A 72,089-nucleotide genomic window follows, 5' to 3' on the forward strand; every position below is an offset into this window, starting at 1 on the left:
CAAGAGAAAAGAAAAAAAAGGAGGAGGTGGGAAGGAAGGGGGACTCCCTCCCACCAAACCAAGTCCAACTTGGTTTGGGGGGGGAGTCCTCCCCCCTTGGACTCGGCCGACCCCCTTGGGGCTCCTTGAGCCCCAAGGCAAGGTCCCCCCTCTCCCACCTATATATACGGAGGTTTTATGGCTGATTTGAGACGATTTTTCCACGGCAGCCCGACCACATACCTCCACGGTTTTCCCTCTAGATCGCGTTTCTGCGGAGCTCGGGCGGAGCCCTGCTGAGACAAGGTCATCACCAACCTCCGGAGCGCCGTCATGCTGCCGGAGAACTCTTCTACCTCTCCGTCTCTCTTGCTGGATCAAAAAGGCCGAGATCATCGTCGAGCTGTATGTTGGGGAACGTCGCATGGGAAACAAAAAATTTCCTACGCGCACGAAGACCTATCATGGTGATGTCCATCTACGAGAGGGGATGAGTGATCTACGTACCCTTGTAAATCGTACAGCAGAAGCGTTAGAGAACGCGGTTGATGTAGTGGAACGTCCTCACGTCCCTCGATCCGCCCCGCGAACAATCCCGCGATCAGTCCCACGATCTAGTACTGAACGGACGGCACCTCCGCGTTCAGCACACGTACAGCTCGACGATGATCTCGGCCTTCTTGATCCAGCAAGAGAGACGGAGAGGTAGATGAGTTCTCCGACAGCGTGACGGCGCTCCGGAGGTTGGTGGTGATCTAATCTCAGCAGGGCTCCGCCCAAGCTCCGCAGAAACGCGATCTAGAGGAAAAACCGTGGAGGTATGTGATCGGACTGCCGTGGCAAAAGTTGTCTCAAATCAGCCCTAATACCTCAGTATATATAGGAGGGAGGGGGAGGGAAGAGGCAGCCTCAAACCCTCAAGGGTTGGCCGAAATTGGAGGTGGAGGAGTCCTACTCCAATCCTACTTGGAGTAGGATTCCACCTTCCCACTTGGAAACTCTTTCCACCTTGTGTTTTTTCCTTCTCAAACCTTATGGGCCTTAGTGGGAACTCATTCCAGCCCACTAGGGGCTGGTTTATCTCTTCCCATAGCCCATGAGACCCCTTGGGGCGTGACACCCCTCCCGATGGTCCCCGGCACCCCTCCCGGCACTCCCGGTACACTACTGATGAGCCCGAAACTTTTCCGGTGACCAAAACAGGACTTCCTATATATCAATCTTTACCTCCGGACCATTCCGGAGCTCCTCGTGACGTCCCGGATCTCATCCGGGACTCCGAACAACATTCGGTAACCAACCATATAACTCAAATACGCATAAAACAACGTCGAACCTTAAGTGTGCAGACCCTGCGGGTTCGAGAACTATGTAGACATGACCCGAGAGACTCCTCGGTCAATATCCAATAGCGGGACCTGGATGCCCATATTGGATCCTACATATTCTACGAAGATCTTATCGTTTGAACCTCAGTGCCAAGGATTCATATAATCCCGTATGTCATTCCCTTTGTCCTTCGGTATGTTACTTGCCCGAGATTCGATCGTCAGTATCCGCATACCTATTTCAATATCGTTTACTGGCAAGTCTCTTTACTCGTTCCGTAATACAAGATCCCGCAACTTACATTAAGTTACATTGCTTGCAAGGCTTGTGTGTGATGTTGTATTACCGAGTGGGCCCCGAGATACCTCTCCGTCACACAGAGTGACAAATCCCAGTCTCGATCTATACTAACTCAACGAACACCTTCGGAGATACCTGTAGAGCATCTTTATAGTCACCCAATTACGTTGCGACGTTTGATACACACAAAGCATTCCTCCGGTGTCCGTGAGTTATATGATCTCATGGTCATAGGAACAAATACTTGACACGCAGAAAACAGTAGCAACAAAATGACACGATCAACATGCTACGTCTATTAGTTTGGGTCTAGTCCATCACATGATTCTCCTAATGATGTGATCCCGTTATCAAGTGACAACACTTGCCTATGGCCAGGAAACCTTGACCATCTTTGATCAACGAGCTAGTCAACTAGAGGCTTACTAGGGACAGTGTTTTGTCTATGTATCCACACAAGTATTGTGTTTCCAATCAATACAATTATAGCATGTATAATAAACGATTATCATGAACTAAGAAATATAATAATAACTAATTTATTATTGCCTCTAGGGCATATTTCCAACATTGTACGTGTGCTGAACGCGGAGGTGTCGTCCGTTTGGTACTAGATCGTGGGACTGATCGCGGGACTGTTCGCGGGGCGGATCGAGGGACGTGAGGACGTTCCACTACATCAACCGCGTTCACTAACGCTTCTGCTGTACGATCTACAAGGGTACGTAGATCACTCATCCCCTCTCGTAGATGGACATCACCATGATAGGTCTTCGTGCGCGTAGGAAAATTTTTGTTTCCCATGCGACGTTCCCCAACACCCCCCCCCTCCCCGCCGCGGGGTGGGGGCCCCTGGGGCTCTTCTGGCTTGGCCCCCAAGCTCTCTGATCTTCTTCCGTTCCAGAAAAAATCTTTTCGGTGATTTTCTTCCGTTTGGACTCCGTTTCAAAATCTCCTCTGAAAGGGGTCAAAAACATGGAAAAAATAGGAACTGGCACTTGGCACTGGATTAATAAGTTAGTCCCAAAAAATAAATAAAAGGCATGCAAAACATCCAAAGTTTGACAAGATAATAGCATGAAGCCATCAAAAATTATAGATACATTGGAGACGTATCAAACCTCTTCGCACCGGCAAGTTTGAAATCAAAGTTGAGCTCTTTGATTGCCCAATAAGCTTTATGCTCTAGATCAAGAGGTAAGTGACATGCTTTCCGATACACCGTTTTGTACGGAGACATGCCCATGGGATTCTTATAGGCAGTTCTATAAGCCCACAGTGCATCATCGAGCTTCTTAGACCAATTCTTTCTAGACCTGTTGACTGTCTTTTGCAGAATCAGTTTAATCTCTCTATTACATAGCTCTACTTGACCACTGGACTGAGGGTGATAGGGAGACGCAATTCTATGGTTGACATCATACTTAGCAAGCGTTTTACGGAAAGCACCATGAATGAAGTGTGAACCACCGTCGGTCATTAGATATCTAGGGACTCCAAATCTAGGGAAGATAACTTCTTTCAGCATCTTGATAGTGGTGTTATGATCAACACTACTAGTGGGGATAGCTTCTACCCACTTAGTGACGTAATCCACAGCAACTAAGATATGCGTATACCCGTTGGATTTTGGAAAAGGTCCCATATAATCAAAGCCCCAAACATCAAATGGTTCAATGACAAGTGAATAGTTCATAGGCATTTCCTGACGTTTGCTAATATTACCTATTCTTTGACATTCGTCACACGACAAGACAAACTTACGGGCATCCTTGAAGAGAGTGGGCCAATAGAAACCTGATTGCAATACCTTGTGTGTAGTTCTATCTCCCGCATGGTGTCCTCCGTAGGCCTCGGAGTGACACTTCTGTAGGATATGTCCCTGTTCATGTTCAGGTACACAATGTCTAATAACACCATCTACTCCTTCCTTATAAAGGTGAGGATCATCCCAAAATTAATGTCTCAAGTCAAAGAAGAATTTCTTCTTTTGCTGGTACGTGAAACTAGGTGGTATGTATTTGGCAACGATATAGTTCACATAATCAGCATACCACGGTGCACTACGTGAAGCATTGATGACATTTAGTTGCTCATCACGAAAGCTATCATCAATAGGTTGTGGGTCATCAAGAATGTTCTCCAACCTAGACAAGTTATCTGCTACGGGGTTATCAGCACCCTTTCTGTCGACAACATGCAAATCAAATTCTTGTAGCAAGAGAACCCATCTGATAAGTCTAGGTTTAGCGTCCTTCTTCTCCATGAGGTACTTAATAGCAGCATGATCAGTGTGAATAGTGACTTTGGAATCAACTATGTAAGACCTGAACTTTTCACATGCAAACACGACTGCTAAAAATTCCTTCTCCGTAGTAGCATAGTTTCTTTGGGCACTGTCTAGAGTTTTACTAGCGTAGTGAATAACATTCAACTTCTTATCGACTATTTGCCCTAGAACAGCACCAACATCATAATCGCTAGCGTCACACATGATCTCAAAAGGTAAATTCCAATCAGGTGGTTGAACAATAGGTGCAGTTATCAAAGCCCTCTTAAGTATTTCAAAGGCTTCCTCACAATCATCGTCAAAGACAAAAGGAATGTCCTTTTGCAAGAGATTGGTAAGAGGCCTAGAAATCTTAGAGAAGTCTTTAATGAACCTTCTATAGAAACCAGCATGACCAAGGAAACTTCTTATACCTTTGATATCTGTGGGGTACGACATTTTCTCGATTGCATCAACCTTAGCCTTATTGACTTCAATACCTCTTTTAGAAATTTTATGTCCTAAGACGATGCCTTCATTAACCATAAATTGGCACTTCTCCCAATTCAAGACAAGATTGGTGTCTTTACATCTCTGTAAGACTCGATCAAGGTTGCTGAGGCAATCATCAAAGGAAGACCCATAAACGGAGAAGTCATCCATGAAAACCTCAACAATCTTTTCACAAAAGTCAGAGAATATAGCCATCATACATCTTTGAAAGGTGACAGGTGCATTACATAAGCCAAAAGGCATACGTCTATAGGCAAAGGTACCGAAAGGGCAGGTGAAAGTGGTTTTCTCCTGATCAGATTGTGCAACTGGTATTTGGGAGAAACTAGAATAACCGTCTAGAAAGCAGAAGTGTGTGTGTTTGGATAGTCTTTCTAGCATTTGGTCGATAAAAGTCAAAGGGTAATGATCTTTCCTAGTGGCCTTATTCAACTTCCTAAAATCAATCACAATCCTATAGCCAGTGATAAACCTCTGTGGGATCAACTCATCCTTATCATTAGGGACAACAGTGATGCCTCCCTTCTTAGGAACGCAATGCACCGGACTCACCCAATCGCTATGAGCAACAGGATAGATAATACCCGCTTCCAGGAGCTTTAGTATTTCTTTTCTTACCACTTCTTTCATCTTAGGATTCAATCTCCTTTGATGATCAGCAACTGGTTTGAATTCAGGATCAATTTTAATCTTGTGCTGGCATAGGGTAGGACTAATGCCCTTAAGATCATCAAGAGTATATCCAATAGCAGCACGGTGCTTCCTTAGAGTTTTTAGTAACTTCTTTTCTTCATGCTCTAAGAGGCTAGCACTAATTATAACAGAATATATCTCTTTTTCATCAAGATAGGCATACTTAAGAGTATCACGCAACTGTTTAAACTCGAACACAGGATCACCCTTTGGTGGGGGTGGATCCCCAAGCAGTTCAACAGGCAAGTTATTCTTAAGGATAGGATATTGTTCTAAGACAACTCTATCTATTTCATCCCTTTCATCCATATGCATATCATCATGCTCAAGCAAGTATTGCTCTAAGGGATCAGTAGGAGGCACGGCAATAGAGTCTAAGGCAATAGTTTCATCCCTACTAGGAAACTCCTTTTCATGAGGTTGTCTACCAAACTTAGAGAAATTGAACTCATGTGACACACCTTCAAAGCCAACAGTGACAGATTGCTTCTCACGGTCAATATGAGCATTGACGGTATTGAGAAAGGGTCTACTAAATATGATGGGACAAAAGCTATCTTGTGCGGTAGAAAGAACGAGGAAATCAGCAGGATACTTCGTTTTACCACACAAGACTTCAACATCCCTAACAATTCCCACAGGGCAGATAGTATCTCTATTGGCAAGCTGAATAGTGACATCAATGGGCTCTATCTCAACAGGTGCAATCTCATCTTTGATTTCATCATATAAGGATTGAGGTATTGCACTAACACTAGCACCCAAGTCACATAAGCCATGATAACAATGATCTCCTATCTTAACAGAAACCACACGCATGCCAACAACAGGCCTATGTTTGTCTCTAGCGTGAGGTTTAGCAATTCTAGCAGCATCTTCACAAAAGTGAATATTATGTCCCTCAACTTCTTCAGACAGAAGATCTTTGATAATAGCAATGCTAGGTTCAACTCTAATTTGCTCAGGGGGTGTAGGTGTTATAATATAGCCTCTACGTATCACAGTTGAAGCTTTAGAATGATCCTTTATCCTAACAGGGAAAGGTGGTTTCTCAATGTAAGCACTCGGAACAACAGGATCATTATAGGCAATGACTTTCTCTTCAACTGGAGTGGGTTTAACTGTTGGAATTATGCCCTAGAGGCAATAATAAATATAGTTATTATAATTCCTGTATCAAGATAATCGTTTATTATCCATGCTATAATTGTATTGAATGAAGACTTATATACATGTGTGGATACATAGACAAAACACTGTCCCTAGCATGCCTCTAGTTGGCTAGCCAGTTGATCAAAGATAGTCAAGGTCTTCTGATTATGAACAAGGTGTTGTTGCTTGATAACTGGATTACGTCATTAGAAGAATCACGTGATGGACTAGACCCAAACTAATAGACGTAGCATGTTGATCGTGTCATTTTGTTGCTACTGTTTTCTTCGTGTCAAGTATTTGTTCCTATGACCATGAGATCATATAACTCACTGACACCGGAGGAATGCTTTGTGTGTATCAAACGTCGCAACATAACTGGGTGACTATAAAGATGCTCTACAGGTATCTCCGAAGGTGTTCGTTGAGTTAGTATGGATCGAGACTGGGATTTGTCACTCCGTGTGACGGAGAGGTATCTCGGGGCCCACTCGGTAATACAACATCACACACAAGCCTTGCAAGCAAAGTGACTTAGTGTAAGTTGCGGGATCTTGTATTACGGAACGAGTAAAGAGACTTGCCGGTAAACGAGATTGAAATAGGTATGCGGATACTGACGATCGAATCTCGGGCAAGTAACATACCGAAGGACAAAGGGAATGACATACAGGATTATATGAATCCTTGGCACTGAGGTTCAAACGATAAGATCTTCGTAGAATATGTAGGATCCAATATGGGCATCCAGGTCCCGCTATTGGATACTGACCGAGGAGTCACTCGGGTCATGTCTACATAGTTCTCGAACCCGCAGGGTCTGCATACTTAAGGTTGGAGTTGTTTTATGCATATTTGAGTTATATGGTTGGTTACCGAATGTTGTTCGGAGTCCCGGATGAGATCACGGACGTCACGAGGGTTTCCGGAATGGTCCGGAAACGAAGATTGATATATAGGATAACCACATTTGATTACCGGAAGGTTTTCGGAGTTACCGGGAATGTACCGGGAATGACGAATGGGTTCCGGGTGTTCACCGGGGGGCAACCCACCCCGGGGAAGCCCATAGGCCTTGGGGGTGGCGCACCAGCCCTTAGTGGGCTGGTGGGACAGCCCAAGAAGGCCCTATGCGCCATTGGAAGAAAATCAAAGAGAAAAAAAGAGGAGGTGGGAAAAGGGGGAAGGACTCCTCCTTCCAAACCTAGTTGGATTCGGTTTGGAAGGGGAGGACTCCCCCCTTGGCTCGACCGACCCCCTTGGGGCCTCTTGAGACCCAAGGCAAGGCTCCCCCTCTTCCCCCTATATATACGGAGGTTTTAGGGCTGATTTGAGACAACTTTGCCACGGCAGCCCGACCACATATCTCCACGGTTTTACCTCTAGATCGCGTTTCTGCGGAGCTCGGGCGGAGCCCTGCCAAGATAAGATCATCACCAACCTCCGAAGTGCCGTCACGATGCCGGAGAACTCATCTACCTCTCCGTCTCTCTTGCTGGATCAAGAAGGCCGAGATCATCGTCGAGCTGTACGTGTGCTGAACGCGGAGGTGTCGTCCGTTCGGCACTAGATCGTGGGACGGATCGCGGGACGGTTCGCGGGGCGGATCGAGGGACGTGAGGACGTTCCACTACATCAACCGCGTTTCTTAAACGCTTCTGCTGTGCGATCTACAAGGGTACGTAGATCGAATATCCCATCTCGTAAATGGACATCACCATGATAGGTCTTCGTGCGCGTAGGAAATTTTTTGTTTCCCATGCGACGTTCCCCAACATTAACTACATTGACTTCTAAAGGAGGATGAAATTTAAACCACTTCTCTTTGGGGAGATAAATATGAGAAGCAAATGATTCACACAATGAAGCTACTATCTCAGAGTGAAGTCCATACTTAGCGCTAAAGTCACAAAAAGTATTTGTCTCAACAAAGGATTTAACGCAATCAAAAGTGAAATTCATACCTGACTCCTTACCTTCTTCAAGCTCCCAATCTTCAGAGTTGCGTTTAATTCTCTCCAATAAATTCCACTTGAAGTCAATATCTCTCTTCATAAAAGAACCGGTACAAGAAGTGTCAAGCATGGTGCGATCATCATGAGGAAGCCGAGCGTAGAAGTTCTGAATGATAATTTCTCTCGAGAGCTAATGATTGGGGCATGAATATAGCATTGATTTAAGCCTCCCCCAAGCTTGAGCGATGCTTTCTCTGTCACGAGGCCAAAAACTATAAATATAATTCCGATCACGATGTACTAAATGCATAGGATAAAAGTTTTGATGAAATTCCAATTTCAACCGATTGTAGTCCCATGATCCAGTATCATCACATAGCCTATACCATGTCAACGCCTTATCCTTCAAAGATAAAGGAAAGACCTTCTTCTTGACCTCATCCTCGGGCACACCTGCAAGCTTAAATAAACCACAAATTTCATCTACATAGATTAGATGCAAGTCTAGATGTGATGTTCCATCTCGTGTAAAAGGATTAGCCAGAAGTTTCTCAAGCATACCCGAAGGAAATTCAAAGCAAATATTTTCAGTAGGTGCAGCAACTTGAGGAGCAACTATTTGTGCTTCCGTTCGAGCTGAAGATACCCCAAACAAGCCCCTCAAAGGATTAGTATCCATAGTGACAAGTGACAATAAATCTCAGCACACTATATGAATGTTTCCTTACCAAGTTCCAATTACCAAAGGCGCTTCACTCCCCAACAACGGCGCCAGAAAAGAGTCTTGATGACCCACAAGTATAGGGGATCAATCGTAGTCCTTTCGATAAGTAAGAGTGTCGAACCCAACGAGGAGCAGAAGGATCTGACAAGTGGTTTTCAACAAGGAAATATCTGCAAGCACTGAAATTATCGGTAACAAGTGATTGTGTGGTGAGATGATTCGTAGCGAGCAACAAGTAACAAAAGTAGCAACGGTGCAGCAAAGTGGCCCAATCCCTTTTGTAGCAAGGGACAAGCCTGGACAAAGTCTTATAGGAGAAAAAACGCTCCCGAGGACACACGGGAATTTCTGTCATGCTAGTTTCATCATGTTCATATGATTCACGTTCGTTACTTTGATAGTTTGATATGTGGGTGGACCGGCGCTTGGGTACTGCGCTTACTTGGACAAGCATCCCACTTATTATTAACCCTCTCGCAAGCATCCGCAACTACGAAAGAAGAATTAAGACAAAGTCTAACCATAGCATTAAACTAGTGGATCCAAATCAGCCCCTTACGAAGCAACGCATAAACTAGGGTTTAAGCTTCTGTCACTCTAGCAACCCATCATCTACTTACTACTTCCCAATTCCTTCCTCTAGGACCAAATAACGGTGAAGTGTTATGTAGTCGACGTTCACATAACACCACTAGAGGAAAAACAACATACAACATATCAAAATACCGAACCAATACCAAATTCACATGACTATTATTAGCATGACTTATCCCATGTCCTCAGAAAAAAGTAACTACTCATAAAGCATAATCATAATCATGATCAGAGGTGTAATGAGTAGCATCAAGGATCTGAACATAAACTCTTCCACCAAGTAATCCAACTAGCATCAACTACAAAGAGTAATCAACACTACTAGCAACCTTACAAGTACCAATCGGAGTCGCGAGACGGAGATTGGTTACAAGAGATGAACTACGGTTTGGAGTTGAGATGGTGCTGATGAAGATGTTGATGGTGACGAGTCCCCTTCGATGAGAGGAGTGTTGGTGATGACGATGGTGACGATTTCCCCCTCCGGGAGGGAAGTTTCCCCGGCAGGATCATCCTGACGAAGCTCTAGATTGGTTATGCTCAAGTTCCGCCTCGTGGCGGTGGCGAAACCATGAAAAAGCTCCCTTTTGATATTTTTTTCTGGACGAAACCCTCCATATAGCAAAAGAGGGGGGCAAGTGGGCCAGCAGGGTGCCCACAAGCCTCCATGGCGCGACCGGGGGGGGGGGGGTGGCCGCGCCGTGCAGGCTTGTGGCGACCCCCTGACGCCCCTCTGGCGCTTCTTTGGCCCAGTATTTTTTATAAACTGGGAAAAAATCTCTGTTGATTTTCACGGCGTTTGGAGTTGCGCAGAATAGGTATCTCAACTTTGCTCCACTTTCAGGCCAGAATTCGAGTTGCCGGTATTCTCCATCTTCATGTAAACCTTGCAAAATAAGAGAGAAAAGGCATAAGAATAGTACCGTGAAGTGAAATAACAGCCAAAGAAGCGATAAATATCAACATGAAAACATGATGCAAAAATGGACGTATCACAATGCTTGAGGGCACATCTGCTAGTTCATCAACTCTTACTTTCACCATTACAGTAGCTTTGGTGCTTCTAGCTCTCTCCTAGAGGATTAGCTTACCAAAGTACCTCACGGAATTGGAAATTCCATGTATTTCCCTCTTATCAACAGAAAACCAATTAGAAGCACCTAAACATCCCTATGCAGTTGCAAATTTCTCTAATTCCTTCCCTGGTTGTGGTGTTGAAAAATAACATGAACATCTCCGAAAGCATGCGGGCTTTGATGGACTATAACATCTCTATCAAAAGCAGAGTTGAATAGGACACAAGCTTGGCCGAAAGGGCATGGACATATCTCAGTAAACCCTAGATGCTTGACCTCAGTAATGAACTCCCCAATGAGATGCCTTACGGTAGGAAAGTGAACTTGAAGATTTGGCATTGGGATTACCGTGGCGATTGCCCATTCTTCATGAGATGTAGCCGCCAGAGCAGGGATCACTCGCATACGAGTTGGACGCCCCGCTACCTGAATCGCTTGATGATGCGGGGGAGGAACGACGCATGATCAAAAGGGAAGTTAGCCATCAGTGGCGTAGCTTCCACACGATCGGCAGGAATCCCCTCACAATGGAGCAGTGTAGGCGGAGGCGACAGAGATGAGGCTGATGACGCCCTTGAGATGTCTCAGGGCGGGTTTGGGGTGGAGCGGATCTGCCGCATGGGGAAATGGCAAGTCGACCAGAGGAAGGAGCAATTATCTCTCCATTAATCCTTGTCAGAACCGCGGGAATCGAGCCACTGGAGATATTCATTTGATTGTGCCAAAGACAAGAGCTCGAATCGGTAGTCACTGCCAATATGGCCCCACTTCTTACAACAATGACATATGATCTTGTTGGGACATGTCGGTCTCTTACGGCCCACAGGGCTGGTCCATACATTTCTGAGGCCCTGGGGAGAGACAACAAAATGAGGCCCTTGTAGAGAGGTAAAAATTTGGAAAACAGTGACTGGTACAGTAAATAAAATTCGATAAGCTATTAATATATTTGGAAAACAGCCTATGTCTCTAACATACTCAAAAATCTCCATAGCACGCAATGGCACATCAGAATCTGCTAAAGTCATTTGCAACATTCGTAATTCTGAAAAGAGCTCATCTAATTCAACATCACCTCGAGAAAACGCTTCTACAAATTTAGCACAACATTTGCGTAATTCAACATCATTCAATGACTTCAAATCTTTCGAGCTAAGTAAAAAGCCAAATATACTTTGGAACACTTTAAGTTCTTCAAATATGTTTTTTAGAGATACTTTTGCAACATCAGCCATAACTAAGAAGTAATTAACTTCAAACGCCTTCTCAGCTAATAGAACTTCTTCAACATTATCGGGTTCATCAAATTGCTTCTTCCTAGTAACATTATGTTTTACTAGAAATGATGGTTTCCATTTCTGATGCAAGTCCTTTCGCAATCGTTAAACTAGATGCAAATCCTTCATTTCTGTAATTTTCAAAAAAAACATCATTCCTTCAATTTACTGCAAAGTAGTCAACACACATGGTCGCAGACTGCAACTTTTTGCTCACCGTGTTCAGAGCAAATAGAATGTCATGCCAAATGACCATGCCTAGTAAAAATTCAAAACTACCAAATGCATTATATAAATTTTTCGCATCCGTCTTTGACTTGGCATCATCACAAATTTTACCTAGCTCAGACAAAGCTAGCCTTAATTGGGGTGCTTGATATCTAATAGCTTTAACACTTTTTATTCGACTCTCCCACCACGTGTTAAACAAACCTTTCACAGTCAAATTTGGAATATGGTCAAGCAACACTTTCCATCTTTTAGTGGAACTTGAAAACAAAACATAAATGCATTGCACAATTCCAAAAAAAGAAATAGCTTTACTGCACAAACTTGCCATATCACACAAAGTAAGATTTAGACTATGACACGCACATGGCATATACGGAGCACTTGAATTAATTTCAAGCAATCGGCTCGCTTTGTACCCCTTGTTTTTTTCCTTTCATGTTCGAACCATTATCGTAACCTTGGCCCCTCACATCATTAACATTTAGGCCATAAGACTTTATAGCATCAATAAGTACACTATAAAGACCCAAACCAGATGTGTCATCCACTTCCAAAAATTCCATAAAGAACTCCTCTATGTTAATTTTTTTATAGGACATGTTAACACATCTAATAATTAAAGTCTTTTGTTCTTGATGACTAACATCCGGAGTGCAATCAAGAATTATTGAGAAATATTTGGCCTCTTTAACAATTTTTTGGATAGAGGTTGTAACACTAGAGGTTAATAGAGAAATTAACTCATTTTGAATTTTGTGGTTGAGATAATGAGGATAAATCTCATAATTTTTAATTCTCCTAAGATGTTCCTGCATTACTGTATCAAATTCTGCAATCATCTCAACACATGCCAAGAAATTACCATTGTTGTGTTGGTAAAGTTTTTCACTAGATCCGCAAAAAGTTAAGTTGCGTTTAGCAAGAAACTTCACAATGGATACTAGTCTTATTAGCACTTGTCTCAAACGTTCTTTCTCCTTTGTGATCTGCTGCATCAAATCCTTATCAATTGTTTTACTTTTGGATAATCTGACTCTAAACTCATTCCAAGTGTTCATGTTTCTAATATGCTCTACACCATTTTCATGTTCTTTAAGTCTCTCACTTAGATGCTTCCAATCTTTCAATCCATTACATGCTAATGAACTCTTGTTGTTATGGGATTTGAAAAGCTTACAACAAAAGCAATAGACCTTGTCAACATGTTTAGAGTAAAATAACCATTTCCTGTCATGCATCTCCCCATTGCTTAACTTTCTGAAATAGTAACTTTGTGAAAAATGTCTAGAAGAACTATCTGATGGGAACAAAATATTATCTTCTCTTGCATGCCCTTTCTCTGCTAAAATATGCCTAGCTTTATCATCCAAATTATTCCAGTGTCGTGGATCTAAGATATCAGCAGTAAAAGGTTGTTATTCATCAACACTTGGAATTTCTAAATTTGTTGAATCAACTAGATTTTCATGCTCACTAAGATTAATTTCAACCTCGTTGGTAACATAATCTTCATCTAAATTCTCAGTTTGCTGCTCTTCAACAGTCATTATGGCCAATTGCAAGGAGTTCCTAGAAGAACTACCGATTCTAAAAAAATTGTCAACTGAACCTTTCTCGGATTATATTAGTTCATCTCTTTGTTTTTTTGTTCCTTTTCTCACTACCAGATAAACATTTTCTAAAAGACATGTCACCAAACAATTTGCAAAAGAAGTCAATACAAGGAACAAAAGCACCTGGATACGGGCTGGATCTTCGCAGATTTGCAAGGCCGCAACTCTTGTAGTACTTCCCCCCTTCTCATCTCTTGAATCTTCCATGTGCTCCCTACACTCTCTTTGTATCAAGTCTGCAGTTGGTGACCAATAAATCATTTTTCATCTAACAGAACTGATATAACAGAGGCATGGGACCAAGCAGCAGAGAAATGGCAATCCCTTTGAGGCAGCAATCTTTCCAGAGATGCACGGGCGAGTAGAGAATTAGAGATTGATGATGTGCCTGTGCTTGAACCCTCCTTCCCCTGCTCCGAGTCTCTCAGATCCATGGAGAGAGGAACATGCGTGCAGTAAAAGAGATTGACGAACAAGCGTGCAGTAGACCAATGGAGCAATCAGAGCCGGCGAGCCAGGCTATTTAACATCAAATCTGGTGTCGTTGAGGATGGAGAAAATTAGTACTGGATTAGGGGAAGGAGGGAGACGTTGAGGATGGAAAGAGAGAAGATTGGGGAATGGAATAGCACCATTGGTCTCCATTAATGGCGGCACGGGAGCGGCGGCCTCGAATCTGGTGCGGAAGCGACGGTGTTGTTCCATCTTCCATGAGGAGAAGGCATGTGGAGGAGGAGCCAAGGACGGCAGGAGGCGAGGAGACCGGAGAGATGAACAGGCCTGGAGATGAATAACTACTACGCAGGAGGCGAGGCAAGGCGAGGAGAGGTGACTGCTAGGCTGCTCGCTAGTCGCTACATGCTGGGTCGGGGCCCCTACCTCCCAGGCGCCCAGGGCGGGCGCCCCGTTGCCCCGGCCTGTGGGCCGGCCCTGATGGCCCACAAAGAGGCAACAGACACAAAAGGCCTGTGGATCCTTCCTTTGCGCAACCACTCGGCCAACCGCAACCTCCTTCGTTTGAATGGTCGCCATTCCCGCTCCATTAGCTCAATTAATATTACCATTAACTCAATTAATATTCGGGTATTGAAGACGATTAAAGACCTTAGAGACTGGGATCATAGATTGCGCCTGCTGGCGTGGTCTACTGCTCGATGAAGAATGATCAAAGATCCTTGTCCGACGAACCGCGTCAGCATATGATTTTGAAGATCGCCGATGAGAAAGGAAAGACCATCCAAGATCACGATCCGGACGAGGCAAAGGTCGACGCTTAGCGCCATTAGGACCCCACAGAAGAAAACCCATGTTGAATTCCGGGACATAAATGACACCACCATTGTAAATCGCAAATCCGACGTCCAAAGAAGAAACCAAAAACTTGAATAAGTTATCTTGGATTTTGCACACTTTGAACATCGAAGCTCTTCCACCAAAGCAAGAAAGCAGAATAGTACCTATTGATTCTTTAGAAAGGCGAATCCTTGACCGCGTGAATTCCACAACCTGGAAAAATTGTCTGAGCCCACATCCTTCCGAAAAGTTGACGGGAAGGTTGAGTATTCTCTGGATGCTGTCTTCAAACTCATGTCCGCGATCAAAGCGAAGATCTGTCAGAGACATATTGGAGGTTTGAGGCCAGGGGAACACAAGTACACAACAAAGGATGACGAGGTGAAAGAGGAAGCCTCAGCCAAAGAGAATGGCGGCAGAAGGATCCTCGTGGCTGCCACGGCCGGAGTGGCTGGCGGCAGAAGGGTCTTGGTGGCTGTCCAGGCCGGAGTGGCCAACCGCGGAAGGATTTTGGTGGCTGTCACAACTGAAGTGGTCGGCGCGCGGCAGGTTAGGAGGAGGCGAGCGCTAGGAGTTTTAACCACTGTAGTCGTCGTCATCACTCTGTCCGTAGCTACATAGTGCCTCCCTATCAAAATCTCAAACCGTCATGCACGCAAAAGTACCGCCGTGGCACAAGTGACGATAAAAAACTTCTTATATTTTAAAACACAGGGAGTAATTTCTAACAAATCACCACCAACCTCCGGAGCGCCGTCACGCTGCCGGAGAACTCTTCTACCTCTCCGTCTCTCTTGCTGGATCAAGAAGGACGAGATCATCGTCGAGCTGTACGTGTGTTGAACGCGGAGGTGCCGTCCGTTCGGCACTAGATCGTGGGACTGATCGCGGGATTGTTCGCGGGGCGGATCGAGGGACGTGAGGACGTTCCACTACATCAACCGCGTTCACTAACGCTTCAGCTGTACGGTCTACAAGGGTAGTAGATCACTCATCCCCTCTCGTAGATGGACAACACCATGATAGGTCTTCGTGCGCGTAGGAAATTTTTTGTTTCCCATGCGACGTTCCCCAACACTGACTCTAAACTCATTCCAAGTGTTCATGTTTCTAATATGCTCTACACCATTTTCATGTTCTTTAAGTCTCTCACTTAGATGCTTCCAATCTTTCAATCCATTACATGCTAATGAACTCTTGTTGTTATGGGATTTGAAAAGCTTACAACAAAAGCAATAGACCTTGTCAACATGATTAGAGTAAAATAACCATTTCCTGTCATGCATCTCCCCATTGCTTAACTTTCTGAAATAGTAACTTTGTGAAAAATGTCTAGAAGAACTATCTGATGGGAACAAAATATTATCTTCTCTTGCATGCCCTTTCTCTGCTAAAATATGCCTAGCTTTATCATCCAAATTATTCCAGTGTCGTGGATCTAAGATATCAGCAGTAAAAGGTTGTTATTCATCAACACTTGGAATTTCTAAATTTGTTGAATCAACTAGATTTTCATGCTCACTAAGATTAATTTCATCCTCGTTGGTAACATAATCTTCATCTAAATTCTCAGTTTGCTGCTCTTCAACAGTCATTATGGCCAATTGCAAGGAGTTCCTAGAAGAACTACCGATTCTAAAAAAATTGTCAACTGAACCTTTCTCGGATTCTATTAGTTCATCTCTCTGTTTTTTCTGTTCCTTTTCTCACTACCAGATAAACATTTTCTAAAAGACATGTCACCAAACAATTTGCAAAAAAAAGTCAATACAAGGAACAAAAGCACCTGGATACGGGCTGGATCTTCGCAGATTTGCAAGGCCGCAACTCTCGTAGTACTTCCCCCCTTCTCATCTCTTGAATCTTCCATGTGCTCCCTACACTCTCTTTCTATCAAGTCTGCAGTTGGTGACCAATAAATCATTTTTCATCTAACAGAACTGATATAACAGAGGCATGGGACCAAGCAGCAGAGAAATGGCAATCCCTTTGAGGCAGCAATCTTTCCAGAGATGCACCGGCGAGTAGAGAATTAGAGATTGATGATGTGCCTGTGCTTGAACCCTCCTTCCCCTGCTCCGAGTCTCTCAGATCCATGGAGAGAGGAACATGCGTGCAGTAAAAGAGATTGACGAACAAGCGTGCAGTAGACCAATGGAGCAATCAGAGCCGGCGAGCCAGGCTATTTAACATCAAATCTGGTGTCGTTGAGGATGGAGAAAATTAGTACTGGATTAGGGGAAGGAGGGAGACGTTGAGGATGGAAAGAGAGAAGATTGGGGAATGGAATAGCACCATTGATCTCCATTAATGGCGGCACGGGAGCGGCGGCCTCGAATCTGGCGCGGGAGCGACGACGTTGTTCCATCTTCCATGAGGAGAAGGCATGTGGAGGAGGAGCCAAGGAGGGCAGGAGGCGAGGAGACCGGAGAGATGAACAGGCCTGGAGATGAATAACTGCTACGCAGGAGGCGAGGCAAGGCGAGGAGAGGTGACTGCTAGGCTGCTCGCTAGTCGCTACGTGCTGGGTCGGGGGCCCTACCTCCCAAGCGCCCAGGGCGGGCGCCCCGTTGCCCCGGCCTGTGGGCCGGCCCTGATGGCCCACAAAGAGGCAACAGACACAAAAGGCCTGTGGATCCTTCCTTTGCGCAACCACTGGGCCAACCGCAACCTCCTTCGTTTGAATGGTCGCCATTCCCGCTCCATTAGCTCAATTAATATTACCATTAACTCAATTAATATTCGGGTATTGAAGACAATTAAAGACCTTAGAGACTAGGATCATAGATTGCGCCTGCTGGCGTGGTCTACTGCTCGATGAAGAATGATCAAAGATCCTTGTCCGACGAACCGCGTCAGCATATGATTTTGAAGATCGCCGATGAGAAAGGAAAGACCATCCAAGATCACGATCCGGACGAGGCAAAGGTCGACGCTTAGCGCCATTAGGACCCCACAGAAGAAAACCCATGTTGAATTCCGGGACATAAATGACACCACCATTGTAAATCGCAAATCCACGTCCAAAGAAGAAACCAAAAACTTGAATAAGTTATCTTGGATTTTGCACACTTTGAACAGCGAAGCTCTTCCACCAAAGCAAGAAAGCAGAATAGTACCTATTGATTCTTTAGAAAGGCGAATCCTTGACGGCGTGAATTCCACAACCTGGAAAAATTGTCTGAGCCCACATCCTTCCGAAAAGTTGACGGGAAGGTTGAGCATTCTCTGGATGTTGTCTTCAAACTCATGTCCGCGATCAAAGCGAAGATCTGTCAGAGACATATTGGAGGTTTGAGGCCAGGGAAACACAAGTACACAACAAAGGATGACGAGGTGAAAGAGGAAGCCTCAGCCAAAGAGAATGGCGGCAGAAGGATCCTCGTGGCTGCCACGGCCGGAGTGGCTGGCGGCAGAAGGGTCTTGGTGGCTGTCCAGGCCGGAGTGGCCAACCGCGGAAGGATTTTGGTGGTTGTCACAACCGAAGTGGTCGGCGCGCGGCAGGTTAGGAGGAGGCGAGCGCTAGGAGTTTTAACCACTGTAGTCGTCGTCATCACTCTGTCCGTAGCTACATACTGCCTCCCTATCAAAATCTCAAATCGTCATGTACGCAAAAGTACCGCCGTGGCACAAGTGACAATAAAAAACTTCTTATATTTTAAAACACAGGGAGTAATTTCTAGCAAATCGTGTTTCTTGGACCAAGACTAGAGCTTGAACCAGGTTTTAGCATCCAAAAATAACCGTTTCTTCCACTGAGCAAAACAACTGCAACCACATTCCACGGTCGCAAGCTGAGCTGCAGATCACACACATTGCCCCATGCGCATGCATACATACGTGTCGGGCACACTAGGACAAGTAGGCTACGTTACTCAGTCGTGGCCGTCGACAAAGGCCGCGGCCGGCGCCAGCGACGCCCGCGTCGGCGGACACTCATAGCCTAGCGCCGGGGGCGGGCCGCAGAAGCGGCGGATCAGGGAGTCGCACGTCCACTCGCGGACGCAGGCGAGCAGCTCGCAGCAGTAGTGGCTGATGGGGCCGTCCTTGCCGCCGGAGAAGAGCGCCCGGGAGAACTCCCCCGCGCACCACCTCGGCACACCGGTCGCCGTCTTGGAGCAGTTCTCGGTGGCGAGGACGGCCGCGGCTCGCGGCGGGGCGGGGCTTGGGACGCCGCCGGCGAGGGCGACGGCCAGGAGGAGGCAGACGCACATGCAGATCTGCCGGAGCGCCATTGCCGCAGGGTGCTTGATCTGTTCGATTTGCAGGGTCTGGCGTTTGCTGTCAGTATATAGGAGGAGGGTGTAATGGACGTATTAAATTGGCGGCTTACATTTTTGGAACCATGTTTATGAGTTGCTTAATTTGACAATCATTAATATCAATTGTTTTTTATGAGCATTTCCTAGTTATCCTAAGTTTCCGGAGTATATCGTTTGATCCGATCATATAGTGCTTTAGTTACATTATCATATGGATATACTCCCTCCGTCCCAAAATACCGTATAATATGCCTTATTTAGGGCATCTTCAATATTGATCTGCAAATTTTCGTCATCCGTCCGCGAATAGAGAGACAAGCCTGCAGGCATGGATGTGGGAAACGAACATCCAACATTGCCGGCATACATTCGGCCCCATACGTTTCAAGATCCGCACGTTCAAATAACCACATATATAGTCTAAAATGGTGCAAATGTCCAAAAGCAGTCTCGGTAGTCCTAATTTAAATATTTTAAATATTACACTCAAACATTGTTGTCACTCTTAACCATCCATAACTGCTCAATCACATCTTTCCTTAATTGCTCGATGCCAAATTTTTGATGCATTTAAACAAACTCTTCACATATGGCCGAAATTTGGTCTGAAAGTTCGATAGGATCACCCATGTTCTCAAACTCAAGACATGTGGCAGCATCCTCGCCCTTATCCTTCACGATCATGTTGTGCATGCTCGACACAACAGGTCATCACCTCCCACGAGGTATTCGGATCCCATTGTTTAGCCGGTCCACAAACATTTGCAAAACGTGCAACTCCAAATGCCTTCTCAACATCCTTTCTACCCGCTTCTTGTCTTTGAGCAAAGTGAGACTTTTTCTAGCCAACTGGTTTAGAGATATTGTTGACAAAGGTAGCCCACGGATGATAGATATCATTAACTAGATAGCGGCTCATGTTGTAGTCATGCCCATTGACAATATAGTGGCGGGAGGACCTTTTCCTTCGGCAAGCCTCACTAACAATGGTGATTGTTGCAGGAAATTGATGTAATTGTGAGACCCGTGCATGTCAAAGAAGGCATGCCAAATTCAAAGACCATGTTGCAACTGCTTCAAGAATGTTGATGGGCTTCTAAACATGACCCTGCTATTGCCCTTGTAAAGCATTTAGGTAGTTCTTTCATTTCCAGTGCATTCAGTCAAGATACCCGAGAAAATCTGGACACCCTCTTATTTTCGAGATTGTCAAGAGCCTCTCGGTGTTTGTCGCAGTTGGTTCTCTTAGGTATCGAGGTCCAAACACCTCGACTACGACAGTTGCAAACCTAACCATGGGCTCTATAGGTGCTTGTTCGGCAAATTAGCGGCCATGCCATATGGAAGCATTCCTAGTGCAGAAATCAATCCTTCCCACTACGTATTTCTTTAGATGAAGTAGCCATCAAGGGACTGGACGCCATGGTAGAGACGACCAAAGTCATTTTTTCACATTCGGAAGCGCCGACGAAAATTGGCAGGGAAGAGGGCATCTGGAAAAAGTAGTCGTTTATTAGCGTCAAATGGTCATGCGCCCACTGGTGGTTGAGCATTCGATGACCCTTAATCGATCCGTTGAAACTGAGAACATAATCATTTGCACGTTGCGCATCTGCGAGCACTGCATGCATCATTGCTGCCTCATCTGTGTGGTCCTCCTCATTGCACGAGCCACCGGACAACTCAACATAGTGCTAGTATACTTCATATCCGGATCCATTGCTTCAAGAAAAGAAGGAACAAAACATTTAGCTCGGGTAATTTACTGGATGGTACCTGCCTAGTCGTTGGAGGAGAGTTGTGAAACGACGGTGGAGGAGAAGCAACATGGAGTCCGGATGTACCGTTGGAGGTGATAGAATTGTCGAGTTTCAGCAGGGGTGTGGCATGACCGCAAGGGTGATGGATATGTTATCGTTGAGATTGCCTTTCATGCCATTGCATGCCTATATATTTTTATCATCCTCAACACCTACTCTTCCCACCCCCCTCACATTTCATTAAAGGACAATTCCATTATTTTTGTGGTTTTAGGGTTCACTCTTACTATGCAAACTTGCATACTCACAATGTCGGGTGGAGTGTGCCCGAGATCGTCCGCCTCCCCGGCCATCGAATCACACTTAAATCAAAGATCTGGGTTGATCGTTTCAATGTGGGATCCTCGCACAATATTTTATCCTGGGTATCTAACACCATTGCTCCATTTTCTTATGATATCCTACACGTTTAACACACACACACTACAAACAATTTTAAAAACTGTAGTATGTACCATGTATGCAACAAAGTATGAAATAATTGTCCCTCAGTCTATTTGAGACGGTGAGATTAGGGTTTCTTGTCATGTGACGAGATTTGATGCGAGGTATTTGAGATATATGCAAGATTCCAACGACAATGAATGCGAGTCCAGAGCACGGGTCCTTAGGGGCATGTGCATGAAGACTTCTCGGCTGTCATCGACAAAGTTAAGTCGGCTCCGGTAGGGGAGCAATGACAATGGCGCGTCCGTGGCTCGTTATGGCGACAGTAGTGGTCGTTTGGTGGTATCTAAATCTTGATATAACTTTTATTATGTTTGAGATGCTTTACACTTACGGTGAACCTTTATAATAGATCTGTTCATTTTCGCTAGGAACAAGCATGTCCTACCAATATTATAGCATTTCTGGCGGAGCAGACCACGTAAACATCGGCCCGAAAAATGCGTTTACAGTTCGTTGCAGATCAGATTTGCGGGGCTGCCGATCAGACCCCGTATATGAAACTATAAAATCTGAAAAGAACATTCGCGGGCGAAACTTGCAACAACATTCATCATACATAGTTGATCATCATACTACATCATAGATAGTTGTTCATCATACTACATGATAGTACTACATGGGGGGATCTGCGTGCCGTGCAGCGTACCCGAGCCTAGGCTATCAAAATTGACGGGTGCGATGACGACGATGCGACGGAGCAGCCGGAGGAGTTCAGTCCTCGGCGGAGTTGAGGTCGATCTAGACCTTAGCCTTCATGACGCGCACGTCCGCCTCCTTGGAGTCGGAGGGGGCGCGATGGCGGACCGCGAGCTCACGCTCGTACTCGTCGAGCTCGTGACATTCGAAGCCGGCGGCGGCCGACTCCCATAGTTGAGCCACTTCCGCGCCCCCGCTTGCGTGCGAGATCGGAGATGCGGTGACGGCGGCGCTCCGCGTCATCCCCACCACTTCCGTAGCCGTCCATCGGTCGGGAAGGGGCGCTAGGGCCTTTTTTAGGCTCGTCGACGATGAGAATTTGGGGCGGAGGGGGAGGGAATCGCGGCGGAGGCGGATAGGGTTTGACCCTATGTCCGAGCGATGAAGCCGCATAAATAGCGTCGGAGAGGATCTTTTTCCGGGCCATGGTGGACTTTTTATAAAGCGGGCCCGAGATACGAAGTCTGTTTTCGCAAGAAAAATAGATTGAATCCCTATATTCGTCGGAATTATACGGGTGCGACCTTTTTATCGGTCTGCTATAGTCTTACCAAGTAAAAGTATACTGTATCACACATATGTAGAATGGAAACCAATGTTTAGAGATATTTTTTTTTTTTTTTGGAAAAAAAACATTAGTCTTTTTTTTTTGAGGAAAAAAAATAAAAAAATAAACATTAGTCATGCCAACCGTGTCGCCAACCGACCTACACGGCTGCACCCGAGCTGAAGGCCCAGCCCATCTATACGTGAGGCCAGCCAGATCCTACCCGACCCAGCCCCCCCCGCCGTCACAGCGCCTCGCCGGCTCTCCGCGACTCCCCCACCGTCCCACCCGAGCCCGCTCCCCCGCCTCGCCGCTTTCCGGCGCGCCCCACCACCCCGCCGCCGCCGCCGCCACCCACCCTCGTCGGCGCGAGGCCGCGGCGGTTCCCCACGCCGTTCCGCCCCCGCCCGCCCCCATAGGTCGTCTCTCCGCTTCCAAGTCGCCTCGCCCGCTCGCCCCATCCTCCTCCTCTGACCTTCACCACCTCCCATGAAACCCTAGCCAGTTCCCCTCCAAAACCCTGCCCCCGACACCCGCGCACGCTCGCCATGTCGCCGCCCCCGCTCCAGGCGCCGGACTACAGGTACGTCACCGAGGAGTGCCTCCGCGAATGGAAGGGCCAGTCCGCCGCCGCCTTCCGCCTCCCCGATCCGGTCCCCATGGCCCGCTTCCTCTACGAGCTCTGCTGGGCGATGGTGAGCTCCCTGCGCTGCTGCCGTGAATTAGGTTTTGCTCGGCCAGCTGAGCTGGTTGGATTTTGATTTTGGGCTGATTGCGCTGGTTGGGTTGTGCAGGTGCGGGGGGACCTGCCGCCGCAAAAGTGCCGGGCGGCGCTGGATTCGGTGGTGTTCGTGGAGGAGGTGAGGCAGGAAGAGTCCGGCTCCGTGCTCGCCGACATCGTCGCTCACCTAGGGCAGGATGTGAGTATCCGAGTCCTTTTATTGCTGCTATGTGGTGCTTAGTTAGCTACGAGTGGCTCAATGAAGCATGCCTGTATCAGTCAATTTGCCATTGAGTGTAGCACTGTATGCAATAATTAGCTGAAATTGGCCGGTTTGTCGTCTGTGTTACTTGTTGTGCCAGCTGGAGTGACAACCTGGTTGAATTGTATGATGTTTCCATGATGCATAGATGTCTCACTGGTAGTGGTAGCATGTGGTAGTTCTGAACAAGTTCTGAAGGCTATGTTTGAAATAATTATCCTGCTGAAGTTGTAGCAGGAAAAAAGGTTAAATTATGCCCTTTCTGATGAACATGAAACTACCAGCTCTTGGAATACCACTAGCAAATCTTATAACGGTTGAGAGCGCAAACTTATTAATTATTATTTGAATTATAGGGTGGGAACGTTAAGCTTTCCATCTAGGAGTTCTGGATCTATACCAGAAAACAGTTGCCACGATCATTGTCATCTAGGATCCACCCAATAGTTGACTGGTACCTGATCGGCTGGAGGCAGGCGACGGGGAGCGTCACTCAGAGATTTGTGGTTTAGTGAACGAATCTAGCCTAAATCCAAGATGCATTTATTTCAGAATCATGTAATTTGGATTTACCATATCAGCTGCTCATGTTGCTATTTCCTTGTAATTATCGAGTGCTACATTATTAGTTGATGATCTGACCTGTATTATTGTGCAGATTACCATTTCTGGTGAATATCGCAGCCGTCTTGTCAAAATGGTAACATTTTTTTAATACTTCTACACCTATTCATATCTTCTTGGTGCACTAGATTTAGTGCTCACTATTTTCCTTACAAATAAATACTTTTGGATGCAGACTAAGTCATTCGTGGAGTCTTCGTTGATTGCGCCTAGGCTTCTTCAAGAACGATGTGAAGTGAGTATTTGTTGTCCCTCATACTAGGGCGCCATATCTTTGTCCAAACCACCTTTTAATGATTCAAGGCAGTTGACACATGCTGTCTCTGTTTCCTGTATGTGCACATTTGAAGGAAGAGTTCCTATGGGAGGTTGAACAGAGTAAGTCAAAGGGCCAGGATTTGAAAGCCAAGGAGGTATGTGTCACATGCTAATACCATGCATATTGCTATCACATGTGATCATTGATTCCTGATATTTTTTGTGTGCTCACACGAATTACAGTATACCATGTCACGTTATTGCCCATATCTATTATACATGGTTCCTGGGCACCATTCTTCTCCTTATTTTGCACAGTTTCATTTTTTACCTGTTTACTGCATCATTTTTTAATGGTTGCTTGAAATAATTGGCAACAGGTCAGAGTCAACACACGACTTCTGTATCAGCAAACGAAATTCAACCTTCTAAGAGAGGAAAGTGAGGGCTACGCCAAGTTGGTATGTATACCTACGTGTGGAACTTCTACCTCTTGTTCTTGTAATGGTGTACATTGGTTCCTTCATTTTTTTCTGGAACTTCAGTAACCATTGTTATTTCTTCGTGCTATATGAAATGAGTAACATATACATACCATAGAAATTATTCTTAGTGTGCTCTAGTTTCTTCACTGATGCTATGGTGAGTGATATACTGCCCTAAAGAACCGAAGAATATTTGATCTGAGTTACCGACTGGACGCATTTGCAGTTCAAGGGGAGTGTAAAACAATCAATTAATTCCAGACTTTGATTTATTATTTTGATCCTAAATTACAGAGTAGGACACCTGGACTGCAAAATAGGGGAAGGCTTGAAAGCCTAAAGCCTGTATTTCTGAAAGTATTTATTGGAAAAATTGCTATAGAACACTGCACTTGATTAGCATATGTCCAGACACCACCCCAGACACCACAAAATGATGTTATTGCCCAACCACATTATGAAGTTGTAGTCATTTGCTGGGCCCTTTTTATTGCCTAAAAGCACTAGCATAACCATGCTTGTTTGCTATTAGACACTTTGGTATCTACTAGCAAATTCACACACTTTGTGACGCGTCTGTGTCTGGGCTGTGACAGAATTGGTAATGTTAAACAAGTGCAGTTTCCTGCATCAATTTTTCCTTTGTTTTCTGACACACGTTCTACCAAATCTAGAGGGTAAACTCTATAATCTAGATACTTCTATAAACGAATGTAATTGTGATTACACTGATTAGAAATGTAAATATCCACAATTCCACACATGTGTTCTAACTTCTTATACTTCCAATTTGAAATTATTTGAGACTGAATCCACAATTCCACACATGTGTTCCAACTTATTAGTTATTATACTTCTATTTTGAAATTATTTGTGACTAAATCGCAACTATGTGGGGTTTACTGCTAGTTCCATTTATTGCTTAGTTTCTAAATGATGCCTGTAAAAGGTTTACTGGAGCTTAGTTTATTTTTTAACCAACCTGCCTTCGTTTGTCTGGAATACAGGTAACCCTACTTTGTCAAGTAGGTTCAGATTTGGCTTGTCAAAATGCTTCTTCAGCAACTATCAGCATTGTAAAGGTTCGGCGTTTGTTACTTTGAATCTTCTTTCTTCATCATATGTTATGATATTACCATGTAAACAATAATAACATAATGTTGTCGTCACAGTCATTAATTGGACATTTTGACCTGGACCCGAATCGTGTATTTGACATTGTGAGTTCTCTCTTTTTTTATCCCGGTATTACTCTCTCATATTGTAAAAGTATGTCACTGCTACGATCTGATTATGTTCTTCCTTATATGCCTGCTAGGTGTTGGAATGTTTTGAACTCTATCCAGACAACAGTATCTTTTATCAGCTTATACCTCTTTTTCCAAAGGTATTTTGTTTCAGCTTGTAAAGATTGTTACAATACTTCATGCAGTATTTTTAGCCCATCTTACGACTACTCATTGTTACAGTCCCATGCTGCTCAAATTTTGGGGTTTAAATTTCAATATTATCAACAATTGGATGTAAACAGCCCTGTTCCATCTGGTCTTTTCCGAATAGCAGCCCTGTTGGTCAAATCTGGTCTTATTGACCTTGATAATCTGTAAGTTCTCTAGTTGTTATTGTGTTCCTCCTTATATTTTTTTGTAATAATATTTTGTTACAAAATATCTGCAGTAAGAAAATATCATATTTTTGTAAGGTTTATATATACATGTATATTTGATATTTTTTGACATTACATTCCTTTGGTGGTTCCATCTTCAACTTCTGCTCTTATTTTGATGGCCGTTTCTTATAACTGTATGATAACTTGTATGAGCAGTACTGGACTTCTTTTAGGGCAATTTTCCTCAGATAGTTAGTACTGCAATGCCCAGAAAATAAATAAATCATATGTAGGATCAATAGCATTAGTTATTTTAGTAACCGACTGACCATAACCGTAGTCTCAAGTTCTTGTTATCTTTTATTTTTGTAGTCATTTATGCTGTATCAATATGAGTTAGCGTTGCTGCCGGATCTATTTGTGTTGCTATATCCTTTTCAATTGCACCTTAGATACTTCATACATCATGACACGTTTATTGCTTCTGTTTCAGCTACGCTCATTTACTTCCAAATGACGATGAGGCGTTTGAGCATTTTGGCTCCTTTGTTTCAAGGAAAATTGATGAGGTTAGGATATTTTTTCTTGTTGAATTCATTCTGTTCTAAGAAGGATCTGCTGTGTTTTACAGGGTTATAAATGAGAACTATATGCCTGTCATTGCAATGCATTCCAGATGATCTTTATGTTTCCAACTTTTAGGTTTAGCAAACGACTTCCATTTGAAAAAGGAAAACAGTGCCGTGTAAAGTCTCTTTATGCAAATACCATGATAGTTTGAAAACAGTATCGTGTAAAGTGGTTTATGCAAATACCGTGATAGTTCTTGTTGGAACCACTACATGAAAAGAGGACTAATAACAAGTTGCCACATCGAAACTGGAACTCGACTGGCAAACATATAAGAGTTGTACTTTTGATTGTCATCTTGTAGTTGTAGGCCTTGAAGGGATGTCGTATTTCCAGTACCTCTATGTATAAGAATATCTCTATCACCAGTAGAGATACACTGATTGAGCTCTTCCACTGGTTGCAGTAACCATGTTTTCAATTACTGGACATATTTCAAGCTGTGCATGCAGATTTGGTCTTACTTTATGAAATGCCTGCATTGGTCTTCAATACACTTGAATAATTATTATGGACACATTAGAGATTCAACTTATGGAGTTTGCTCATCTCTTTCTTGATGCCAGGCTACTAAAATAGGCAAAATAAATCTTGCTGCTACTGGAAAGGACCTTATGGACGACGAGAAGCAAGAAATAACGATCGATTTATACACAGCATTGGAGATGGAAAATGATATAATTGATGAGCGAGCCCCTGAGATAGAAAAGAACCAGAAGCTTGGACTTCTTCTTGGTTTCCTCTCAGTCCATGATTGGTATTATCTCGAGTGCCATTGATTTAAGATGTATTATAATATTGCAAAGTTTTTGCCAATAACATTTTATTGTTATGCTTAGTACATTTCGAATCTGCAGTAAAACACATCTGTCTTTTTGATATGTTATTAAATGTCACTGACTGACTTCTGCTGTTAATTGCCAGGGACCATGCGCAGCTACTATTTGAACGTCTTGTGCAGCTAAATCCTGTCGAGCACGTTGAAATTTGTGATGCTTTATTTAGGTTTGTCAACTTCCTCTGCATATTCTGCTAGCAGCCTCCGCAGTTGTATACTATTGTCAGTACTTCGTAAAATATGGCTTATTATGGCATGCCCGAGTATGTTTATCCTAATGGAATGGTTGAGCTCCCCAATTTATCTTGTTCAATTCTACTTCCATTTGTGCAGAATTATTGAGAAGACTATTTCGTCAGCGTACAGTACATATTGTGAAACACATCATAAAATCACCCGCAACATTGACACTAAAATGATAGATGCATCATCTGTCTCTTCACATTTGGTTGATCTGCCGAAAGAGTTTTTCCAAATGCTTGCTGCTTGTGGACCATACCTTCATCGTGACACACAATTATTCCAGAAGGTACCCTTAAATATTGTTTTGTTGCATTCTTCTCGTATTAGTACCTGCTCAATATCGTGCTGCCTTATTGGATATGACTTGAGATTTTCTTCATTGCATTTATGTCATAGATGATTAGTTCGTTATATACGTTTTGTACAAACTACAAGAATGCCTCGTTATATACGTTTTGTACAAACTACAAGAATGCCATATGTCCATATCATGAGTTCATTTCATCAGTGGTTGTTATGGCCTGGATTTTACTTCCTCACTTGCATTGCTGTAAGAATTAAAAAGTAAAAAACGCCCATCCCTGGGGAGCCTTGGCACAGTGGTAAAGCTGTTGCCTTGTGACAACGAGGTCACGGGTTTGAGTCCTGGAAACAGCCTCTTGCTGAAATGCAGGGAAAGACTTGCGTACAAAAAACCTATAGTGGTCGGACCCTTCCCTGGACCCTGTGCAAGCGGGAGCTACGTGCACCGGGCTGCCCTGATGCAGATCAGATTTTTTGAGCTGGTGCTCACACCCACCATCTATCTGCTGCATCCAGCAGGCGTAGCGATATGGGTATGGGTCAGCTGTCGTATTCAAGTGCTCTAAGAGCATTTCCAGCAGCTCCCCTTATCTCACTCCCTAGATCTCCATATGGGGCCTCCTCCAAAAGGTGCCCTCCTTATGTTTTATGTCCTCCCACAACAACAGACTATCCACATTACACTCCCTAGATTTTGTCAGTACCTTCTAACTAACAATATTTTTATAACACAATTAAGTGCACAATAACCATCAATTCCCTGAATCCAGCATGCTAACGGTACTGACCCACACCCAAAATGCCAATCAACCAAATAGTTGGTAATTTCAAGTTGCACAAGACCTGATAAGAAACAATCAGCACCAACCACCAAATTAACACGGATTAGCACATAAAGCGATTAGCACCAATTATCACTGACTAGCATACAGTCATAAAAAAAAAACCCTCAATCCCATCCTCAGACTAGGAAAGGTCCTATGACTATGAACACCTTTATACTTGCAATTATGCACTTCCTCCTGGAGCATCCAGTGGCAAAAATGTTGGATATTGTTATTTAATGGCACGTTCGATGTGTTCATTTTCAGGTTTGCAGAGTGTTAAGGGTGTACCTTGCCTCGTCAAAAGAATCAGCCCGTACAGCGGGCATTATGTCTCCAGAATCTCGGGTCGAAGAAGCACTTGGGTCATGCTTGCTTCCTTCATTGCAGCTTATACCTGCCAATCCTGCCGTTGATATGGAGATATGGGGAGTTCTTTCCCTTCTTCCTTACGAGGTCTGTAATGCTTCATGGTTATTACTTGTTGTACTGCACTACCTTTTTAATCAATCAGGCACTGTTCACGTTCAGGTGCGCTATCGTTTGTATGGTGAGTGGGAGAAGGACACTGAACAAAACCCAATTGTCCTTGCTGCAAGGCAAACAGCAAAGGTTGCCTGCTTATTCCATGCCTGGGTTTTCTTTTTCTCGCTTACCATTTTATCTTGAGTTTTAAATTCACCAGCATCCTTATTTTCTCAATTAGCTGGACACGAGACGGCTCTTAAAACGTCTGGCCAAGGAAAATCTGAAGCAGCTTGGCCGCATGGTGGCTAAACTTGCTCATGCAAATCCAATGACTGTACTTCGGACAATTGTCCAACAGGTATTTGAACCAACAATGCACATACATTTCAAAGCAATAATAGATACTGCAGTCATATCTGAAACATGTGATATGCCTACTTCCATTTGGACTAGCGACTGGTACTTTTAGCTTTTTATGAATTACTTACCCCTTATTCTGTCTTAATTCTCTGATGTTAAAGATGGCCAACCATTGCTAAATCTACTGACAGCTCCATTTGGACTGTATTTGGCTCTTTTATCTTCGCTGGAATTTCTCCACACCAACCTGGCTGTGTCCAAATCCGTTATATGTTTTTAGCCTAGATGCTGAGCTCATCGAGTGCATGCTGTTTGAGTTTTAACCCTGGTTACATCAGCTCTCTGTGCACTAGATCTGCCAATGGGTGGCACACATGGTATCCTTATCGACTATAAGCTTGCAGCGGGCCCTCGAATGCTGGTCTGCTGTTACTCTGTTCCTCTGTGTCATTCCTATAAGGACCCAGTTGTGGTTACTGTACATAAGGGGGGGGGGATAGTCAAATTGAAAATGATTAGTGTTGGACGGAATACTAATCTCATATTCTCATTAATGTTAAACCTACGAATTAGGCCCTGTTTGGAATCATAATAGATTATGATAATCTGGATTATGAATATAGATTATATAATCTGGTTTATAAAAATAATCCAGGTGGGCATGTTTGGAGGCCAGATTATATAAACTGTAAACCAGCTTTTAAATTGTACAATGACATGTTTGCGCTCTGTTTACAAGAAAAAATAGGAAAGTGGCGGTGGCACTGAGTAATTCTCTTGAAGTTTACAAGGGTAACACATCATTTGTAATCCATAATCTCATTTTAGCTGGGGTAGAGCAGATTATGAGATTATAATAATCTGGTCATCTAGTTTATAAAATCTACAATATAAACTGTCCTGTTTGGAAATACAATAGATTATAAAAACCAGATTATATAATCTGGGTGGTTCCAAACAGGGCCTTAATCATAATGGTGCTGACAAAAAGTCAATTTTTTTTACATTTTGGATCAAAAGTAGAAGAGCCTCCTACATGGGTATATATTAGTAATAGAGTGGAATATGTACATGTGTCATGTGCAGAGGGAACATGCCCCTTGGGGCTACACATCACTTAATGAAGCAACAGAACTACAAAAGTAGTCTGGCCAAATGATTTATGAATATATTATTTTAATGGGTTAATTATGACAATTTGATTCTGGAAGCTCACCTTTATAATTATGCTCAATCTTCAGTTGCTTCATTGTTTACCTCCACAATACATTGTCACAACTTTCAGGTCGAAGCATACAGGGACATGATAAATCCAGTTGTGGATGCTTTTAAATACTTGACTCAGGTATTTGCTGTGTTGTGATGCATGTTTTACACAGATCCTCACACCCTTTTTAGAGCTGATTGTAATTGTTTTGCATGTGTCTTTGAATTGTTTCTACAAGTCAAGCTTACAGCGTTGTCTAAATGTCCTTGTTTTGCAGCTGGAATATGATATCTTGCAATATATTGTAATCGAACGGTTGGCTCAAGGTGGTCGTGAGAAAGTAAAAGATGACGGCCTTAACCTGTCAGACTGGCTTCAGTGTCTAGCATCATTCTGGGGACACCTGTATGTAGTTTTAACTCCTGCCTTCGATCATATTATTTACACAACACATGGTGTGGTGTACTTGTAGTTAAACCTGATGATCCAGTGACGTTTAATCATGTATGTTCTTGCTTATTTGGCACATCAAGTGCTTTTGTCATACGACTTCTCTAGAACAAACAGTGAGACTTATTTTGGGACGGAGGAAGTACATCACAAGTAAAGGCGTCCTTGTTTTTCGATTGATGGCTCCCCGCTCCGCTCCACCCTGCTCCCCGCTCCGCCCCCGCGCCCCGCTAGCCTGACTGCAGCGCCGCGTCGCCCACGCCGCCTCCGTCCCCGCCGGCCGGACCTCCCCCGCGGCCCTCCTTCTCCCGCGACATGACTCCAGTGGGGGCTGACCCTGTCGACCGCCGCGAGACCCTCTCCGGCGAGCGTGTTTCCTACGGGGACTGCTAGTCGAGCTCGGAGAGTGAATCCTCGGCGCGCTCGTACAGAGACGTCGCCCGCACTCCGCCGGCCGTTACCGCGTCGCCGGCCGCCCTCGCTCCCAGCCGCCTTGCGCCTGCAGCCCGTCCCCCCGCCAAGGAGCGCCTCGGACCCCGCTTGGAGGTTCACCGCGTCTCGGGCGGCCCAGTGCTCGACGCCGACGGCTTCCAGCAGGCTCGTCGCAGAGAACGGCCTCGTCGCCCGCGTCGCGTTGCGCCGGCCGCGCCTTCGCCTGCGCGCCGCCGCGGCCCCTCCCCTGAGGAGCTCGCAGGCCTCTGCTTCCGGTGCCTTGATCACCGCCACTGCGTCAGGGACTGCCCCAACGACATCCGATGCCGCCGCTGTCTCGCCTCTGGCCACGCTTCCCGCGACTGCGATGGTCGGCGGCCTGCGGTCGCGCCCCAGCGCTCCCAGCGCGCCACCGTGGACCAGCAGCCCAGGCCTCCTCGCGGTGCCCCTGCCAGGGCGTCCCCCCCGACGACGCGCCCGCCCGCTCCGATCCCCACCGCTGTAGCCTCTCCCGTGCAGCGGTCTCGCCAGCTCGATGATGCCCCCGCCCGCGTGTTCCTGGCCCAGACAGAAGAGATGGACGAGGCGGAACTGGTGCTCGGCCGCGCGATGGTGGCCACCGTCACGGGCACTCGGCCATTTGTGTCCCTGGTTGAGGTGTTCGAGCTCGTCATGTCTTCTCTGGAACTGGAGGAAGGAGACTTCTCGGTTCATCAGCATCACCCGGAGGATTTCCTGATCCTCTTCTCCTCCCTCGCAACCATGAGAAGGTTCCGTGGCGAGCACTTCATCAGCTCGTCGCGCTTTGCACTGTCCCTCCGGCCCTGGTGCAAGCTTGCCCACGCCGGCGCTGGCGAGTTCGAGTACCGCGTCGAGCTGGAGCTCCGCGGCATCCCCGCCCACGCCTGGCTGCTCTCCACGGCGGAGCACGTGCTGGGTGGCAGCTGCTGGATCGAGCGCCTGCATCCCCGTACGCGCTCCCGCGAGGACATGGCCGTCTTCCGCGTCACCGGGCGCGGACACGACCCGGCAGACATCCGGCGCGCCGCCACTCTGGAGATCATTGAGCAGTTGCCCGACCGTGTCCCGTCGGAGGCGCCAGACATCAGAACACTCACCTTCCCCATCTCCATTGCTCTCACTAAGGCGGAGCTGATCAGGGCTGCTCCGGCCATCGCCCAGGACGCCGCGGGCAGCGCCAGAGACGGTGAGGACGGTGGTGCAGACGGCCGGCATGGCCCCAACAATGGGCATGGTCACGGTCCTGGCCCTGGGCCCGGGCGCGCTCGCCGGCGTGGTCGCAAACGCCGTCGTACGGCTGAGGCACAGAATGGCCGGGCCGATGGTATGGCAGTGGACGCGCTTGCGCCGCTCGCGCACGCACATGGCCGCTCCGGCCGTTCAGACGGCGCCGACGTGGTGGCTCCCTGGCCATACCAGGCCGCGCCACGGCAGGGGCTGCGCCCCAAGCGGGCTGGCCTGCTGACCTGGCCCGGTCAGCAGGGCCCAGCACGCCCTCGTTACGGCGTCAGGAAAGGACACCAGCAGGCGCGCGTTGTGACGCCCAAAGCGGCTTTGTTGGCGGGCCCCTCGCGCAAAGTGGCGAGCACAGGCGTGGAGGACGGTTCGGCCGTGCGCATCGGGACCGCTGGCGCTCCCCCGTTCGCTGCTCAGGGCCACGATGCGGCTGGGGCGTCGACGTCGGGCACGACCGAAGCAGATACGGACGGACCCACTTCTGCAGCAGCTGATCCTATGCCCTGTCGGGATCGTTGCCTGCTGCGTCTGGGGCCTGCCGAGCAGCGCGTGAGCTCGGCCGCTGCACCGCCTGCACCCCGGTCGGGGCAAATCGAGCCTATTTCATCCCCTGCCGCTGCTGCACCAACAAAGGCCCTCTTTGACCAACCCCCTCGGCTAATTTCGCGCGCCTTTGAGGAGAGGGCGGGACGCGCATCGCCCTCCCCCGCCAGCTCTGCTGACGCCACCCCGTCCCTACCAGCCAGCTCTCTGGAGGCGGGGCCCGCGGCCGTCGTGACCGCTGTCACCGTGCCAGCGTCCTTGGATGCCGATGGGACCGAGCCCTCTGGGCTGGTGGCTTACATCGCTGTTGCTGGGACACTAGCCGAGGATCCCCTGCCCGCTGGGGATACGCCTGCTCCTGCAGATGCGCACACGGCAGGAGAAATGCCCACGCCCGATGGCTCGCCTGTTGTTCGGCCTATGCTGTCCTTGGACGCGCAACAACAGCAGGGACCAGGCGTGGATCCCCCCGCGGCCGCGACCACATCTCCATCCTGCCGAGGCCTACTTGCCAGCTGGACCCTGGGGCGTATCCCATCAACAACCGGGCGCAGCCTTCGACGCCAGGGCGCTTTGCATCGCCGCCGATTACTCTGCAGAGACGCCGACCCTGTGTAGCCACCGGACAGACATGGACGCTGGGGGCCTTCCTGTCTGCAGCCACTAAGCAGCTAGATGCGATGCTGCCATCTCTCGGGAAACGCCAGCGGCCCCCTCTCAACTTCAGTCCCAGGAGGGGACGTTCCGCCGCCGTCTTTGCTCCGGCACCTGCGGCCCTCACTACGGACAGAAGGGCGGTGGTGCAGATTCTCCGCACCCTCGGGATCGTTGGCGCGAACCAGCAGATCACCCCCGTCGAGATGAAAGCATATGACGACATGTTCGCCGCGCCGATCAAGCTTCCGGCGCTGCATGCCATAGCCGCTCTCGTAGACCGTGCGATCCCTGCAGGCCTGTCACTGCCGGCTGGTGATGCCATGGCATGCGCGCGCTAGGCTGGTGGTGCCTGTAGTCGACCTCGCGCTTATGTATCCAGGACCCCAGATAGTGGTTTGGAATGTCAGGGGCTTGAACTCGCGCGCTAGGCGCTGTGCTATCCGCTCAGTGACATGTACCACCAGTGCATCCATTGTATGCCTCCAGGAAACTAAAATGACGTTGGTCTGCTCGTCGATTGTGCTAGACGCTCTTGGGTCCGAGTTTGATGGCTCTACTTATCTCCCTGCCGACGGCACCCGCGGCGGTATTCTCATCGCTTGGAAGAGTAGGGCTGTCACCATCTCTGACCCCCTATTCACCCAAAATGCGATCACGGTCAAAGTGTGCGCGCCCAGTGGTGCACCGTGGTGGCTTACCACGGTGTATGGCCCCCAAAGCGACCCCGAGAAGATACTGTTCCTGCAAGAGCTGCGGGACATTCGGGCTGCTTGCCCGGGCCCTTGGATGCTATGCGGCGATTTCAACCTCATCTACCGTGACGCGGACAAGAGCTCCGGTACCCTGAATCACCGCATGATGGGAAGGTTCCGCCGCGCCATCAACGATCTTGCCCTGAAGGAGGTATACCTGAATGGGCGCCGCTTCACATGGTCTAATGAGCAGACCCCGCCGACGCTTGTGCACCTCGATCGTGTACTCTGCACCACGGACTGGGAGGATTACCACGGAGAGTGCCACCTCAGATGCCTTGCATCTGTCGTGTCTGATCATTGCCCCCTGCTGTTGGACTGCTCCCCCATGCCCACGGCCCACAAACGTTTCCGCTTCGAGTCTTTCTGGCCCAGCCGTGATGGATTTCACGACACGGTCGCCACAGCCTGGAGCTCCGTGCATGACCCCGACCCCTTCCAGCGGCTGGTTCGGCGTCTGCAGGCCACCGCCCGCGCCCTTACGAGTTGGAGTGCTAGGTCCACGGGCAATGTCCGGGACAAATTGGCCATATGCCGAGAGCTGATCGCCCGCTTCGACCACGCGATGGAGAGTCGCCTGCTCTCTCCGGCAGAGGACTGGTTGCGCAAGCAGCTCAAGGTGGCGTACCTTGGGCTAGCTTCTCTGGAGCGCACCATCGCGCGGCAGCGCGCCCGCATCTCCTTCCTGGCCGAGGGTGACGCCAACACGAGCTTCTTCCACAAGTAGTGTACTTTCAGGCGTCAGAAAAACCGCGTGCACAGCCTCCTAGTTGACGGACATGTGCTATGCGATCATGAGGAGATGGCCCAAGCGGCATTCGCGCACTTCGACGGGCTGCTGGGCACTGCCGTGGACCGAGAGCACACACTGGATCTCGAGCAGCTCGTCACGGCCGATGACCTTGGCAGCCTGGATGCGCCCTTCACCCCTGAGGAGATTTGGGCTGCGGTGCAGCACATGCCGGCGCACAAGGCACCAGGGCCAGACGAGTTCTCTGCAGAGTTCTTGCGGGCCTGTTGGGGCGTTATCAGGCAGGATATTCTGGATGTCTTCGAGCAATTATTCCTACTTCGTGGGAGAGGGTTTGGTAAGCTCAACCAAGCCCTCCTGACCCTGCTGCCAAAGCGCGCGGATGCACAAAAGCTGGGCGACTACCGGCCTATCTGCCTGATCCACATCATGGCCAAGCTATTCGCGAAGGTTCTGTCGTTGCGCATCGCCCCCAAGCTGGACAACCTAGTCAGCCGCAACCAGAACGCATTCATTGCCGGACGCTCCCTCCACGACAACTTCATGCTCATCCGGCAGTCTCTCCGGATGCTTCACCACTTGGGCGCCCCGTGCATCATGCTCAAGCTCGATCTCACGCGGGCTTTCGACTCCATATCTTGGCCGTTCCTCTTTGAGATGTTGCGCCAATATGGGTTTGGGGACAGATTCAGGGAGTGGATAGCCATCCTCCTTTCCTCGGCCAGCACGCGGGTCATGCTCAATGGCGTGCCTGGCCCCCCGATTTGGCACCGTCGCGGGCTGCGTCAAGGGGACTCCACATCACCGCAGCTATTCGTTCTCGCTGTCGACGCGCTGGGCCGCCTCATGCATCGGGCGCTCCAGGCCGGCATACTTCGGCGGCTGCACCCCCGACGTACTGTTCCGGCCGTCTCACTATACGCCGATGACGTGATGCTGTTTTGCCATGCTGAGATGGATGAGGTGCTCGCGGTGAAGGGCATCCTAGGTATTTTCGAGGCCGCGTCGGGCTTGCAGGTCAACTATGGCAAGAGCTCGGCCACGACCCTACACGGCGACGAGGAGAGTGCTGCCTTGCTGGAGGCGTTGGGCTGCCAGGCGGCGAACTTGCCCATTACCTACCTGGGCATACCGCTCACCACCACACGACCCACAGCAGCTCAGATGCAGCCGCTAGTCGATGCTGTGGCTGGCCGCCTCCCGACATGGAAAGCATGGCTCATGAACAAAGCTGGGAGGTTGGCATTGGTCAAATCGGTCCTCAGCGCGATCCCAATCCACCAGATGCTCGCCCTGGCGGCCCCGAAGAAGACCCTGAAGCAACTAGAGAAGATCCAGCGCGGCTTCTTCTGGGCTGGCCGTGCGGCTGCTCAGGGAGGACACTGTCACGTTAACTGGCGCGCGGTCAGTCGGCCTCTCGCACTGGGAGGGCTGGGCATCCGAGATCTGGAGCGCACTGGGCTTGCGCTTCGGCTGCGGTGGCTCTGGCTATCTAGGACGGACGCCGACAGAGCCTGGAAAGGCCTGGACCTGCAGTTCTCCAGTGAGGAGCTCGGCCTCTTCTATGCCTCCACCTTCATGGCTGCATGGTGATGGCCGCACGGCGCTGTTCTGGGAAGACCGATGGCTGCATAGGCAGTCGATTCGCGAGCTAGCACCCCTGCTGTACCTATGCATTCCCAAGAATAGGAGAAGGGTGCGGACGGTGGCGGATGGCCTCGCCGGCAACGCGTGGGCCCGAGACATCCGCGGCGTCGTGGGGCTGCAAGAGATTGGCCAATACTTGACGACATGGCAGCGCGTCACGCACACCACCTTGTCCGCCGAGCCAGACAGGCTTGTCTGGAAATGGACTGCTAATGGAGAATACTCCGCGCGATCATGCTATCAGGCCACCTTCCACGGATCCCTCGCTTGCCATTCCTGGAAGTTAATCTGGAAGGGATGGGCTCCGCCGAAGGTCAAGTTCTTCCACTGGCTTGTGAATCTAGACCGATGCTGGACCGCGGACAGACTCGCCCGTCGCGGCCTCCCTCATCACGCCCGATGCCTGCTTTGCGACCAAGAGCCAGAGACCATTCACCACCTGCTACTGGCATGTCCCTTCGCGCGGCAAGCCTGGCACGAGGCTCTTTCCTGGCTGCGTTTACCAGCCCCCACGCCGGAGCAGGATATCTCCATTCAGGACTGGTGGATTAGGGCGAGAGATGCAACACCACCATCACTCCGCAAGGCGCTGAGGTCCATCCACCACACTGCTAGTTCCATGGATGATCTGGAAACATAGGAATGCGTGTGTATTTGATCATGCCACTCCGTCGCTCTCCGAGCTCGCGGATGGGATCAAAGATGAGATGAGATGTTGGGCTAGAGCTGGGGACAAGGGGCTTAGGGTAGTCTTGCCCCCATCCTGGGATGTACATTGAGTTACTTGTAATCTGTTGTAACCGTCTCCTCTGAGACTGACTTTCCCTCTTTTCAATACAAAGAAACGCACATCTCTGCGTTTTCTCGAAAAAAAAGAACAAACAGTGATCTGCTACTATTTAAAATGCTTTGAGCTTTTGACATTTTTCTCTGTTGTGGTGGTTAGCAGCAAACTAAATGTAACGAATATCTGCGTAGGATGCAATTTCTTTTGAATAAGTATAACAAAGATTTCTGTACTTGCATTCTTGCATCGTAAGCTAAGCTTGCTATACATTATGTCGAACACTCGTGACAATGATTTTAGATATGCTAATGCAGCATTAAGTAACCGATCTACAACCTAAATATTTAGAGGTTCACCTATTGTTTTACCACTAAGGACCCCCTGCATATTCTTGAGTTCCCCTCTCCCCATTTGTTTGCTCATTCTGACATCGCGTCTACAGAAGTGTACAAGAAAATATCATCGATTTGCCAAGACTCCAGGTCCTTGTTAATATTTGTTGATCATATTTGATAATTACGGCTCTTTGGAAAAGTCTTTAATCTTAATGTTTTGAAAATGCAAGCAATAGTTCTATATATCCTTCTAATCACTGGGGGTGCTTGTGTTTCCCCTTCCAGTATTGTTAGTCTTTAATCTTCATCTTTATGCTTCTATTCTGAACCAACAAACTTTTAACAGCTGCAAGAAGCATCTTTCCATGGAGCTTAAATGCCTTTTCCAATACATAGTTAATCAACTGAAGAAAGGATTGGGCACTGAGCTTGTTGTACTTGAGGTTTGTTGGCCATGTCAAAACTTTCTTGCTGCCTTGGTTATTGTATGAATCTGAAGTTTAAATTGATGTCCCATGTAGGAACTCATTCAGCAAATGGCAAATGTACAGTACACTGAGAACATGACTGATGAACAGGTTGATGCTATGGCAGGAAGTGAAACATTGCGGCTTCAATCTTCGCTGTTTGGATCAACACGGAACTATAAGGTTTTGTTAGGAATCAAGGCTCCTTCTCCCTTTTTCATGATAAGGTCAAATAAACAGCTCACCAAATCATTTTGTTCGTAGGTCCTGAATAAGTCTACTAACAAATTGCGGGATTCTTTGCTTCCAAAAGATGAACCTAAACTGGCAATTCCTCTACTACTGCTCGTTGCCCAGCACAGATCCAAGTAAGATTTTGTCTCAGTTTGCTAAATCCTTTGTGCCCTTCCCCCCCTCCTTATTTTGTTCTGCTCTCTCAACTAAGTGACTACGTAATATAGATGGACTGATGGTTATTATAGATGCATCCTAATTGAATGAAATTCTTGACCGTATTTCAGGAATTATGCAATTATTTTTTATGAAATATATGCCAAAGAAAATATTCAGAAAGCAACCATTAACTAAAGCTTTATTATCTGCATTCTGGGGTTCATGTTTTAGCCTAAAAGCCTGTCATATTAAGTTCTTATTCTCTGCACTGCTCTTTTAAGCTTGATAATGTTGCTATTGTTTTCAGGATTATAATAAATGCAGATGCCACATATATCAAAATGGTTAGCGAGCAGTTTGATAGATGCCATGGAATACTACTTCAGTATGCCGAGTTTCTTTCAAGTGCTGTAACTTCATCAACCTATGTTCAGCTAGTACCTCCGCTGGAAGATCTCGTTTATAAATATCATATCGAGCCAGATGTAATACACTCGTATCTTGTGAACTCTATATTTTTTCAGTGTGCGACCTGATTTCATTATTTTATCCCGCCTCCACTGGAGTGAACATCTTAGCAATTTTCTTCATTCTAGATTGCTTTTCTTATATACCGCCCTGTAATGAGGCTTTTCAAAAGCGCTAATGGTGGCGAGGCCTGTTGGCCTCTGGATGACAATGAAGAAGGGGAGTCTGTATCATGTGATGAAATGATCTTGCATGGTGATTCATCTCAGAAGTTAATCATGTAAGTCTTTTACGAACATCTCTCGAGAGTCGTTCAATCATCTATTCAGTGGTATGTGTCTTCACAGACAACGCCTGGCTCTCCTACACCTATCTAACGAAATTCACATTGCAAAATATTGCCCACATTGTCCATTGAAAATAAGGGTTTACAGATAGTTGCTGTACAAGTTTAGTCCAATGTCCATTTGTTTATTGTGCAGACCACAATTGAACACATTGTAATGTGATCTCCTTTTAGCTTTTGTTCGAACTTCCAAATCCACTGTTTGATTTTCTTCTTCAAAACAAAGGGTAAAGTGTTTCTCATAGCTTGAAAATAGCACGTCTTAGTTATTCACCATTTTCATGTTTTGGTTCATGGGGGAAATAAATTGAGAAGTAAATTACAAAGTAAGGTAAGTTCAGAGAAAATATGCGCCCTTTAGAACATCGGAATACAATTATGAGAATTTGATCCCCTCCTGTTTACTGCTAAAAGATTAGTGAAGATCTTGTGTCCTTGGAAGCTGTAGGGAACTAGCAACTATGGGTAGAAAAGTGAACCTACTTTATACCTTTATAATGGTTTCTTTTTGGCTACTTACTGTATAATTTAACTGTTTAAGCCTCCTTGAGGTTAACTTTGGTTCAAATTTTCTGTTTCTAAATGAACTTGTTGGAACTTCATTGATTGTATTTTAGGTTTGATTCTTATGTAGTTTTCTGTATTCTGTTTTCTTACAGGTGGTCAGATCTTCTCAACACAATCCGAACAATTTTGCCAGCAAAAGCCTGGAACGGCCTTTCACCCGAATTGTATGCTACTTTCTGGGGTTTAACACTGTATGATCTTCATTTTCCAAAAGATCGTTATGATGCAGAAATCAAGAAGCTGCATGAAAATCTCAAACAACTTGAAGATAACTCAGATAACTCTAGCATTGCAATATCAAGACGTAAGAAGGATAAGGAGAGAATCCAAGATTTGCTGGACAAATTGAACAATGAATCTGACAAGCATCAGCACCATGTTCTATCAGTGCTCCAAAGGCTAACCCGTGAAAAGGATAAATGGCTGAGTTCCAGTCCGGACGCACTGAAGATCAACATGGAATTTCTCCAGCGTTGCATATATCCACGCTGTGTTCTTAGCATGCAGGATGCTGTATATTGTGCTACATTCGTCCAGATGATGCATTCACTTGGGACTCCATTTTTCAACACGGTGAATCATATAGATGTTTTCATCTGCAAGACACTACAGCCAATGATCTGTTGTTGTACAGAATATGAGGCTGGCAGGCTGGGAAGGTTTCTTCATGAGACCCTGAAGATGGCCTACCATTGGAAGGTAGCTTATTGATTCAAGTGTGCTATACACTCTCTGCCATAGCTTTCCTGATGGTTATTACGTTGTTTTAGTGCTTCTGAGTTTGCATAATACAACTTTTTGCAGAGTGACGAATCAATATATGAGCGTGAATGTGGAAATAAGCCGGGATTCGCTGTATACTTCAGATTTCCAAATAGTCAACGCGTATCTTATCCTCAGTTTGTTAAAGTATGCTTTACACACTCCTTGAAGTTATGTGTGTCGCATAATTAAGCTCTGTATGTTTGTCATTTCCTTGGTACAGCTGAGTCATAACAATTGTAGAAATGGCGATCGAAACATAGAAAACCTGTTTTGTGCCTTGACCACCATTTCTAAAATTTTAGGACTAAGTTTTACTCAAGTTGCATGATACCGTGGCATGACAATTCGTATGAGTTCCTAGGGGTGATCTGTAGTATAAAAGCACAATCTGGTGCACATGTAAGCTTCTTGTTAGGCATGGAATCACCATAGAAAATAAATCTATGGTGTTGCTTCATAGAATGAGCATATAACAATAAATTTCATTCTGTCTTAGTTCAGGAATCCTGTGAGGAATATGCACAATACACAAAACCATGTTTAGGGACCAACTCCTACTCTATAGTGTGAACTGTTACACACCAGATTCTGATGGGCTATCTAATGGATCACAATTTTGCAAATGAACTTCTGCAGAAATTCACAAACTGTCTTCTCATTCAATCTAAATCTTGTGTCTCCAGTGCTCATAAAATGGCACATTGTGTGAGCATGCTAGTTCCTAGATATGGATGCTTCCTCAGGAATAAAACACACAGTATGTCAGCTCATTACATTTGCAAAAATGTGGCAATATAGCTTGCTCTTAGTAACCAGGCCCCGTGTCTTCTCCATGCCAAACGTGTTGGCGCTCAGTTCATGAATTGTGATGCTGCCCTATCATGAAGCCTTTTTATTCAAAGAGAATTTCATATGTGGCAGTTGTTGCTGCATTTGCTAGACGTGTTGGCTTTATTGAGCTGTACATTTAGCCACGTGTGAGCTGTGTAACAGCAGTGTGGTGTGTAAAATATTAATACCTGCAAGTTTTCAATGATGTGTAAATGTATATGTACATGTACAAAACGATCCACTGTGTAAACTTATTATTCGTGAGCATCTGTACATTTTTCTTGGTGAAATTTCTGTTTCTTGAATCCAGGTATAAATTCAGCATGCTTTCATGGATCTAGTATCTATTATTGTCATGCACTGCTTTGCTCTCTTCATTTTATTCATGTCACCTGAATTAACAAAAATAATAATAATCACAAGTGAATCTCTAATATCCAAAATTTTATGCTGTTGTCCTGCAACATTCTTTGCATATGTTTTTGAACATCCTTTTTCTGTGCTTTTGAAAGGTTCATTGGAAATGGAGTGGAAGAATTACCAAGGTGCTTAATCAATGTATGGAGTCAAAGGAATACATGGAAATCAGAAACGCCCTTATTGTGCTCACAAAGATAACTAGTATTTTTCCTGTGATGCGAAAAAGCGGTATCAACATCGAGAAAAGGGTAAATACAGAATTAGTCACCATTTATGATATGCTGCTGGGTTGTTGCTCACAAATATTTTTACCAGGTTGCGAAGCTAAAGGGGGATGAGAGGGAAGATCTGAAAGTACTGGCCACTGGTGTAGCTGCTGCTCTGGCCGCTCGCAAGGTAGGTGCTACAACTTCTTCGCTGGTGCTTTTTTTTTCTGTATCAGGAGACACCCCTTTGTGCATGATTATGAGATGTATTTGTGGATTTCCCAACTATTATGCAGAGTTCATGGGTGTCTGAAGAAGAGTTTGGCATGGGTCACCTTGATCTGAAGCCAGTGCTTGCAAAACCTATTGCTGGTAAGTAGAAGACAACAGTTTTTTTCTTTTCTGAAACCACTATGGTTAACTGGAGCATAACTATTCCTTGTATCTCCTACAGGAAATCAGTATGCAGATCCCTCGACAGCAAAAGATCATAGCGTTCGTGCAAAATCTGTAGAGGGTAGGCATGAAAGGTCAGAAAATGCAATGAAGCCTGATGCTCAACATAAGAAGAATGCCTCAACTACAAACGGGTCTGATAGTCAAATACCATCTTCCTCTGCACAAGGAAAAGGTTCAGGGATTGCACGCGGTGCAGATGAACCTCCAAAACTTTTGTCCGATGATGGAGTTAAAGTCTTGAAGCCTACTGCAGAACCCGAGGTACCTCTCAGTTTATAATGTGGACATTAACAATTGGGTAATTTATAGAAAAAACTCATGTGAGCTTGGCTCCAAAAGGGTTTTGGGATCGCAAAAACTTTCTAAAGGGTGCATATGGCAATAGTATGTGTATTTGTACATCTTAGTGCAAAAATTAGCATATAGACTGTCCATGCGCTATAAAATGATGCAGAAATAATTTCTATTTTAGACCATCATTCTTGTCTCTTTTCCTCTGGTGGATGTAGCTTTTTCAATTTTTTTTGCAAGTAGGCAAGTGTATTTCTACGTGTAAATTTTTTGAAATTTTAAAACAAACATTTCTTTGTGAAATTTTCAAAACAACAGCTTGAGGTGTTATTGGCAGCACAAAATCGGCGTGTTTCATTGATGGTCCTTTAGTATGTCAATGGAACATAGCAGTTACCAGTGAGCATTATTGTACTGGACATTTGGTTTGCATTGTTCTAATCATTTTTATTGCAACAGACAAGAGCGTCACAAAAGCGTGCTGTACACAATGCTGCAAAGGTATCTAAGCATGATGTGGTGAAGGAAGATGCAAAACCTGGGAGATCTACTAGCAGGGGTCTTAATCAACAAGCCTCTGCTATTCCTGTTGACAAAGAAGTATTGTCTCAGGCAGCTGATGGTGTGCTGGATACTAATCCCACTAGTCCGTTGGTTGGCACAAATGGTAATGTACATCCGGCACCACGAAAGGTATCAGCATCCTCCCAAAGATCAACAGTATTGGCTGCACATAGCGGTGGAACAGCTAATCCCACCGGTGAAGGTGAATCTGCTGACTTGATTGATTCTACCGTGAAACAGCAAAAAAGATCTGTCGCCGTTGAAGAACAAGAGAGGACAGGTAAACGAAGGAAAGGAGAGATTGAAGGCCGGGATGGTGACTTGGCAGAACACCATACGGACAAAGAAAAAAAATTGGACCCGCGATCAGTAGATAAATTTCGTTCTGTGGATCATGAGAGAGGTGCTAGTGAGGAACAAAACCTAATTCGGACAGAGAAATTAAAAGAAAAGTTCGATGAGAAATATGAAAGAGATCATAGAGAAAAAGCAGATCGGTCTGAGAGGCGCCGTGGAGAAGACGTGGTTGAGAGACCAACAGACAGATCATTGGAAAGGAGAGAGCGTTCTATTGAAAAGATGCAAGAGAGAGTTCCTGAAAAAGGAAGAGAAGACAGGAATAAGGAGGAGAGGAACAAAATTAAGCATGAACCCATAGACCGAGCACATACTATTAAGAATGAACCCATAGACCGAGCACATACTATTAAGCATGAACCCATAGACCGAGCACATACTATTAAGCATGAACCCATAGACCGAGCACATACTTCTGACGAACGCTTCCGAGGGCAAAGCTTGCCACCACCTCCACCTCTTCCAACTAGTTTTGTACCCCAATCAGTCGCTGCTAACCGAAGAGATGAAGACATTGACCGAAGGGGGAGCAGCACCAGGCATACACAGCGGTTGTCTCCCAGGCGTGATGAGAAAGAAAGGTGGCACTTGGAGGAGAATGCTCCGCTGTTGCAGGATGATGGGAAGCACAGGAGAGAGGAAGATCTCCGGGATAGAAAGCGTGAAGATAGGGATGTTTCATCAAGCAAGGTAAATTTTTCTTTACCCCCTAAATCTCTTCTGTGATCTGTGATCATTTATTTGCTCACTAGTTCAGTTATATCTAAATAAAAGTTGATCGGTGCCTTGTGCTCTGTTCTTATTCATCTACTCAACAGTTCTGTGGCTGTTATGATGTGACTTGGCTTGCAATCACTCTTGGGATCGTAATGGACATTCTTGCTTGACCTCTAATACTTTGTTATTTTTACAGGTAGACGACAGGGATAGGGACAAAGGTAATACTGTGAAGGAAGATAGTGATCCTAATAGTGCATCCAAACGTCGAAAGATTAAAAGAGAACAGTCTGCTTTGGAGGCTGGGGAATACGCGCCTTCTGCTCCACAGCCTCCGAGCGTTGGACCTGGTAACTCACAGTATGAAATACGAGAGAGAGAAAGAAAGGGTGCTATTTCACAGCATCGTCCATCACATGCTGATGACCTTCCTAGGATGCATGCCAAGGATTCAACAAGCAAGACAAGTCGTAGAGAGGCTGACCAGTAAGTTTAGGAAACAATGATCTCATTGAACCATGCATTACAACAGTTTCCACTTTGCAGTATGTTCTTTATACCTTATTAGCTGTCATGTGGAACACACAATCTGTTTATGGGAAGGGTCAATTTTGTATCGACTGAATGAAGTTGCAAAATCGTCACTTTTACAAAAAAAAAACCCCGTAAATTTCAGATGCTCTGCACATACAAGATCGTGAACTGCACTATCTTGTTTTTCTTTAACCTCTTTTAGTATGCTGCTGGCACGCCTGTTTCTAAATTGAAGAAATATTTAGTAGTCAAATAAAATAGCGATTGCATTCCCACGTTACAAGTCGTTATGCAGGTAAAGAATGTAGGAAGCTCGCCATTGCACCGTCATAAATTTTGCTACCCCCTCCGATCCATATTAATTGATGCTGGTCTAGTTGAAGTTGCACTGTACTCAACCAGCATCAATTAATATGGATCGGAGGGAGTAGATAACATGGTGTCATGCACTTAGCTAGGTACAGTATTGATGGCAACTAACCACTTGTGTTCCCAAGCTAGCGCTATTTAGGAAGCTATCTTGAAAGTGGTTTAACAACTGAAGAGCGTAAATACTCGTGTGCAATAATGAATGTAGAGAAACACGTAACTGAATAGTTGTCATTTTATTAGCATACAAATAGCTGCATGACACAGACAGTTCAATGGAGTAATGCCTTGCCAAGAATTGGTAGCATCCAAAGTATTTGTTTCCATTGATAGAGAACCATGTGATTTATGTGACCAATTTTAGCTGTATGGGCTACGCCACTAAATCCTACTCCTTCCGTTCCTAAATACAAGTCATTTTATAGATTCCATTATGAACTACATATGGATGTGTATGGACATACTTTAGAGTGTAGATTCATTCATTTTGCTTCGTATGTAGTCGATAGTAAAATGCGTGTTGATCTTTCTGTTGGTTTAATGTAGCTCGAGCTTTTTGGTATGAATTTGTGGTCACATTGATGTCAGTAGGCTTCATTTCTTTCCTTAATATGTAGCAGCTGTAAGGTATATATTAGAAATAAGGCTGCAGGAGATTTACGAGGTTGATGTTTATAAATCTGCACAAAATTAAAAATGTTATGTAATGGCTTCTGCTCGAGCCTCAGTTTTTGTCCTGGATCTTTTTTAGATATATACTTGTGGCTTCTATAATTTTAGTTTCCCTAACAAACCTTGGTTAAATTGCAGAACGCATGATAGAGAATGGGAAGAGGAGAAGAGGCCAAGAACTGAAGCAAAGAGGAAGCATCGGAAGTAGGTTCATGCGGGTGTCTTGATCATTCTCACATATCAAGGTGTTTCACTTGGCGATGTGCACCTGCGAACAAGTCGCTTTCTTGTAGGAGGAAAATGTATCTGGCATATTTGAACCATTCAGTGTGTATGCCTCACTCCATGGTTTTAGAAAGGTTTGCTGGGGCTGAAGAGGATCCACATGATCAATCCTTCAGCAGTACTCCGTCAATGCTATCCAGATGCAAATTATTGCAAACATTGTTGATTGCAAGGAACATATGGCCTGTTATACAGGTCGTTATAAACATTTTAGCAATGTGGAATGTAAGGAAGAGTACATGGGCCATACCATTAACTTAGACGGATTTGCTGTAAACAAGGATGAGCAGTTTTTCGCCCAGCTATTTTTTGTATTTTATTTTGTACTAAATGCAGACAGTTTTGTTGTGGGAGGCATTTGTGCTTCCTTTTTCTGCACCGTCTAGGAGGAATAGCAGGGTGGCGGGTTGTGAGTAGGTTGTACATGTACAGTTACAATGGTCGCATGAACCATCGTGTTCTAGATGTTAAACTGAGATGGTTGCATAAACCGTCGTGTTCTAAATGTTAACTGAGATGGTTGCATGAACTGTTGTGTTCCACTTCCTCCGTTCTTAAATACAAGTCCTTTTAGATATTTTACCGTGAACTACATATGAATGTATGTTCATCCATTTTACTTCGCATGTAGTCCATAGTAAAATTTCAAAATGTCTTATACTTCCTTCGTTTGAAAATTCTTGTCTTGTACTTATTTGTTTATATATGAATATACTTATTTGTTTAGATATGAATGTACTTAGTCATTTTTTATAGTATCTCTGTCATGGTTTAAAAGACACAGTTAAATTTACGTGCATTTTTATAATAGACAAGGTTTAAGACGCATTGTATTTATTCCTAACAGCTAATTAATACTTCGTTGTACTATTTTTATATGCATGTGTAGTGTGAATGCTATTTTTTATCATATCTCATAACCAATCAATAACCATCTAGGTTTCAGAAAATTTACAAATACATCTTTTAAACCGTGACAGAGGGAGTATTTAGACATTTCTAGATAAAAGACAATTTTTGGGACGGAGGGAGTAAATGCTAACTGAGATGGTTGCAGCTCATCATGTAACGTGGTTTTGTTTTGGAAGTGTGTGTGACTTCATTGCCTCATGTCCTGTGTGACTTTCATCCTCGAGTGTGCGTGGAACCTAAAGCTTTTTGGATTTTTTTCACTGACTTAATCACGGAACGAACTCGATTGACAACAATTTCACGTTTTGATCCTTTTGAAACGTCATAAACAGTGGCGTTGCAGCTCTACAGAGAAACGTCATTCTATTCTGGCGTTTCTGGCCATGCACAAAATGCGTGTCTACTCTGGTGTTTCTGGCCGTGGGAAACGCCAGCCACTGTGGGGTTTCGGGCCTGAGGTGAAACGCCAGGCACCCTGACGTTTCTTGACTTTATAATTTGCCAGCCTGACCCCGTCGGTCACCAACCCCCTTTCTCCTCTTCTTTGGTTTGTTTCTTTGACGAAAAAAAGACTCTCGGCCTCCAGACCCCCCCCTTCGATCTCCCTCCTTCCTCAATCGTTTTGTTGGTTCTTTGGGGCAAATCGAAGAGGCCGGTAAGCTCCTCCAACCCCTCCAATTAGTTTTTGCAATGACTTTGTATTTGTGTAGATTTTTTTTGCACTAGGTGTAACGTATGTTTTGAAGTAAAATCTATTTTGTGATGGTTAATAGGTGTAGTTTGCGGTGGCTGTAGGTATAACCTAGTTGTACTTCATATTATTGGCACTAGATGAATGCCTAGGTTTAGTTCATATTAGTGGCACTAGGTGAATGCCTAGATTTAGTTCATATTAGTGGCACTAGATGAATGCCTAGATTTAGTTCATATTAGTGGTAGTAGGTCAATGCGTAGCTTTTTTGGCACACTAGTTTAATGCCTAGATTTAGTTCACACTAGTTTAATACCTAAAAGAATTTTGTTCATATTATGTAGGATGTTTCAGCCGAATAAATATCCGGGACTTGATGAGTTCTACGAGCAGAAGCATCGTGCGATGCTAGTTGAAAGAGGAGAGGTAATTATGATGGTCTTGATGATTATTTTTCTATATTCCATGATTTTCATATTGTGATAAATTATGCGTTTGTTGGTTTAGGTTCCTCCAGTACTTCGTTTGAGGGGGCACAACCCGAATGAATCTCTGTTATATGACCCTCGGTACGAGCCTTATTTTAGAAGAATGGATCTTCTTCAGTTTGTGCTCAACTTTAAAGGCACACCACCATGGTTGAACGCCACGACCCTTACCGCCCTTACGGACCGTTGGAGGCCGGAGACGCACTCTTTTCACCTTCCTCTTGGTGAGATGACAATAACTCTGGAGGATATTGGTATGATCACCGGGCTTCCTATCGAGGGCATGGCTCTTACAGGGAAGGTTAGGTCCGATGGATGGCGACAACGGGTTGCAGCATTGGTTGGTGTTAAACCCGAGCCATGGACTAATGAAGCCAGGAAGGATCCTAGACCATCCGGTGTGTTGTTCTCTTGGATACAGAGACATTTTCGCAAGTGCCCAAGGGATGCTAGTCCGGTTGTTGTGGAGAGGTTCGCCAGGGCTTACCTCTGGAATCTTTTGATCCAAGTGGTGTTTCCGGATGGCACGGGGGACACAGCCTCATGGATGTTTTTGGATCCTCTTCGTGACTGGGATGTTAAGTGGAGTTGGGGTTCGACGGCACTAGCCTTTTTGTACCGTCAGGTACAGTTTAATATCATGCATTTTCGTTTTATTCAATGGGTATATGATGCATTTTCATTATATTAAATGGGTATATGTTGCATTTTCATTTTATTAAATTTGTAGTTGGATGGAGCATGTATGAGGAGCAAGCCGACGTCCACTCTTGGAGGTTTTGTTTGGGCCCTACAGGTTTGGATGTGGGAGCGTATGCCTGTTGGTCGTAACCTCAGCCTTCCTCCGGAAGAACCTTGGATGTACCCGTTTGATGGAGATGAGGAGTGGTACCCCACTATCGCACACACATGGGCTAATGTCCAATGGACGATATCGCATCTATGGGGCGGTATAAGGCATACATAAGCGAGCTAGACATGCTGACTTATGAACAGGTAAATGCTTTCGCAAATTGTCTAGAAATTTTTCATGGATGGTCGAGTGACTTGTCGTTATGTAGGTGAATTAGAGGCCGTACACGGTACTTAGGCAGTTCCCTCTGAGCAACATGTGCCTTCGTGACCATCATCTTTGGCGTGTGCGGTGCCCCATGATATGCTTCTTTGCGGTGGAGTGGCATCTTCCTCATCGTGTTTCAAAGTAGTTCGGGGTACAACAACGCACCCCGCCGTATTATGTCGAGACAAGTGTGCAGCTACATAAGTGAGTATTTTGTATCACGTGTTTATCCTGTTGATCAATGTCTAACACGAAAAAATGGAACTGATGTAGTATTGAACTATTGTTTTGTAGGACAAACCGGCAAACCAATAAGAGTGTCATCAATTGGGAGGAGCACCACATGATTTGGGTGGACATGTGGAATGCTCAGAGACATGCTCGAGTTGAAAATGATCAAACACCCGACACTGACGAGGCGACATATTTAAGGCATTTGGAGTGGATGCGTACAGAGTACAGAGTTATCCATAAGGCAGCCTGGACTCGTTCCGATTGCTTGGACTTACTGCCGAGTGAGGCTGCTGATGCTGCATTCAACAATTCTATTAGGGAGACAGTTGGAGCGCATCTTGACTATGGCCCTCTTCATGACCGAGTGGTACGTTTATTCTTTAAAATATGAACAAGTGTCATTTATTCGTGGGCGGTATGTCACATATGTTTTATCCAGGGCACGAAGCTATGAAGATGTATCAACGATAGTAACGTGGCCCTTGGCCGTGCCCCATCTTCACAAACGGACGGGTTTGTTAAAACTACTCTGCAGGTTAGATGTCTTGTTAACCTTTGTTTTAGTTGTCGTAGCTTTGTTAGCATATTAACATGTCATTATGTCATTATCTTTTCCTTGCGCAGAAGGTCGCCAATCGGTGTCGCACACTAGCGGCTTTACTTTCTTGCCACAGTGTTTCGTCCACCGATGTGAGGGCACGTGCGCAGTACAGGATGGATGTGCAGGCTTCCGCTCGTCCGTCTGCCAGCCGTACAGGATGGCGTTTCTATGCAGGATGCCAATGCTGCCAAAGACCTCAAATTCGTGGTACTGGTCTAAGGGAACGCCGGTAGGGCTGGCGTTTCTGCTGCAGGTTGCAACACCATGAGGGCTGGCGTTTCTATGCAGGATGCCAACGCTGCCGAAGACCTCAAATTCGTGGTACTGGTCTAAGGGAACGCCAGTAGGGCTGGCGTTTCACATATGATTTTGCCTATATTCATACCACATTTAGCAGGTTCACACATACATATAAAGTTTGCACTAAGAACAAAGAATACACACACCACATAGCCCATATAAAGTACAAACATCACAAAGAGTTCCCATTAAGGTTCACACATACGTCCAAAGATGCATAATAGGTTCTTAAAGTACATAATAGTGGATTTCATAGTCAGATAGCGCGCAAGCGAACAAGGTTCAACACATAGGGTTCAAACATGAAAGCGCGCATGAGAATAGTGTTGGGGAACGTCGCATGGGAAACAAAAATTTTCCTACGCACACGAAGACCTATCATGGTGATGTCCATCTACGAGAGGGGATTTCCGATCTACGTACCCTTGTAGATCGCACAGCAGAAGCGTTAAGAAACGCGGTTGATGTAGTGGAACGTCCTCACGTCCCTCGATCCGCCCCGCGAACCATCCCACGAACCGTCCCGCGATCCGTCCCACGATCTAGTGCCGAACGGACGGCACCTCCGCGTTCAGCACACGTACAGCTCGACGATGATCTCGGCCTTCTTGATCCAGCAAGAGAGACGGAGAGGTAGATGAGTTCTCTAGCAGCGTGACAGCGCTCCGGAGGTTGGTGGTGATCTAATCTTAGCAGGGCTCCGCCCGAGCTCCATAGAAACGCGATCTAGAGGTAAAACCGTGGAGGTATGTGGTCGGGCTGCCGTGGCAAAAGTTGTCTGAAATCAGCCCTAAAACCCCACTATATATAGGAGGGAGGGAGGGGAGGAGGCAGCCTCAAAACCTAAAGGTTTGGCCGAAATTGGAGGTGGAGGAGTCCTACTCCAATCCTACTTGGAGTAGGATTCCGCCTTCCCACTTGAAAACTCTTTCTACCTTGTGTTTTTTCCTTCTCAAACCTTATGGGCCTTAGTGGGAACTTATTCCAGCCCACTAGGGGCTGGTTTATCTCTTCCCATAGCCCATGAAACCCCTTGGGGCGTGACACCCCTCCTGATGGTCCCCGGCACCCCTCCCGGCATTCCCAGTACACTACCGATGAGCCCAAAACTTTTCCGGTAATGCACGAAATGTTAGGGAACGTCGCATGGGAAACAAAAATTTTCCTACGCCCACGAAGACCTATCATGGTGACGTCCATCTACGAGAGGGGATGTGTGATCTACGTACCCTTGTAGACCGTACAGCAGAAGCGTTAGTGAACGCGGTTGATGTAGTGGAACGTCCTCACGTCCCTCGATCCGCCCCGCGAACCGTCCCGCGATCAGTCCCACGATCTAGTGCCGAACGGACGGCACCTCCGCGTTCAGCACACGTACAACTCGACGATGATCTCGGCCTTCTTGATCCAGCAAGAGAGACGGAGAGGTAGAAGAGTTCTCCGGCAGCGTAACGGCGCTCTGGAGGTTGGTATGATCTCGTCTCAGCAGGGCTCCGCCCGAGCTCCGCAGAAACACGATCTAGAGGTAAAACCGTGGAGATATGTGGTCGGGCTGCCGTGGGAAAGTTGTGTCAAATCAGCCCTAAAACCCCACTATATATATAGGAGGAGGGGGGAGCCTTGCCTTGGGGTCCAAGGACTCCCAAGGGGGTCGGCCGAACCTAAGGTGGAAGGTCTTCCCCCCCAAACCGAATTCTACTTGGTTTGGAAGGTGGAGTCCTTCTTCCCTTTCCCACCTCCTTTTTTTTCTCTTTGATTTTTCTTCCAATGCGCATAGGGATCTTTTGGGCTGTCCCACCAGCCCACTAAGGGCTGGTGCGCCACCCTCAATGCCTATGGGCTTCCCCGGGGTGGGTTGCCCCCCCGGTGAACTCCCGGAACCCATTCGTCATTCCCGGTACATTCCCGGTAACTCGAAAACCTTCCGGTAATCAAATGAGGTCATCCTATATATCAATCTTCGTTTCCGGACCATTCCGGAAACCCTCGTGACGTCCGTGATCTCATCCGGGACTCCGAACAACATTCGGTAACCAACCATATAACTCAAATACGCATAAAACAACGTCGAACCTTAAGTGTGCAGACCCTGCGGGTTCGAGAACTGTGTAGACATGACCTGAGAGACTCCTCGGTCAATATCCAATAGCGGGACCTGGATGCCCATATTGGATCCTACATATTCTACGAAGATCTTATCGTTTGAACCTCAGTGCCAAGGATTCATATAATCCCGTATGTCATTCCTGTTGGAATTATGCCCTAGAGGCAATAATAAATATATAGTTATTATTATAATTCCTATATCAAGATAATAGATTATTATCCATGCTATAATTGTATTGAATGAAGACTCATTTACATGTGTGGATACATAGACAAAACACCGTCCCTAGCATGCCTCTAGTTGGCTAGCCAGTTGATCGATGATAGTCAGTGTCTTCTGATTATGAACAAGGTGTTGTTGCTTGATAACTGGATCACGTCATTGGGAGAATCACGTGATGGACTAGACCCAAACTAATAGACGTAGCATGTTGATCGTGTCATTTTGTTGCTACTGTTTTCTGCGTGTCAAGTATTTATTCCTATGACCATGAGATCATATAACTCACTGACACCAGAGGAATGCTTTGTGTGTATCAAACGTCGCAACGTAACTGGGTGACTATAAAGATGCTCTACAGGTATCTCCGAAGGTGTTAGTTGGGTTAGTATGGATCAAGACTGGGATTTGTCACTCCGTGTGACGGAGAGGTATCTCGGGGCCCACTCGGTAATACAACATCACACACAAGCCTTGCAAGCAATGTAACTTAGTGTAAGTTGCGGGATCTTGTATTACGGAACGAGTAAAGAGACTTCCCGGTAAACGAGATTGAAATAGGCATACGGATACTGACGATCGAATCTCGGGCAAGTAACATACCGAAGGACAAAGGGAATGACATACGGGATTATACGAATCCTTGGCACTGAGGTTCAAACGATAAGATATTCGTAGAATATGTAGGATCCAATATGGGCATCCAGGTCCCGCTATTGGATATTGACCGAGGAGTCTCTCGGGTCATGTCTACATAGTTCTCGAACCCGCAGGGTCTGCACACTTAAGGTTCGACGTTGTTTTATGCGTATATGAGTTATATGGTTGGTTACCGAATGTTGTTCGGAGTCCCGGATGAGATCACGGACGTCACGAGGGTTTCCGGAATGGTCCGGAAACGAAGATTGATATATAGGATGACCTCATTTGATTACCGGAAGGTTTTGGGAGTTATCGGGAATGTACCGGGAATGACGAATGGGTTCCGGGAGTTCACCGGGGGGGGGGGGGGGGGCAACCCATCCCGTTGAAGCCCATAGGCCTTGGGGGAGACACACCAGCCCTTAGTGGGCTGGTGGGACAGCCCACAAGTGGTCTATGCGCCAAGAGAAGAAAAATCAAGAGGAAAAGAAAAAAAAGGAGGAGGTGGGAAGGGAGGAGGACTCCCTCCCACCAAACCTAGTCCAACTCGGTTTGGGGGGGGGGAGAGTCCTCCCCCTTGGACTCGGCCGACCCCCTTGGGGCTCCTTGAGCCCCAAGGCAAGGCCCCCTCCCTCCCACCTATATATAGGGAGGTTTTAGGGCTGATTTGAGACGACTTTTCCACGGTAGCCCGACCACATACCTCCACGGTTTTTCCTCTAGATCGCGTTTCTACGGAGCTCGGGCGGAGCCCTGCTGAGACAAGGTCATCACCAACCTCCGGAGCGCCGTCACGCTGCCGGAGAACTCTTCTACCTCTCTGTGTCTCTTGCTGGATCAAGAAGGCCGAGATCATCGTCGAGTTGTACGTGTGCTGAACGCGGAGGTGCCGTCCGTTCGGTACTAGATCGTGGGACTGATCGCGGGATTGTTCGCGGGGCGGATCGAGGGACGTGAGGACGTTCCACTACATCAACCGCGTTCTCTAACGCTTCTGCTGTACGGTCTACAAGGGTACGTAGATCACTCATCCCCTCTCGTAGATGGACATCACCATGATAAGTCTTCGTGCGCGTAGGAAATTTTTTGTTTCCCATGCGACGTTCCTCAACAGTGGCATCATGAGCTAGGTTCATGCATAGATGTCTTCTCGAGTAGAACACAAAAGGTTTTTTGGGCGGTGATGTGCGCTTTGCTGCCCTCCTTAGTCTTTTCTTGATTCCGCGGTATTGTTGGATTGAAGCGGCTTGGACCGACATTACTCGTACGCTTACGAGAGACTGGTTTCATCGTTACGAGTAACCCCCTTTGCTCAAAGATGACTGGCAAGTGACGGTTTCTCCAACTTTAGTTGAATCGGATTTGACCGAGGAGGTCCTTGGATGAGGTTAAATAGCAACTCATATATCTCCGTTGTGGTGTTTGCGTAAGTAAGATGCGATCCTACTAGATACCCTTGGTCACCACGTAAAACATGCAACAACAAAATTAGAGGACGTCTAACTTGTTTTTGCAGGGTATGATTGTGATGTGATATGGCCAACGATGTGATGTGATATATTGGATGTATGAGATGATCATGTTGTAATAGAAATATCGACTTGCATGTCGATGGTACGGCAACCGGCAGGATCCATAGGGTTGTCTTTGTACTAACGTTTGTGCTTGCAGATGCGTTTACTATTTTGCTAGGATGTAGCTTTAGTAGTAATAGCATAAGTAGCACGACAACCCGGTGGCAACACGTTGATGGAGGATCATGGTGTGGCGCCGGTGACAAGAAGATCGTGCTGGTGCTTTGGTGATGGAGATCAAGAAGCACGTGATGATGGCCATATCATGTCACTTATGAATTGCATGTGATGTTAATCCTTTTATGCACCTTATTTTGCTTAGAACGACGGTAGCATTATGAGGTGATCTCTCACTAAAATCTCAAGACGAAATTGTGTTCTCCCCGACTGTGCACCGTTGCTACAGTTCGTCGTTTCGAGACACCACGTGATGATCGGGTGTGATAGACTCAACGTTCACATACAACGGGTGCAAAACAGTTGCGCACGCGGAACACTTGGGTTAAGCTTGTCGAGCCTAGCATGTGCAGACATGGCCTCGGAACACATGAGACCGAAAGGTCGATCATGAATCATATAGTTGATATGATTAGCATAGGGATGCTTACCACTGAAACTATACTCAACTCACGTGATGATCGGACTTGGGATAGTGTAAGTGGATCATGAACCACTCAAATGACTAGAGAGATGTACTTTTTGAGTGGGAGTTTAGCATATAATTTGATTAAGTTGAACTCTAATTATCTTGAACATAGTCTAAGTCCACTTTGAATATATTTGTGTTGTAGATCATGGCTCACGCGACAGTCATCCTGAATTTTAATACGTTCCTAGAGAAAGCTAAGTTGAAAGATGATGGAAGCAACTTTGTAGACTGGGCTCGTAATCTTAAGCTAATCTTACAAGCTGGGAAGAAGGATTATGTCCTTAATGCTGCGCTAGGAGATGAACCACCCGCTACGGCTGATCAGGATGTTAAGAACGCTTGGTTAGCACGTAAGGAGGACTACTCAATAGTTCAATGTGCAGTCTTGTATGGCTTAGAACCAGGACTTCAACGTTGCTTTGAGCGTCATGGAGCATTTGAGATGTTCCAGGAGTTGGAGTTTATCTTTCAGAAGAACGCCCGGATCGAGAGGTATGAGACCTCCGATAAATTCTGTGCTTGCAAGATGGAGGAAAACTCGTCTGTCAGTGAACATGTGCTCAAAATGTCTGGGTACTCAAACCGTCTAGCTGAGCTGGGGATTGAACTCCCGCAAGAAGCTATCACTGACAGAATCCTTCAATCACTGCCGCCAAGCTATAAAGGCTTTGTGTTGAACTACAACATGCAAGGGATGAACAAGTCTCCCGGCGAGTTGTTTGCGATGCTGAAAGTCGCAGAGTCTGAACTCCGTAAAGAGCATCAAGTGTTGATGGTGAGCAAGACCACTAGTTTCAAGAGAAACGGAAAAGGCAAGAAGGGAAATTCGAAGAAGAGCAGCAAGCCTGTTCCCAATCCGCCGAAGAAACCCAAGGCTGGACCTAAGCCTGAAACAGAGTGCTTCTATTGCAAGGGTATGGGTCACTGGAAGCGCAATTGCCCCAAGTATCTGGCAGATAAGAAGGCGGGCAAAGAAAAATCAGGTATATTTGATATACATGTTATTGATGTGTACTTAACCGGCTCTCGTAGTAGTGCCTGGGTATTCGATACCGGTTTTGTTGCTCACATTTGCAACTCGAAGCAGGAACTGCAGAATAGACGAAGGCTGGCGAAAGACGAAGTGACGATGCGCGTAGGAAATGGTCCCAAGGTTGATGCAATCGCCGTCGGCACAGTGTCACTTCAGCTACCATCGGGATTAGTGATGAACTTAAATCATTGTTATTTAGTGCCTGCGTTGAGCATGAACATTATATCTGGATCTTGTTTATTGTGAGACGGTTGCTCTTTTAAGTCTGAGAATAATGGTTGTTCTATTTCTATGAGTAACATCTTTTATGGTCATGCACCGAATGTGAGAGGATTGTTTATATTGAATCTTGATAGCGATACGCATATACATAACATTGAGACCAAAAGAGTTAGAGTAAACAATGATAGCGCCATATTTTTGTGGCACTGCCGCTTGGGTCATATTGGTGTAAAGCGCATGAAGAAACTCCATGCTGATGGACTTTTGGAGTCACTTGACTTTGATTCACTTGACACGTGCGAACCATGCCTCATGGGCAAGATGACTAAGACTCCGTTCTCCGGAACAATGGAGCGTGCAAGTGACTTGTTGGAAATCATACACACCGATGTGTGTGGTCCAATGAGCGAAGAGGCACGCGGCGGATATCGTTATTTTCTCACCTTCACTGACGATTTAAGTAGATATGGTTATGTCTACTTGATGAAGCACAAGTCTGAAACATTTGAAAAGTTCAAGCAATTTCAGAGTGAAGTAGAAAATCATCGTAACAAGAAGATCAAGTTCCTACGGTCTGATCATGGGGGTGAATATCTGAGTTTCGAGTTTGGTGCTCACTTAAGACAATGTGGAATTGTTTCGCAGTTAACACCGCCTGGAACACCACAGCGTAATGGTGTGTCCGAACGTCGTAATCGTACTTTGTTAGAGATGGTGCGATCTATGATGTCTCTTACTGATTTGCCGTTATCATTTTGGGGTTATGCATTAGAAACAGCTGCATTCACTTTAAATAGGGCACCATCAAAATCCGTTGAGACGACACCATACGAACTGTGGTATGGCAAAAGGCCAAAGTTGTCGTTTCTTAAAGTTTGGGGATGTGATGCTTATGTCAAAAAGCTTCAGCCTGAAAAGCTGGAACCCAAAGCGGAAAAGTGCGTCTTCATAGGTTACCCAAAAGAGACAGTTGGGTACACCTTCTTGTTGGAATTATGCCCTAGAGGCAATAATAAATGTATAGTTATTATTATAATTCTTGTATCAAGATAATAGTTTATTATCCATGCTATAATTGTATTGAATGAAGACTCATTTACATGTGTGGATACATAGACGAAACACCATCCCTAGCATGCCTCTAGTTGGCTAGCCAGTTGATCGATGATAGTCAGTGTCTTCTGATTATGAACAAGGTGTTGTTGCTTGATAACTGGATCACGTCATTGGGAGAATCGCGTGATGGACTAGACCCAAACTAATAGACGTAGCATGTTGATCGTGTCATTTTTTTGCTACTGTTTTCTGCGTGTCAAGTATTTATTCCTATGACCATGAGATCATATAACTCACTGACACCGGAGGAGTGCTTTGTGTGTATCAAACGTCGCAACGTAACTGGGTGACTATAAAGATGCTCTACAGGTATCTCCGAAGGTGTTAGTTGAGTTAGTATGGATCAAGACTGGGATTTGTCACTCCGTATGACGGAGAGGTATCTCGGGGCCCACTCGGTAATACAACATCACACACAAGCCTTGCAAGCAATGTAACTTAGTGTAAGTTGCGGGATCTTGTATTACGGAATGAGTAAAGAGACTTGCCGGTAAACGAGATTGAAATAGGTATGCGGATACTGACGATCGAATCTCGGGCAAGTAACATACCGAAGGACAAAGGGAATGACATACGGGATTATACGAATCCTTGGCACTGAGGTTCAAACGATAAGATCTTCGTAGAATATGTAGGATCCAATATGGGCATCTAGGTCCCGCTATTGGATATTGACCGAGGAGTCTCTCGGGTGATGTCTACATAGTTCTCGAACCCGCAGGGTCTGCACACTTAAGGTTCGACGTTGTTTTATGCGTATTTGAGTTATATGGTTGGTTACCGAATGTTGTTCGGAGTCCCGGATGAGATCACGGACGTCACGAGGGTTTCCGGAATGGTCCGGAAACAAAGATTGATATATAGGATGACCTCATTTGATTACCGGAAGGTTTTCGGAGTTACCGAGAATGTACCGGGAATGACGAATGGGTTCCGGGAGTTCACCGGGGGGGGGGGGGCAACCCACCCCGGGGAAGCCCATAGGCTTTGGGGAGACACACCAGCCCTTAGTGGGCTGGTGGGACAGCCCCAAAGGGGCCTATGCGCCAAGAATAAGAAATCAAAGGAAAAGAAAAAAAAGAGGGAGGAAGTGGGAAGGGAGGGGGACTCCTCCCACCAAACCAAGTCCAACTAGGTTTGGGGGGGGAGTCCTCCCCCCCTTGGCTCGCCCGACTCCTTGGGGGTCCTTGGACCCCAAGGCAAGGTCCCCCCTCCCTCCTCCTATATATATGGAGCAATTAGGGCTGATTTGAGACGACTTTTCCACGGTAGCCCGACCACATACCTCCACGGTTTTTCCTCTAGATCGCGTTTCTACGGAGCTCGGGCGGAGCCCTGCTGAGACAAGGTCATCACCAACCTCCGGAGCGCCGTCACGCTGCCGGAGAACTCTTCTACCTCTCTGTGTCTCTTGCTGGATCAAGAAGGCCGAGATCATCGTCGAGCTGTACGTGTGCTGAACGCGGAGGTGCCGTCCGTTCGGTACTAGATCGTGGGACTGATCGCGGGATTGTTCGCGGGGCGGATCGAGGGACGTGAGGACGTTCCACTACATCAACCGCGTTCTCTAACGCTTCTGCTGTACGGTCTACAAGGGTACGTAGATCACTCATCCCCTCTCGTAGATGGACATCACCATGATAAGTCTTCGTGCGCGTAGGAAATTTTTTGTTTCCCATGCGACGTTCCTCAACAGTGGCATCATGAGCTAGGTTCATGCATAGATGTCTTCTCGAGTAGAACACAAAAGGTTTTTTGGGCGGTGATGTGCGCTTTGCTGCCCTCCTTAGTCTTTTCTTGATTCCGCGGTATTGTTGGATTGAAGCGGCTTGGACCGACATTACTCGTACGCTTACGAGAGACTGGTTTCATCGTTACGAGTAACCCCCTTTGCTCAAAGATGACTGGCAAGTGACGGTTTCTCCAACTTTAGTTGAATCGGATTTGACCGAGGAGGTCCTTGGATGAGGTTAAATAGCAACTCATATATCTCCGTTGTGGTGTTTGCGTAAGTAAGATGCGATCCTACTAGATACCCTTGGTCACCACGTAGAACATGCAACAACAAAATTAGAGGACGTCTAACTTGTTTTTGCAGGGTATGATTGTGATGTGATATGGCCAACGATGTGATGTGATATATTGGATGTATGAGATGATCATGTTGTAATAGAAATATCGACTTGCACGTCGATGGTACGGCAACCGGCAGGAGCCATAGGGTTGTCTTTATACTAACGCTTGTGCTTGCAGATGCGTTTATTATTTTGCTAGGATGTAGCTTTAGTAGTAATAGCATAAGTAGCACGACAACCCCGATGGCGACATGTTGATGGATGATCATGGTGTGGCGCCGGTGACAAGAAGATCGTGCTGGTATTTTGGTGATGGAGATCAAGAAGCACGTGATGATGGCCATATCATGTCACTTATGAATTGCATGTGATGTTAATCATTTTATGCACCTTATTTTGCTTAGAACGACGGTAGCATTATGAGGTGATCTCTCACTAAAATTTCAAGACGAAATTGTGTTCTCCCCGACTGTGCACCGTTGCTACAGTTCGTCGTTTCGAGACACCACGTGATGATCGGGTGTGATAGACTCAACGTTCACATACAACGGGTGCAAAACAGTTGCGCACGCGGAACACTCGGGTTAAGCTTGACGAGCCTAGCATGTGCAGACATGGCCTCGGAACACATGAGACCGAAAGGTCGATCATGAATCATATAGTTGATATGATTAGCATAGGGATGCTTACCACTGAAACTATACTCAACTCACGTGATGATCGGACTTGGGATAGTGTAAGTGGATCATGAACCACTCAAATGACTAGAGAGATGTACTTTTTGAGTGGGAGTTTAGCATATAATTTGATTAAGTTGAACTCTAATTATCTTGAACATAGTCTAAGTCCACTTTGAATATATTTGTGTTGTAGATCATGGCTCACGCGACAGTCATCCTGAATTTTAATACGTTCCTAGAGAAAGCTAAGTTGAAAGATGATGGAAGCAACTTTGTAGACTGGGCTCATAATCTTAAGCTAATCTTACAAGCTGGGAAGAAGGATTATGTCCTTAATGCTGCGCTAGGAGATGAACCACCCGCTACGGTTGATCAGGATGTTAAGAACGCTTGGTTAGCACGTAAGGAGGACTACTCAATAGTTCAATGTGCAGTCTTGTATGGCTTAGAACCGGGACTTCAACGTTGCTTTGAGCGTCATGGAGCATTTGAGATGTTCCAGGAGTTGGAGTTTATCTTTCAGAAGAACGCCCGGATCGAGATGTATGAGACCTCCGATAAATTCTATGCTTGCAAGCTGGAGGAAAACTCGTCTGTCAGTGAACATGTGCTCAAAATGTCTGGGTACTCAAACCGTCTAGCTGAACTGGGGATTGAACTCCCGCAAGAGGCTATCACTGATAGAAACCTTCAATCACTGTCGCCAAGCTATAAAGGCTTTGTGTTGAACTACAACATGCAAGGGATGAACAAGTCTCCCGGCGAGTTGTTTGCGATGCTGAAAGTCGTAGAGTCTGAACTCCGTAAAGAGCATCAAGTGTTGATGGTGAGCAAGACCACTAGTTTGAAGAGAAACGGCAAAGGCAAGAAGGGCAATTCGAAGAAGAGCGGCAAGCCTGTTGCCAATCCGCCGAAGAAACCCAAGGCTGGCCCTAAGCCTGAAACAGAGTGCTTCTATTGCAAGGGTATCGGTCACTGGAAGCGCAATTGCCCCAAGTATCTGGCAGATAAGAAGGCGGGCAAAGAAAAATCAGGTATATTTGATATACATGTTATTGATGTGTACTTAACCGGCTCTCGTAGTAGTGCCTGGGTATTCGATACCGGTTCTGTTGCTCACATATGCAACTCGAAACAGGAACTGCGGAATAGACGAAGGCTGGCGAAAGACGAAGTGACGATGCGCGTAGGAAATGGTTCCAAGGTTGATGCAATCGCCGTCGGCACAGTGTCACTTCAGCTACCATCGGGATTAGTGATGAACTTAAATCATTGTTATTTAGTGCCTGCGTTGAGCATGAACATTATATCTGGATCTTGTTTATTGCGAGACGGTTACTCTTTTAAGTCTGAGAATAATGGTTGTTCTATTTCTATGAGTAACATCTTTTATGGTCATGCACCGAATGTGAGAGGATTGTTCATATTGAATCTTGATAGCGATATGCATATACATAACATTGAGACCAAAAGAGTTAGAGTAAACAATGATAGCGCCATATTTTTGTGGCACTGCCGCTTGGGTCATATTGGTGTAAAGCGCATGAAGAAACTCCATGCTGATGGACTTTTGGAGTCACTTGACTTTGATTCACTTGACACGTGCGAACCATGCCTCATGGGCAAGATGACTAAGACTCCATTCTCCGAACAATGGAGCGTGCAAGTGACTTGTTGGAAATCATACATACCGATGTGTGTGGTCCAATGAGCATAGAGGCACGCGGCGGATATCGTTATTTCCTCACCTTCACTGACGATTTAAGTAGATATGGTTATGTCTACTTGATGAAGCACAAGTCTGAAACATTTGAAAAGTTCAAGCAATTTCAGAGTAAAGTGGAAAATCATCGTAACAAGAAGATCAAGTTCCTACGGTCTTATCGTGGGGGTGAATATCTGAGTTTCGAGTTTGGTGCTCACTTAAGACAATGTGGAATTGTTTCGCAGTTAACACCGCCTGGAACACCACAGCGTAATGGTGTGTCCGAACGTCGTAATCGTACTTTGTTAGAGATGGTGCGATCTATGATGTCTCTTACTGATTCGCCGTTATCTTTTTGGGGTTATGCATTAGAAACAGCTGCATTCACTTTAAATAGGGCACCATCAAAATCCGTTGAGACGACACCATAAGAACTGTGGTATGGCAAAAGACCAAAGTTGTCGTTTCTTAAAGTTTGGGGATGTGATGCTTATGTCAAAAAGCTTCAGCCTGAAAAGCTGGAACCCAAAGCGGAAAGGTGCGTCTTCATAGGTTACCCAAAAGAGACAGTTGGGTACACCTTCTATCTCAAATCCGAGGGCAAAGTGTTTGTTGCTAAAAACGGAGCTTTTCTCGAGAAGGAGTTTCTCTCGAGAGAATTGAGTGGGAGGAAGATAGAACTTGACGAGGTTGTCGAACCTCTCATCCCTCTGGATGGTGGCGCAGGGCAAGGGGAAACCTCTGTCATTGCGACGCCGGTTGAGGAGGAAGTTAATGATGATGATCATGAAACTCCTGTTCAAGTTTCTGTTGAACCACGCAGGTCGACGAGATCACGCGCTGCTCCAGAGTGGTACGGTAATCCCGTCTTATCAGTCATGTTGTTAGACAACAATGAACCTGCGAATTATGAAGAAGCAATGGTGGGCCCAGATTCCAACAAATGGCTAGAAGCCATGAAGTCCGAGATAGGATCCATGTATGAGAACAAAGTGTGGACTTTGGAGATACTGCCTGAGGGCCGCAAGGCTATTCAGAACAAATGGATCTTTAAGAAGAAGACGGACGCTGACGGTAATGTGACCGTTTATAAAGCTCGACTTGTGGCAAAGGGTTTTTCACAAGTTCCAGGAGTTGACTACGATGAGACCTTCTCACCCGTAGCGATGCTTAAGTCCGTCAGAATCATGTTAGCAATAGCTGCATTTTTCGATTATGAAATCTGGCAGATGGATGTCAAAACGGCGTTCCTTAACGGTTTCCTTAAGGAAGAGTTGTATATGATGCAACCCGAAGGTTTTGTCGATCCTAAAAAATGCTGACAAAGTGTGCAAGCTCCAGCGATCCATTTATGGACTGGTGCAAGCATCTCGGAGTTGGAACAAACGCTTTTATGAGGTGATCAAAGCATTTGGGTTTATACAAGTGGTTGGAGAATCTTGTATTTACAAGAAAGTGAGTGGGAGCTCTGTGGCGTTTCTAATATTATATGTGGATGACATATTACTTACTGGAAACAACGTAGAGCTTTTGGAGAGCATAAAAGGTTACTTGAATAAAAGTTTCTCTATGAAGGACCTAGGAGAAGCTGCTTACATTCTAGGCATTAAGATCTATAGGGATAGATCAAAACGCCTGATAGGACTTTCACAAAGCACATACCTTGATAAAGTTTTGAAAAGGTTCAAAATGGAACAGTCCAAGAAAGGGTTCTTGCCAGTTTTACAAGGTACGAGATTGAGTAAGACTCAGTGCCCAGCAACTGATGAAGATAGAGAGCATATGCGCTCCGTCCCCTATGCTTCAGTCATAGGTTCTATCATGTATGCGATGGTGTGCACTAGACCGGATGTTAGACTGGCCATAAGTATGGCAGGTAGGTTCCAGAGTAATCCAGGAGTGGATCACTGGACAGCGGTCAAGAATATCCTGAAGTACCTGAAAAGGACTAAGGAGATGTTTCTCGTGTATGGAGGTGACGAAGAGCTCGCCGTAAGAGGTTACGTCGATGCAAGCTTTGACACAGATCCGGACGACTCTAAGTCGCAAACCGGATACGTATTTATTCTTAATGGGGGTGCAGTAAGCTGGTGCAGTTCCAAGCAAAGCGTCGTAGCAGATTCTACATGTGAAGCAGAGTACATGGCTGCCTCGGAGGCGGCTAAGGAGGGTGTCTGGATGAAGCAGTTCATGACGGATCTTGGAGTGGTGCCAAGTGCACTGGATCCAATAACCTTGTTCTGTGACAACACTGGTGCCATTGCCTTAGCAAAGGAACCAAGGTTTCACAAGAAGACCAGACACATCAAACGACGCTTCAACCTCATCCGCGACTATGTCGAGGAGGAGGACGTAAATATATGCAAAGTGCACACGGATCTGAATGTAGCAGACCCGCTGACTAAACCTCTTCCACGGCCAAAACATGATCGACACTAGAACTGTATGGGTGTTAGATTTATTACAATGTAATTCACATGGTGATGTGAGGGCTAGATTATTGACTCTAGTGCAAGTGGGAGACTGTTGGAATTATGCCCTAGAGGCAATAATAAATGTATAGTTATTATTATAATTCCTGTATCAAGATAATAGTTTATTATCCATGCTATAATTGTATTGAATGAAGACTCGTTTACATGTGTGGATACATAGACGAAACACCGTCCCTAGCATGTCTCTAGTTGGCTAGCCAGTTGATCGATGATAGTCAGTGTCTTCTGATTATGAACAAGGTGTTGTTGCTTGATAACTGGATCACGTCATTGGGAGAATCATGTGATGGACTAGACCCAAACTAATAGACGTAGCATGTTGATCGTGTCATTTTGTTGCTACTGTTTTCTGCGTGTCAAGTATTTATTCCTATGACCATGAGATCATATAACTCACTGACACCGGAGGAGTGCTTTGTGTGTATCAAACGTCGCAACGTAACTGGGTGACTATAAAGATGCTCTACAGGTATCTCCGAAGGTGTTAGTTGAGTTAGTATGGATCAAGACTGGGATTTGTCACTCCGTATGACGGAGAGGTATCTCGGGGCCCACTCGGTAATACAACATCACACACAAGCCTTGCAAGCAATGTAACTTAGTGTAAGTTGCGGGATCTTGTATTACGGAACGAGTAAAGAGACTTGCCGGTAAACGAGATTGAAATAGGTATACGGATACTGACGATCGAATCTCGGGCAAGTAACATACCGAAGGACAAAGGGAGTGACATACGGGATTATACGAATCCTTGGCACTGAGGTTCAAACGATAAGATCTTCGTAGAATATGTAGGATCCAATATGGGCATCCAGGTCCCGCTATTGGATATTGACCGAGGAGTCTCTCGGGTCATGTCTACATAGTTCTCGAACCCGCAGGGTCTGCACACTTAAGGTTCGACGTTGTTTTATGCGTATATGAGTTATATGGTTGGTTACCGAATGTTGTTCGGAGTCCCGGATGAGATCACGGACGTCACGAGGGTTTCCGGAATGGTCCGGAAACGAAGATTGATATATAGGATGACCTCATTTGATTACCGGAAGGTTTTCGGAGTTACCGGGAATGTACCGGGAATGACGAATGGGTTCCGGGAGTTCACCGGGGGGGGGGGGGGGGGGCAACCCACCCCGGGGAAGCCCATAGGCTTTGGGGAGACACACCAGCCCTTAGTGGGCTGGTGGGACAGCCCCAAAGGGGCCTATGCGCCAAGAATAAGAAATCAAAGGAAAAGAAAAAAAAGAGGGAGGAAGTGGGAAGGGAGGGGGACTCCTCCCACCAAACCAAGTCCAACTCGGTTTGGGGGGGGGAGTCCTCCCCCCCTTGGCTCGGCCGACTCCTTGGGGGTCCTTGGACCCCAAGGCAAGGTCCCCCCTCCCTCCTCCTATATATATGGAGCAATTAGGGCTGATTTGAGACGACTTTCTCACGGCTGCCCGACCACATACCTCCATAGTTTTTCCTCCAGATCGCGTTTCTGCGGAGCTCGGGCGGAGCCCTGTTGAGACAAGATCATCACCAACCTCCGGAGCGCCGTCACGCTGCCGGAGAACTCTTCTACCTCTCCGTCTCTCTTGCTGGATCAAGAAGGCCGAGATCATCGTCGAGCTGCACGTGTGCTGAACGCGGAGGTGCCGTCCGTTCGGTACTAGATCGTGGGACTGATCGCGGGATTGTTCGCGGGGCGGATCGAGGGACGTGAGGACGTTCCACTACATCAACCGCGTTCTCTAACGTTTCTGCTGTACGATCTACAAGGGTACGTAGATCACTCATCCCCTCTCGTAGATGGACATCACCATGATAGGTCTTCGTGCGCGTAGGAAATTTTTTGTTTCCCATGCGACGTTCCCGAACACTTCTATCTAAAATCCGAGGGCAAAGTTTTTGTTGCTAAAAACGGAGCTTTTCTCGAGAAGGAGTTTCTCTCGAGAGAATTGAGTGGGAGGAAGATAGAACTTGACGAGGTTGTCGAACCTCTCATCCCTCTAGATGGTGGCGCAGGGCAAGGGGAAACCTCTATCGTTGCGACGCCGGTTGAGGAGGAAGTTAATGATGATGATCATGAAACTCTAGTTCAAGTTTCTGTTGAACCATGCAGGTCGACGAGATCACGCACTGCTCAAGAGTGGTACGGTAATCCCGTCTTATCAATCATGTTGTTAGACAACAATGAACCTACAAATTATGAAGAAGCAATGGTGGGCCCAGATTCCAACAAATGGCTAGAAGCCATGAAATCCGAGATAGGATCCATGTATGAGAACAAAGTGTGGACTTTGGAGATACTACCTGAGGGCCGCAAGGCTATTCAGAACAAATGAGTCTTTAAGAAGAAGACGGACGCTGACGGTAATGTGACCGTTTATAAAGCTCGACTTGTGGCAAAGGGTTTTTCACAAGTTCCAGGAGTTGACTACGATGAGACTTTCTCACCCGTAGCGATGCTTAAGTCCGTCAGAATCATGTTAGCAATAGCTGCATTTTTTGATTATGAAATCTGGCAGATGGATGTCAAAACGGCGTTCCTTAACGGTTTCCTTAAGGAAGAGTTGTATATGATGCAACCCGAAGGTTTTGTCGATCCTAAAAAATGCTGACAAAGTGTGCAAGCTCCAGCGATCCATTTATGGACTGGTGCAAGCATCTCGGAGTTGGAACAAACGCTTTGATGAGGTGATCAAAGCATTTGGGTTTATACAAGTGGTTGGAGAATCTTGTATTTACAAGAAAGTGAGTGGGAGCTCTGTGGCGTTTCTAATATTATATGTGGATGACATATTACTGACTGGAAACAACGTAGAGCTTTTGGAGAGCATAAAAGGTTACTTGAATAAAAGTTTCTCTATGAAGGACCTAGGAGAAGCTGCTTACATTCTAGGCATTAAGATCTATAGGGATAGATCAAAACGCCTGATAGGACTTTCACAAAGCACATACCTTGATAAAGTTTTGAAAAGGTTCAAAATGGAACAGTCCAAGAAAGGGTTCTTGCCAGTTTTACAAGGTACGAGATTGAGTAAGACTCAGTGCCCAGCAACTGATGAAGATAGAGAGCATATGCGCTCCGTCCCCTATGCTTCAGTCATAGGTTCTATCATGTATGCGATGGTGTGCACTAGACCGGATGTTAGACTGGCCATAAGTATGGCAGGTAGGTTCCAGAGTAATCCAGGAGTGGATCACTGGACAGCGGTCAAGAATATCCTGAAGTACCTGAAAAGGACTAAGGAGATGTTTCTCGTGTATGGAGGTGACGAAGAGCTCGCCGTAAGAGGTTACGTCGATGCAAGCTTTGACACAGATCCGGACGACTCTAAGTCGCAAACCGGATACGTATTTATTCTTAATGGGGGTGCAGTAAGCTGGTGCAGTTCCAAGCAAAGCGTCGTAGCAGATTCTACATGTGAAGCAGAGTACATGGCTGCCTCGGAGGCGGCTAAGGAGGGTGTCTGGATGAAGCAGTTCATGACGGATCTTGGAGTGGTGCCAAGTGCACTGGATCCAATAACCTTGTTCTGTGACAACACTGGTGCCATTGCCTTAGCAAAGGAACCAAGGTTTCACAAGAAGACCAGACACATCAAACGACGCTTCAACCTCATCCGCGACTATGTCGAGGAGGAGGACGTAAATATATGCAAAGTGCACACGGATCTGAATGTAGCAGACCCGCTGACTAAACCTCTTCCACGGCCAAAACATGATCGACACTAGAACTGTATGGGTGTTAGATTTATTACAATGTAATTCACATGGTGATGTGAGGGCTAGATTATTGACTCTAGTGCAAGTGGGAGACTGTTGGAATTATGCCCTAGAGGCAATAATAAATGTATAGTTATTATTATAATTCCTGTATCAAGATAATAGTTTATTATCCATGCTATAATTGTATTGAATGAAGACTCGTTTACATGTGTGGATACATAGACGAAACACCGTCCCTAGCATGTCTCTAGTTGGCTAGCCAGTTGATCGATGATAGTCAGTGTCTTCTGATTATGAACAAGGTGTTGTTGCTTGATAACTGGATCACGTCATTGGGAGAATCATGTGATGGACTAGACCCAAACTAATAGACGTAGCATGTTGATCGTGTCATTTTGTTGCTACTGTTTTCTGCGTGTCAAGTATTTATTCCTATGACCATGAGATCATATAACTCACTGACACCGGAGGAGTGCTTTGTGTGTATCAAACGTCGCAACGTAACTGGGTGACTATAAAGATGCTCTACAGGTATCTCCGAAGGTGTTAGTTGAGTTAGTATGGATCAAGACTGGGATTTGTCACTCCGTATGACGGAGAGGTATCTCGGGGCCCACTCGGTAATACAACATCACACACAAGCCTTGCAAGCAATGTAACTTAGTGTAAGTTGCGGGATCTTGTATTACGGAACGAGTAAAGAGACTTGCCGGTAAACGAGATTGAAATAGGTATACGGATACTGACGATCGAATCTCGGGCAAGTAACATACCGAAGGACAAAGGGAGTGACATACGGGATTATACGAATCCTTGGCACTGAGGTTCAAACGATAAGATCTTCGTAGAATATGTAGGATCCAATATGGGCATCCAGGTCCCGCTATTGGATATTGACCGAGGAGTCTCTCGGGTCATGTCTACATAGTTCTCGAACCCGCAGGGTCTGCACACTTAAGGTTCGACGTTGTTTTATGCGTATATGAGTTATATGGTTGGTTACCGAATGTTGTTCGGAGTCCCGGATGAGATCACGGACGTCACGAGGGTTTCCGGAATGGTCCGGAAACGAAGATTGATATATAGGATGACCACATTTGATTACCGGAAGGTTTTCGGAGTTACCGGGAATGTACCGGGAATGACGAATGGGTTCCGGGAGTTCACCGGGGGGGGGGGGGGGCAACCCATCCCGGGGAAGCCCATAGGCCTTGGGGGAGACACACCAGCCCTTAGTGGGCTGGTGGGACAGCCCACAAGTGGTCTATGCGCCAAGAGAAGAAAAATCAAGAGGAAAAAAAAAGGAGGAGGTGGGAAGGGAGGAGGACTCCCTCCCACCAAACCTAGTCCAACTCGGTTTGGGGGGGGGGAGAGTCCTCCCCCTTGGACTCGGCCGACCCCCTTGGGGCTCCTTGATCCCCAAGGCAAGGCCCCCTCCCTCCCACCTATATATACGGAGGTTTTAGGGCTGATTTGAGACGACTTTTCGACGGCAGCCCGACCACATACCTCCACGGTTTTTCCTCTAGATCGCGTTTCTGCGGAGCTCGGGCGGAGCCCTGCTGAGACAAGGTCATCACCAACCTCCGGAGCGCCGTCACGCTGCCGGAGAACTCTTCTACCTCTCCGTCTCTCTTGCTGGATC

At 46.0% G+C, this 72,089-nt stretch overlaps 1 protein-coding gene across 3 annotated transcripts; it reads left to right on the plus strand.

Moving 5' to 3' along the window:
- Nucleotides 1-23,156: 23,156 nt before the first annotated feature.
- LOC123445563 (THO complex subunit 2-like) lies at nt 23,157-48,456 on the plus strand. 3 transcript variants are annotated; one of them, XM_045122563.1, is made up of 34 exons: nt 23,157-23,468; nt 23,568-23,693; nt 24,415-24,456; nt 24,556-24,615; nt 24,731-24,793; nt 25,019-25,099; nt 26,131-26,205; nt 26,296-26,343; nt 26,442-26,510; nt 26,593-26,726; nt 27,226-27,301; nt 27,929-28,119; nt 28,287-28,367; nt 28,534-28,729; nt 29,838-30,026; nt 30,102-30,182; nt 30,277-30,396; nt 31,684-31,743; nt 31,883-32,010; nt 39,563-39,659; nt 39,738-39,866; nt 39,948-40,051; nt 40,384-40,561; nt 40,673-40,824; nt 41,550-42,156; nt 42,262-42,366; nt 43,566-43,721; nt 43,789-43,869; nt 43,976-44,051; nt 44,134-44,399; nt 44,889-45,122; nt 45,234-46,040; nt 46,264-46,553; nt 47,781-48,456. In XM_045122563.1, the coding sequence occupies exons 1-34, from the start codon at nt 23,322-23,324 to the stop codon at nt 47,848-47,850; spliced, it is 5,319 nt and encodes a 1,772-aa protein (XP_044978498.1). In that variant the 5' UTR covers nt 23,157-23,321; the 3' UTR covers nt 47,851-48,456. The 3 variants fall into 3 exon arrangements, with proteins under 3 accessions (XP_044978498.1, XP_044978495.1, XP_044978497.1); XM_045122560.1 differs by having other exon boundaries at nt 44,889-46,040; XM_045122562.1 differs by lacking the exon at nt 42,262-42,366 and having other exon boundaries at nt 44,889-46,040.
- The last annotated feature ends 23,633 nt before the right edge of the window (nt 48,457-72,089 follow it).

Source organism: Hordeum vulgare, chromosome 3H, assembly GCF_904849725.1.
Source record: "Hordeum vulgare subsp. vulgare chromosome 3H, MorexV3_pseudomolecules_assembly, whole genome shotgun sequence".
NCBI classification, from domain to species: Eukaryota; Viridiplantae; Streptophyta; class Magnoliopsida; order Poales; family Poaceae; genus Hordeum; species Hordeum vulgare.

What these genes read in the sequence shown, in the direction of transcription:
- LOC123445563 (XM_045122560.1), top strand. Translation starts at nt 23,322, where the DNA reads ATGTCGCCGCCCCCGCTCCAGGCGCCGGACTACAGGTACGTCACCGAG. An exon ending in GATCAACACGGAACTATAAG is followed by an intron (nt 39,867 to 39,947) that starts GTTTTGTTAGGA and finishes TTTTGTTCGTAG; the next exon opens with GTCCTGAATAAGTCTACTAA. An exon ending in GGGATGTTTCATCAAGCAAG is followed by an intron (nt 46,041 to 46,263) that starts GTAAATTTTTCT and finishes TTATTTTTACAG; the next exon opens with GTAGACGACAGGGATAGGGA.